The following is a 72089-nucleotide window of genomic DNA, read 5'->3' on the forward strand; positions in this document are numbered from 1 at the left end:
AGACGTGCCATCTTTCAATATTTATGTTTTTGAGTCCTGTAGATAGGGTTATGTTTAGGACTTCTTTCCTATTTCTAGTTATAAAGGTTGGGCTTGACCCTCTATTCTCTAACACTAGGTCATTGCTGAACATAAACTGTAGAAGTTCCTCACCTCTCTTGTTTATGTTTGGGCTTCTCCAATACGCATGGTGAGCATTGCAGTCGCAGCTGAGAATGAGGGTCGAACCTCTGTCTCTGCAGCCCTGCAATAGTCTTTCTATTTCTTTCGGTGGGCAGCTTGTTGACAGGTTGGGGAAGTAGGCTGAGGCTATAGTAACCTCTCTGTCCCCTTGCGGTGAAGCCACCTTCACTGTAGCCGCCACCAGATCTCTTGTTATTAGATCTGTAATCGGAAAGGCTGTTATTAGTTTTGAAGTTAGAATACAAGTTCTTGGGTTTTCAATTGTTCGATCATAAATGCGATTACCTACCTGAGTAGTCAGTCCTCTGATGCAACCTCTATTGATCCAAGGCTCCTGGATTAGGGCGATATCCAGGCCTGTTGAGATAAACCTTCTTCCCAAGATGTCAGTTGCGCCCTTTGCATGGTGTAGGTTTATCTGTATTAGGCGCATACTTACGCCTTTTTCCCACCTCCCCCAGGTGGTCCATCGCCGTCTCTTCTTTTGGATTGCTTGGAGACTTTGTCCCCTTTTCTTCCTCGAGCCGAGACGGATGGTCCTTTGAGAGAAGGTCCCCTCTTCAAGAAGAGAGAACAGGTTGGTTTATGAACTTCGACCGCTTGTGGAGTAGACCTTTCAGGTAAGGTATGTACAGATTGCTCTGACACCTTCGTGGCCTCCTCCACTTCCATTTCTTCAGTGGTGCTTTTTTCTGTGGTGACCGTCTCAGATTTCTCTGAAGTCCCCTCTTCCCTTGTGGGTTGTTCTGTGTTTCCTTGGTGTTTCTTTTTCAGTCCAAGCTGAACTTTTCCAAACTTGTAGCCGACCCATGGACCTTCCTTCTCAAGCTTGTTCGCTGTAGTGCAATCGACTGCCAGGGTGAGTAGAACGGACTTCCCCTCGTCGCTTCTACGCAGAACGTTCCATTCTCCGACAGATAGCTCTTTGTTTTGTCCTTTTAGGAGCTTCATTATCTTGTCGGTAGTATCGTGTGTACTATCAGGAAGATAGACAGTCGCAATTCTCGCGCGAGGGATTTCTTCCTCTGGTACTATCCTTAGACTGGCCTCTTCCCAAGGCTTGAGGGAGTCTTGCTTTCCTTTAAGCCATTCAGCTGTTTCAGTGTTTTCGCAGGTAAAGATTAGAACCCCTTGTCTCCTGTTGATACCGTAGAATCTTGGAGAGTTGGGACCCTCCTGTTCTTCCACGATAGCTTCCAGGATGAAGCTCTGGATCATCTCCATCTGTTCCGTTGTGAGTAGGGTCTCGGGAAAATTGGAGTGTAAAACCCCCACTCTTATACCAGCTACCGCTTATTTGTAGGAAGGTTTCTGGGGTTGTCCAGATTGCTCCTTGTGTTCCCCTTGATTTCCTTCGTTCTTTGTTTTTTTCCTCTGATGGGCCTCCGGAGTGGATCCATCAGAGTGAGGTCTTTTCGGTTTCTTTCCCTCCTTTTGTTTGTTTAATTTTTTGTTTCTTTCTTCTGGAATTGGTTTTAGGGCCAATTCCCTGGCTTCTTCTTGGGAGTACCCTCTTTTTCGAAACCAGACCATGCGTTTCCCGGCGGCTCCACTTAACTTAGGCAGTACTGGGAGCTGTCTCTCGACTTTTGCTCCCTCTTCCTTCTGGTGATCGCCCTCCAGTATTGCATCGGTTTCGACTCTGACCGAGTCGGAGGCTTTTGGACTTCTAGGAAGTCCGCCTGTTTTTTGGGTTTGTTCAGGATTGCTAGGGTCAGAGCCCATCATCAATCCCTCTATGTTTCGTGAATTTTCATTCACTTTTTGAGTGCTACAAGAGCTCTCTGGTTTTGTTTGGTTGTCTTTAAATTCTGTACTCATTGTGTTCCCACGAGTAGCGGAGATCTAAAGGTCACCCCAAGCATTGTCCCGCTCTACTTGGGGAAGGCTAGGTTTAAACTGGAGGTCGCCAGGTATCCAGAGTTCGCATATTAACGACCAAGCTCTGCCTTGATCACGCAGCCCTCGGCATATGCTGTTCCACCTTGGCTTGGATACAGAGAGAAACTAGATTTAGAATAGTTTAAGATAGATTGTTGGGAAGATTACCCGACAGGTGAGAGTAGTAGGAAAATAAAATTAAATATTGTGGGATAGTTTACAGAAAGCCCGCCAGATCAGCTCAGCCTGATCGGAATTATCAAAAAAGACAAGATTTGGATCAGGCAGTTCCCAGGTGCACGCGCACGAAAAATACAGCACTTGAGAAGAGATAAGGTGGCTGTGCATGTGCTTCGTGGACGCTCTGGCTTGGCACATGTGTTGGGGTATGAAGACCCCGCCACTTCCGCACCCTAGATTAGAGGTTGGATACGTTCATTTTATCACAGACATTTTCGATATTTTCCTTCTCTAGTTTAGCAGATATCGTCTCGTCTGTCAAATGGTCTGCTGATCGTGTGTGAAGAAAAGTTAGTTACTTAGGCAGACTTATAAAACCCATTACACGTCAGTAAAGGCACGCCATTCCTTAGAAATTTAAGTACGTTCCTTTTTGAAAGCACTAAGGTGAGAAACTTGTCCACATAACGTACTACCTAATAAACCATTCTTGCAATCTTGCCAAGGAAACCCTTCATTTTGCGCTTCCACTTGTCCTAAGACCACATAGAAGGTCATTTCGATTTTCTGTATCGGGTGTTACTAAAGATGAATTATTTGAACTTACAGTTATTTCTGGCAAACCACTTGCATTACCTTAAGGCACGGGAGTATAAGTCCTCCATGAGGCAGTCGCTTCACTACTATCACTTGTCTTTATTTTGTTTAGTGAAGAATGACAGAAGTGGTTTTTTTTCTTTTTTTATCTTGGACGATTCCATAATATAATTTATTGAATAGTTACCAACAACGTAAAGCGTAATGACTAACGTACCGCACAAAGGTAAATACAATGAAGATAGACACACTGACACGTCACCATACCACACGAAACACTGGACGCTGGATGACAACAGACAGCCCGACGACGGGGTGGGAGATTAGGGAACCAAAGATGGGGGAGTCACCCGCCACCTGCCGACGATTACCGTTCTAGAGAACGAACACCCGAGTCGCACGGTCTGCAATATTCTATGCACAGTTAAGAGTACAAGAGAGGTTATCTTTGAAATCAGATAGTATTTCATATTATTAGTTAATAAAGAAGGATTGATCAACGTTAATCTAGTTCTAGTTTAGTAGTGTTTGTAAATTATTGTTTTATTATTAAGATAAATCATTTAATGCCAAAATTAGTATTCAGCAAAATATTTGCCATTTCTCTATCTGCCCAAAACTGCCAAACCAGTGTGGGAAACGCCGTTCCCACGAGTTCCCGCTCCACTACACCACTGGTATTAATTATCCAGAGTGTAATCGCGATAATTACGATGGAACCGTTTACTTTTTGTTATAACGGCAGACATTCTTTGCAACAGTCGTAATGTCACGACAGTTCCAGTAGGAAATTTGACTTATCCATTATATTAGGCATTCATTGCAACGGCCGTGTTTTCGCAACAATTCCAATGGAACATTTTACTCCTTGTTGCAACAGTCGTAGTGTCACGACAGTTCCAGTGGGAAATTTGACTTATCCATTATATTAGGCATTCGTTGCAACGGCCGTGTTGTCGCAACAATTCCAATGGAACATTTTACTCCTTGTTGCAACAGTCCTAATGTCACGACAGTTCCAGTAGGAAATTTGACTTATCCATTATATTAGGCATTCGTTGCAACGGCCGTGTTGTCGCAACAATTCCAATGGAACATTTTACTCCTTGTTGCAACAGTCCTAATGTCACGACAGTTCCAGTAGGAAATTTGACTTATCCATTATATTAGGCATTCGTTGCAACGGCCGTGTTGTCGCAACAATTCCAATGGAACATTTTACTCCTTGTTGCAACAGTCCTAATGTCACGACAGTTCCAGTAGGAAATTTGACTTATCCATTATATTAGGCATTCGTTGCAACGGCCGTGTTGTCGCAACAATTCCAATGGAACATTTTACTCCTTGTTGCAACAGTCCTAATGTCACGACAGTTCCAGTAGGAAATTTGACTTATCCATTATATTAGGCATTCGTTGCAACGGCCGTGTTGTCGCAACAATTCCAATGGAACATTTTACTCCTTGTTGCAACAGTCCTAATGTCACGACAGTTCCAGTAGGAAATTTGACTTATCCATTATATTAGGCATTCGTTGCAACGGCCGTGTTGTCGCAACAATTCCAATGGAACATTTTACTCCTTGTTGCAACAGTCACGTAATGTCACGACAGATCCAGTGGAACAGTTCACTTTTTCGTTAGAACGGTAGTTGCAAAAGTCGTGAAATCATGACAGTCCCAGTGGAACATTTTACTCTTTGTTACAACGGCAGTTGCAACAGTCGTAACTTCACGACTGTTCCAGTCATGTTATATACATATATTATTATATATATTATGTTATTAACTCCACATTATAGGGTTATCTTTATATTAGTATAATGAAAATTCAACTAAAACCCTTTTTAAAATGTTTTTATTGCTATACACGTGTTTCGGTATTCAATAATTGTGCACTGATGATGGTTAACGGATGATGTGCATATATATGTTAACGGAATTAACGGTACAACACCCAGTTTATAAATATTACAAGTAGATCCGAATGAAACGAACAATAGATAATAAGTATACAATCAAACAAAACAATATCAAGGTATTTTAACATGCAGGAATTAATTGTAAAACAGAGACTACGTAGCTCATGCACCACGCATCACTTCCAGTCTCTCAGGAAACCAATAGCATCCGTCCTGAAAGAAGAATTCCCGAAGAAATTGACGAAGGAAGAAGCCGCTTCGCCCGTCCTCAGGAGTCTGGATATGCCGTGGTTTTGAGTATAATTAGTTGGCTGGAAACGCCTACTGAAAACTGACTTCGAGCGAGTCCCTCTCAGCACAGTGAAAGACACAGCTCCCAGCAGGTCAGGACAGTCTATATCGCCGTTGACCAGCCCTCGCAGAAAGTTGAGGTCTTGTTTCCAGGAAGCGGACTTGCACTCTGTTGAGCATTTCAATGTGAAAGGCTTGATGAGGTGATTCCAACAAAGGACGAACTATGGTTTTATAAAGAATAACAAGGGTATGGGGAGATCTGAGTTCTTTAGTAGAGCGGAGGGCAAAACCAAGAAGGGAAGAAGCTTTTGAGGAAGTGTTTTGGAGATGAGGAAAAGGAGATAAGGAAGGAGCAGTGATGACACCCAGATCCCTCACCTCATCGACCGTCTTCAGCTTGTTCCCATTGATTGCGTAGCCATAAGAGGAAACCAATTCACTGCGGCTAAAGTGCATCACGACGCAAATTTTTGTATTCAGCTCCATTGCATTCATCTCAATATACACCACTTTCATATACTATCAATGGAACGCTGGAGTTCATCTTCATCAAATGAAGAAGTGACTCTGTTAAACAGCTTGATAACGTCCGCAAAGAGAAGGAAACGAGAGGCTGCCACAATGGTGATGTCGTTTAAGAAGATGTTGAATAGTAATGGTCCTGGGTGAGAGCCCTGAGGAACATCAGACAGTACACGAAAAGTTCACTTCTCCATCGCACCTCACAATGAGAAGACTATCACTCAAGTAGCTTTTAAGCCGCTGAAGCAGCGATCGACAAACGCCATGACCCTCAAGCTTTGCAATCAGCAAACGATGGTTCACGCTATCAAATGCCTTGCTGAAGTCTAGATAGATACTGCCCACCTGTGAAGAGTCCCTGAACGCTGCCATCACAAACTCCTAAAAACCAATAGGTTGGTGGCCGAAGATCGTCCACGAAGAAACCCGTGTTGTTCAGGGGAGATACGATTGTGCAGTTAAAAGTATAAATGGTCAAGGATGAGACTCTCGTAGACCTTGGGTAAGACTGACTGGATGAAAATGGGTCGGTAGTTTCTCACGGTACATCTAGCACCACTCTTAAAAATGGGCACAACAAAACTCTGTTTGAGGACGTGAGGGAAAATTCCCGCAGAAAGAAGTTCTCTGAAATACACAGTAAGGTGGGGGGCAAGAACAGGAGCACAATACTTCAGGACTGCCGGAGGAATGCCATCTGGGCCAGCCCCTTTGTTTGGATCAAGCTTTTTTAGCTTTTCTTGGACGTCAACGGCAGAAAACGTGCAGTAATTGTTAGACTGCTCAAAACCAAAATCAAAAGAACGAACAGGGACATCAGTCACCCCGAAGATGGATATGAAATACTTGGAGAAAAGTTCATATTTTTCATCAGGTTTAGCTGCCCTGCTTGAGTCATAAAACATAATTGGGGGTAACTTGGCGGAACTCTTCAAAGTGCCTAATATGAGACCAAAAAGATTTCATGTTGTGGGAAATGTTTTGCTCAACTTAATTTATGCAATTGGAGTAGCATGTTTTCGTTAGCTTTTTGCAGGCCCTTCTCCCCATTCTGAAATTTACATAGTCATGTATGGAATTTTTTGCTTATACTTTTTATGAAGAGTTTTTTTCTTGATCACAAGTCTCTTCAAAGCACCCGTGAACCAATGAGCAAAATTGCTTGAGATCTTCTTAAGAGGAGTGTTGGTTTTAATGGTAGCACTTAAGTACTTGCAGAAATCCGTAAAAGAATCCTCCAAGTTACGAACATTCTTATTTGTTGTGGGATAGTATAGTTTGGAGTTCCCTGAGGACAGCATCTACATCTCGACGTCGAAAATCAAGCAACTCTCGAGGACTAGTGACTGGGGAGGGCAAGGTACCATAGTAGTAGATAGAGCAGGATGATGCCTGTCCTCGTCCAGCAATGGATCTTCTGCTCGTTCAACCTTCAAGCTTGGAACTGTAGAAAGCACCAGGTTGAGATATATGACTCCCTAATCCTCCGCTTGATTGAGGGGTGTTTCACACACCCCAGCTCCACCTCTGAAAGGCTATTAAATTGTTTAGGCTGTAGGCTATAGCCACTATCATTAGTTCTATAGCTTTATAGTAGGTTGCTTGCTTATAGTAGGTGCTTGTAGATTATTGATTTTATACCTCTGTACCAAATTCCTTAATTTACCGATTGTCTAGGCTTACTACCACCTGTACTACAATACTTAAATGACAGCTGCAAGTCACAAAGTAGATCCGCTAGATTCCTAAGTCTCCTGGTGCATATTGTTGTGTGTAGCAACAGTATAGGTTTTAATTGTCTAACCTAAAAACTGTTTGCATAGAATTTTCTAGGGGTGTTAAACCAAATTCAGCTAATATTCAAATTAACAATGCAGTTAACAAACAGAATGAATATGTTAAATATTTGGGAGTACAATAGATGATTACCTCACTTGGTGTATTCATATTACAAAATGTGCCAGCTCTGTCTCTTCAACTGTATTCCTGATGTGCCAACTTGTCAAGTACTGCAGTTGTTCAAGCCGTTTGTGTTCTTGCGAACCTAGGTAAATGAGACTCTTGTAAAATTGCTTTTTACTTCCATCCCTACACATTTTGAAACTGTATGCAAATTTTAATAGTGTATCAGCCACTGATGGGTCCGTGGTACATGGGTACAACACCCGATCACATGTGAACCGTGAACCTTGGCAGTGATTACAGTTGTGTGTGGATCACGATATATTTTTAAGAGTTACACTTAGAAATCTTATCCCTATCTACCTTGTGCTTCATTTCTCTTACTCCTTTTTCTATCTGTTACCTTTAGAATCATCCAGGCCATGGTAGAATGAGCCATCTGTAGAGGATTAGTTGACTGTTTAAATTAAATTATTAAAGATTAAAAATTAAAGATTGTTTGGTGCTGGGTTTTTGGGTAGGTAAAATGTTTCAAATTAGCCGCATATTTTTATCAGTGGTATGTATATTTCAAATAAAGTACAATTATCACTCACAAGAGAACATAACATATTCTTTATCTACCTTATTTTTCTTATTTCACTTTAACTAATAAATATTATAATGCAACATAATTTTCTGAACATTGTGTAATTAAATGTATAACACAAATTTTCCACTTTCCATCCTCCTAATTAATAATCAGTGTTTAACGCTTATATTTTTAAAAAGTACAAGTTTTGTGGGTTTTAATTTTTAAATTTCAACATACAGTCGGTATCACAACATAAAGTAAACATGCATCTTATGTACAACTTTAAAATCTAAACTAAAACAACTCTGAAATTTTGTATAAATGTTTATAAGTACAATGTTTGTATCTCACTAAACAATTGCCTTCAATTTTAATAATGCAAACAAAAGTGTCCTAGACAACTTTCAATGCAGTAATGTATAATATAATAAATAGATCAACTATTCAAAACTAAATCTGGGCAGTGAATCTGCATTGAACATGACTTCGGTATAATAATAAAAACTATACAAAAGTACAGATTAATAAACTCATTAAATAAATAAACAAGGTTAACAGTAACTATCACAATAACTACTAAATAACAAATCTATAAACAATTGAGCTTGCAATTTGCAACATAACATTTTACTGAAAGCACAAAACCTATTATTTAATCCTAGTTTGGTCAAAGAAGATCATAGTTAAAAGTAAACCATAACAAATTAAATATTTATTGTAAAAACAAGCTACAAATTGTCAAAATGCTTATCACAAAATATAATTGTAAACTGTGTAAAACAAACAATCAGTCATTTGCCTAACTCTAATGACTATGAGCCCAATAGGGTTCGTAACATTGACGTAAAAGATACAAAAACTAACAAGCTTGGTCAGCATCAACCAAAATGGATTTGAGGAGCTGGATCATATTGTTGAGACCGAAGAGGAAACCGTTGTCGGGACCGGAATACAAAACTCTGTCATCCATCGCACGGTGGGTCGAGTGCGCAAAGTCAATAATGCGCACATCCGTCAAAGGCTCCTCTTCTCTGTGCTTCTCCACAGGCCTGAAACTGGAGACACAGGATATGTTCAATCTAGTTTTGCAGTAATGTTTGCGCAATGCAAAATCAGAATTCCAAAGAAACCTCCTGATTTAGACAATAAGAAAGAATAAGGTTTAGCGAAAATAAAACATTATACCTGACTTAGTCCATACAACCTTCTACATAGCCTGTGCCTAACTAACCTAGAAATAAATTCTTGATCACAACCAATAAATTGTCAGTTCACTGTATAATTATAAGAAAAATATTTAGAACCGCCACTAAATTGTCTAAGCTATGAATTAATTCACTATGTATAAATGTGTACAAAAAAGAGTAATAAAGATGTAGTAATAGGAATTAACCCTCATCCTAGAGCGATAAGAGTTGCCCTAATCACCCTATTGCAGTAATAGAAGTTTTCGATCAACCGAATGCAGTAGAAAATAAGATGGAGTTAACATAATCACCCTGGTACAATGGTGGGATTTTCACTCCCAATTCACTCAAATACAGTACATAATAGGGGTTACTGTAATCACTCTAGTGTGTTAGTAGTTTCCATCACCTATTGTGGTAGGTGATAGGAGTTGGTTTAATCACTCGGATGCAGTAGTAGGAGTTACTAATCACTCAAGTGCAGTATATAATAGAGGTTGTTGTAATCACTGTAGTGTGTTACTTGGAGTTTCCATCACCAGGTTGAGAGTTATAGGGGTTGGTGTAATCACTGTAATCACCAGTGTACAGTAGTGGGAGTTACCAATCACTCGAGTGCAGTAATAATAGAGGTTGTTGTGATCACTGTAGTGTGTTACTTGGAGTTTACATCACCAGGCTGTGGGTTATAGCGGTTGGTGTAATCACCAGGGTACAGTAGTGGGAGTTACCAATCACTCGAGTGCAGTAATAATAGAGGTTGTTGTAATCACTGTAGTGTGTTACTTGGAGTTTCCATCACCAGGCTGTGGGTTATAGCGGTTGGTGTAATCACCAGGGTACAGTAGTGGGAGTTACCAATCACTCGAGTGCAGTAATAATAGAGGTTGTTGTAATCACTGTAGTGTGTTACTTGGAGTTTCCATCACCAGGCTGTGGGTTATAGCGGTTGGTGTAATCACCAGGGTACAGTAGTGGGAGTTACCAATCACTCGAGTGCAGTAATAATAGAGGTTGTTGTAATCACTGTAGTGTGTTACTTGGAGTTTCCATCACCAGGTTGTAGGTTATAGCGGTTGGTGTAATCACCAGGGTACAGTAGTGGGAGTTACCAATCACTCGAGTGCAGTATATAATAGAGGTTGCTGTAATTACTGTAAAGTACATTAGTAGGTGTTGCCATCACCTGGTGTGGCACATGCTATGGATAGATTTAGTACAATGCCTGAAGCATGTGAGTTTAAATCAATTTTTTTAAAGATTTAGTTCTCCCAGTACATGGTACTCAATAATGTATTATAACTATTATTTTAAAGATATATTTATATTTTATTTAACAATGGGATTGAGATTATATCAGTCTAATTTAGTACATCACTTCATAAATATTACTATTTGTATACTTGTCAAAATTAATAGCTAGATAAATCTAAATATGCAAACTTTTTCTATAATTAAATGCATATTTTTATTACTTCTCACATACGAACTTGTTTACTGTTAAACTTCTTATTTTGTTTCCTAATTTTAACTTACTTCAAATTTTGCACTAAGGTATTGATTAAAATGCAAATAGAAACAGCATAATTGTGCAGAAATGCTAATGTAAAATCTTCAGATAACTGTTTGTACTATAGTTCTATAATACTCTTATAACATCTACACTCAAAGTCCTCTTTTGGTAGATGTTAGTCATTCAAAATAAGAATTATTTAATCAAACCGTTAAACCGTAACATCCTACTGTACCAATTTGGACACATCAGTTCATAAACATTTAAATTTCTTTATTTGTAGAATTGAAAATGGCAGCTTACTGTGTAAGTTAATACAAACCGCAAGTGAAATAAATATTCATAAGTATATTAAATAACAAGTGAGCCGCTGTCTCAAAATTCCTTAAGTCTGTAGATAGTTCCTCTTACTGAACGGTCCTAAATGTTAATTTATACCGTTTTCACACATTTCACACTTTTTGTTGTTTAATGCCAACACGACAGTCAAATCTTTTGTGTTTGCATAAAGAGAATTAATTTGGGAGCTACGCAAATTGATTGTTAGTATCTTGAAAGCTACTTATATATTTCAGTTTCACAACATCTGGGGAACTGCCCCAGACAGACAATTCTTGTTGCCTAATTGTTGGTTTCTCACAAAGCAGTTATTTGCAGCTGGAAAATCTGTTAAATATTTTGAAAGGCTCCTGTTAAATCAATCCACTCAAAAACAAACAAATGTGTCAGATAATCACGGAGAACCAGCACATTGTGGTAAAACTAATTGCAAAAAACATAAAATCCTGAAGACAGCAGAGTCAACCATTTTACCAGCGTGATGTGAAATTCTTCACATTATGTTTGATGAACAATGTGAAAAATAGGTGAGGAAAATTTCATCATTGGCAATAAGTAGAAATATTCAAAAAATATCTAAACATGTTGAAACTAGTGATGGGCCAATTCTAAAGAGATTCTATTCCGATACCGATACAAATATTGTGGTCTCAATTTTCGATTCCAATTCCTGTGTTATTTGTTACTAATAATAACTATTACATTTTTATTAGAGATGGACCGATAGCAAAAATTCCAAAAACGATGTTGATACCAAAAATTTGGTTTGAACATGAATTTGATAAAGATTTCTGTATGAATAGTAACTAAAAATAATAAATAAATAGTAACTAGAGAATTTAGATAAGATAGGATGCGCAGACTTACCATTACCTCAAAAAGAACTCTATGAAGAATAAGATCAATATTCTGCCAATATGGTATAGGTAAGCCTGTTCTTCTGACCTTTTCAAACTTCTCATTTTAAAACTTGGCTTTTGACCCTCTTTGACGATAAATTGTAACTAAGAGTTTAACATGCGAAATGATTTTGTTTTGTTACCATCTGACTCACAAGAGCGGCTAGTCAAAATGTACAAAACGCCCTTAACCATGATACCCATTTTAAGATACAAAGATACAAATGATACAATAATACAAATGATAAAATAAACAAAATTTAGCGAACGTCATGTTTGTTACAACTAAAAAGCAGATGTTCCCAGTTAAACACAACAGTCGCGTCGATGAACAAACACAAACAGACTTTGAAAATAGGAACTGCAACCTAAATCTTATTTACAAGAATCCAATAATGTGTTAGTTTGGTTATATAAATATACATTTCCACACGCAAAATACAACAAACATACTTTTTAACAACCAGTAATTTGCAAACTGTCAATCAGTTGTTGCCCGCGAATAGACATGGTAAACTCGCTGTGATGCGTGTAAATTAAAATACAAAATTATGAAATGTAAGCTAAATATTATTAGCTGTACAACTATGATAATTTGTTAATTTAATTATGCATCTATATATGTTTTCAGACACAAAATACAACAGAAAGTTATAATCGGTAATTTGCATATTGCTGATCAGTAGTTCAAAGAAAAAGTCAAAACCATTTATTACATCTCTGAACATGACATAGCTTTTTGTGTTAGTCAAGTAAGACAGTATTAAAACTATAATGAAGATTCACATATGGTATAAGCTTATACGGCGTGAAAAAAAACAACCTGTGAAAGAACATCTACAAAAGAATACTAATTTAATTTTCACAGACAAATCATCGTACAATGGACTGGGTAATTCCAGAGTTCTAAAGGTAAGATAAAATATAAAGAAAATAAAAGGAGCTATTAATTGGCAGGGACTATTTTTGTTTTTAGGTTGTGGCTCATACATCCGTAGTCTGAACCTAGCCCATTCACAACCCAGGTGAACCAGTAAGCAGATGTCTTCACCCACAGTACCAACCGCTCCTTCGCAACTTCCTACTATACTCTAGCATGTCCAGGCTGAGGAATATGAGCTGACAAACAATAAGCATGAACTTTTGACAGTCATAAATCACTAACCTAGAGGCCTACTGTAACTCTCACTAACTAATACTGGTGGTATACAGCCTATACATTTTAATAACAGAGTGGCGAACAATTCAATAGAGTAACACATAGCATAGCATTACAGAGGTAGGGTTAGCTAGCACTAGATTAGCTTAATCCCAAAACTATTTTCCGCAGCCCACGTTCTAATTTTCAACTGCAATTTTACTAAGAAGGCTAACGCCAGCAACAAGATGCTACTGAAAATATCTGGACAGTTACTTATTAGTAATCCACTAGATCATTGGTTAACCCAGCAGAAGGCGCATCAAGAATTTTTCCTCCAGATACGTAGTTTATCACAAAAGAAACTTTTGTGCATGTGGCAGCCTTGAGTATCAAGTTACTTAACAAGTCTCTTTCCAAGAACTGAATCCGACACAGTAATCAACCCCCTCCAACCCCCGCTCAGTGTCAGTTTAGATGGCGTAAAGACTTAGTTGGTTCCTCTGTGTACGCCAGCTCACGTGATTGTTTTTTATAATGTGCTAATTAATTTATTAGCGCATTATTTACAGCTTTTTCTATTGGCGTGCTTTGTAAAATGAATACGGACAAAGAAAATAGGATCACCAGAATTTTCAATTGTATAAAGATGGGTAAGAATGAAGTTTTTAGACCTTATGGAGGGTTTAGGAGAGAACTCCTTAATGAAGACAATGATTAAAAACTTTTTGAAGTCAATGATGATACTGAAGATCTTGATGGTACAGTAGTTCAATAAGCGATGGTGGAGCAGAGCTAGAAGAAGGTGTAGTAGAGGAATTGCCATGATTCGTATCAGAAAATACGGAAGACCTTGAAAATATTCCTATGAAAGACAGAAAATAAAAGTATGTATGACTTGTACTAGTAGAAGATTTGCTTGTAATGTTGAAAATACTAATATATGAATAGAGACACATAAAGAAATGTTTGTGAGAGAAAGCGACTGTAAACTTTTTACACCAGCAGAGATTATGTTTGGTATTTTGTATATGGCAGGAGTTTCAAAATCATATTGTCTAAATTTACATGATCTTTGGTCTAAGAATGGACTAGGTATTAAGATTTTCTGCTGTCATGTCCATAAAATGATTCTAATTCCTTCAATGTACAGTAAGGTTTGTTGATATAAATACGAGAAATTACAGGAAATTGATCAATAAACTATCACCAGTCAGAATCTTATTTACAGAGTTTGCAGATAACATGCAGAAATACTATGTTGTGAGTAAGTTAATCACGTTACAGAGTCTGTGAGCCTCTAGCAGGTTAATGACTTCTATGAAGATTATTAATCATTTCTGAGTTGCACTAAAATAATATATTTAATACCCAAAAAGTTTACTGTTATTGCCTTATAAATTCTAAGCTACGCAAAATTGCGCAACCACATGCAACAGGCTATAGGTGCAACGTGCAATAGCAATTCAACTATCGTGGGCTGGAATTACTGACACTACTAAATCTTCTTCACTCACCACCTGGCGGGTCTATATATATATATATATATATATATATATACGTTTTTTCAGTAATTTATCTACAAGACCCAGCAATAAACGGCTTTCAATAATGTCTAAAAACTTCATATGCCAACAACGTCGCCACTGAGACAGGAAAACTCTCCTCTAAATGTAATTATTTTCTTGGCAGTCGGACATCACTATATTACTTTAATAATTTGAGTTTTTATGGATACACCACGAACAATCAAAGTGAAGGTAATGTTAAATCAGTCAGAAAATGCTTCCTACAATTTTTACCCAGTTGCAGTCTTCAAACCGTTCTTAACTCTCTCTTATGGAGAACAAAAACTCTTTTGAAAGTATCCTGAGAGGTCAATCCCCCTAAATATTATCCCGTAGGGCAGGAAGGACTGGATAACTCAATAGTAACCAAGCAATAGAGCTTCTCGGGAAGGGAACCAACATTATTTCAAGACTTAAATAGATGAGTTAAGTTTTCTGAAGGGATTATCTATATAAATATCCCATTTCATATGATTCGATATCTTAATTCCCAAAATTCATTAGTATAGAAAAAGAAATGAGACTCCCATTATTCAGCTTAAAATATAACAGAAGGCCAGAAAGATGGTTAGATAAGATGATTATGGTTTCAGATTTAGTTAATTGATAGTTAAATGAGAAGAATAGTTATCGTGTTTGTATGGGCATTGAATTACGACAGTCAAAGGGAAGACTAGTTAGTGTAATCATGAAACAATAATACTTTTGAGTTATGAAGAGAGTCAGAATTAGTTACAAATGAAGGCCTCTTTAGTGAATATTAAAAATAATAACAATCCCAAGATAGATCCCTGGGGAACACCCATTTTTTAGGCTGAATTCAGAACGACTCGCCATTAGATATTGGGAGATTTCTACAGTTGAATTCTGCTGGTCACATACAATGAGAATCAGTTTAAAGCCACTCTGATCTAACTGATTTTTTTTAAGAAGAATTTAGTAGTCAACCACATCAAAGGTTGGTTAAGATCATAAGAGAGGCTCACTTAACAGATATCATGAGTCCAAACTGAAATGAAGAGAAAATGTTGTAACTCGTTAGAAATTATTATCTCTGGTGAAAAATAATTTCAAAGATATTAGGACAAATTTGAAATTTTTTAATTCTGTTGATATATTTCTTCAGGTAGAGAATGATTGAATACAAAAGATAATAAAGGTGCAAGTTAATTTAAGAACTCTTTAATTAATGAGGAAGAAATATCAAAACAATCCTTGGCTTTGCTGTTTGACAGTGAGTTCATAGCTTTCACGATATCATACATTTCTACTTGATCTGGTATTAAACGGTGCTGTCATGGGATACTGAGAATTGTTAGGAATTGAAAACTTTGGGATTGATATTGTGAAGCTAACATAATCGCTGCATTAATGAAATGATAGTTAAACAAGGATGAAACTTACCCCAATTCATAACCATTTCCCCATCCTGTTCAATCATCCAGTTTTTCTGCATCGGAGTCCAAACTCCGTTTACAACTGTTTATTAGGTCCCACGTTTTTAAGGATTGCTGCTGCATTGAATAGTCTCGGCTGCTTGTTTAGCTCTTGTTTGTTTTATTTGCAGCTCATGTTGAAAAGGCAGATTTTTATAGAGCACTTTGCGATCCGGTCCTCCGGTCTTCTGTAAAATGAAAGCTTCATGTACCTGCTACGACTGGTTTTTCTTCAACGGTAAACAATTTAGGTTCCGGAGGTATAAATGAAGTTTTAGTATTGAATTATTAAATTGAAAAAACAAATATATTCAAAAACTTCTCAAAGATACTAAATGCATAGGAACCTTTATAAACGCGTTGCTCCAACTTTCGAATACAAGGTAACACCGAAATTTAGCTTTATCCAGTGTAGAAAACTAACACACTTTCACATTCTGCAGTGTATTGCTTATCTGTGGACTTCGTAGACTAAAAATACAGCTGTCTCCTATGATATGACAAATTTATTTCAACAACTTGAGCATGGTACTTAGTTTCCAACAAGTTTGTTAAAATATTTTTGATATATGAGCCTCCTTCATTGCAATTTTTAATTACTGTGTAAATAACAAAGTTCATTCATGATAAGATCGACAATATAAGTTTTACCTCGCAAAATTTTAAGAAAATCAACATTAAGGCAGTGCAATCAATAATTGGGTTTGGAAAATATTATTTACGTTAAATTTATAGCCTTGTAAGACAACTCCCCTGATGAGAGAAAGAGTTAAACATTTGTTTCAAAACTCCACATGAAACATTTAAAGTTAAAGTAGGAAATATAGGAAATGTTTTCAGGCCCAAATTAAAAATAAAATGGTAAGTTTTTACAGTGTGTACAAGACATAGCCCCAGAGAATTACATGGTTTTGTATTCATTAATTATTTAAGGAAATACTATTTTTGTTTTTATTATTATGTTCTTATATCACTTATGTACATACAGTAAAAACTTCATATTTTTAGCTTGATCTGACCTTATTTGGACTTACAAAATTTCCTACTTTGCACACATCTAATTTTACTTGGCGTTATCAAAAGGTCTTCCAAAGTTTTTATGTTTTCAAAGAATTTATCTTAATGGACTTTGAATTTAACATAAAAATATTTTCCAATAACAACATTGAAATACACCATCTTAAAATCACGACTACCAATACTCGGCAGCTATAACTTGAGAGCTCGCTGAAAATAAAATATATCCTTTCAAGAAATACATCAAACAATCCATATAGAGTCCAATATAGGCATACCACAGTGAGTTTAAACTCTGCATAAATATAACAGTAACTTTGATGTTCTTCTCAACTATGCGCCGCACGTGATCGTCATGGGTTTTATATTGTGTACTAAATTATTCTGTACAAGAATGCAGGCTCCACCATATTTTTCAGTTCTACAAAAAGGACAGGTGAGATTTAATGTTCTATTTCAAGAGAGGCTTTACTGGTTCACTCAATCTAAGTTCGCTAAGGCAAGACACGTCACTAGACATTTCACGCAGGACAACCTCATTGTCCACGACTTGTGGTGAAGAACGAAAATAAAATACAGAAAATACTAATTTTTCACAAAATATAATTTATACAACTACTATCATTTGCGTACTGCCGATCAGTTGTCGTCCACAAATCGACGTACTTCAATTCAAGATCTAGCTTCCACACATCACAAGTCTTGTATTGTGAAATAGTAACTTTCCCTAGACGTTTATTGTGAGATAGTAACTCTCTCTAGTTGTGTATTGTGAAATAGTAACTTTCCCTAAATGTGTATTGTGAGATAGTAACTTTCTCTTGTTGTGTATTGTAGGATAGTAACTTTCCCTTGTCATGTATTGTGAAACAGTAACTTTCCCTAGACATGTATTGTGAGATAGTAACTTTGCCTAGACCTGTATTGTGAGATAGTAACTTTCCCTTGCCGTGCATTGTGAGATAGTAACTTTCCCTTGTCGTGTATTGTGAGATAGTAACTTTCCCTAGACCTGTATTGTGAGATAGTAACTTTCTCTTGTTGTGTATTGTGAGATAGCAACACTCCAAGTGTATTTTAAGCACTTCTGTTAATTTTATTCATAATTTTTTGTAATAAACTATTGACATTGGAATCAAGTGAAAAGAGCTGCAGTATCAAGAATCGCCGTTACCTCTAAGAATCAAAGTATCAAGTATTGAAATCGAGCGATCCCTAGTTGCAACCCAAGTGAGAGTGGTGAGTAAGGGGATAGTCCTCTCCTAAAAAAACAACCTGAATAAAAAAACAAAGCAGGGGATATTTTCTCTTCAAGTAGATGAGTCCTCAATAAAAGCGCTCTCAAGGCGTGGTATTTGAACTCAGAACCTTGAGCTTTAAAGGCCGACACTCTACCACTGAGCTATCCAGACTTCCAATAGCTTAATAAAAATTAGTAACATATAACTCTGTTTGTTAGACATTACAACTTTGTATGTATTTGTTTCAAAAATGATATCTCGAAAACCAATTAACTGATTTTAATTAAATTTGGTACACATATAGCAAATACTTAACTCTTTCAAATTAACTTATCCATGAGGTTTCATTGATAGAAAAGTTTTAAAGTTATTGGAAAAAATCGGAAACTAAAAAAAACATGTATTGAACCTATTTTGAGTTCTACTTAAAATTTCATTAAAATAAAATTTTCAAAATCCACTCCAATCACCCCTATCTTAAAATTGTAACTATTTTTATGAAATTTGGTATATATCTTCAGTAAATATTAAAGAACTTTTTTAAATCATCACTTCCGTTCCAACCCTTACAATTAACTTAAAATATATTTTTCTTTATATCATCCCCATTTTTTTTACATTTTCTCTTGGAATTAAAAATGAATATCAGTACTTCTATTAGTGTCTATAACATTTGAACAAAATATAAAACATATTTAAGGAACCGTTTATAAAATATAAACGTTTATAAAGGTTATTTATTGAATTTTTTAAAATAAATCAATAAAAATGCATTTATTCAGCAAGCGTATTTCAAACGATTTATCATTGTTTTGCAAATCTACTGTTGTCAAATCAAGATCTAGTTCTAAAATTAAAATTAAAAATACACACACATATATACACACTACAACAATACATGGATTAGTCCAGTCCTATCTAGAAAATGTTGCACCTAATAATTTCCTAAGCTTAGTTTTAAAACTAGCACAAGATACAACATTCCTGGTGTTTTCAGGAAGGCCATTAAACAAATAGGGGACCAAATACTAGAAGCTCTCCTCCCGACTTCCAGCCTCACCTTAGGGAAGTGAAGCATTCTGTCCAGGCGGGTGCATCATTCAGAAACCTCCCCACAGTACAAGAGCCTCTTGACTAGGTACTGTAGCTCTCCAATCATGAGTGCCTTGTGAATCATGCAGCATGTCAGAAATTTACATACTACTTCCTTAGGGAGCATTTGAGCAGCATCACAAAAAGGAGAAACATGATCATGGATCCGGATATTGAAAATGAACCTGATTGCAGAGTTCTGCAATTTCCGGATTCTATCCATGTCGCCTCCTGATATGCTGTTCCCATAGACACGATAACAGTAACTAAATACTGACCAACCTATGACTGCATAAGCTGCAGCTAAGCAAATTCTGGTAGTAGTGTCCTGAACCTGTGCAGGCCTCTCAGTCTACCAAGAGCACGTTGGGAGGTGTGAGAAACGTGGTCAGTGAAAGTGATATTGTCGTCAAGCACAAGAGTCTTAACCTTGTCCCACACAGTCAAAACCCCGCTATCCAGAACAACCGCCAACCCACCCCCACCAAGGGCCTGCACCAGGTTGTGTAGGCCAGTATGAAGGACTGAACATGTGTCTGTGTTGAGACTATATTGTTCACTGACAAGGTTCAGACAGTTTGAAAGTCTGTGAACATATGATTAATTGCAGTTGCCATTTTGTTAGAGTATATGCGAAATGTAGTTGGCAGTCATCTGCATATAAATGAATAGTACAATATATGTCACAACTGGGGAGATCAGAAGTGTACAAATTGAACTACCTTGAGGTACACCTCGCGTTTTAAAGAGAGGTTTAGAGGTCCCGCTGCTAAGCTTGATGATCTGCTGTCTTTCTTTTAAATAAGAATTTAGCCAGCTTATCAGCCCATCACTAAAACCATAATAAACCATCTTGACTAGCAACATTTAATGGTTAGATGAGTCAAATGCTTGAGAATAATCAAGCAAAACAAGGATGCTCTATCTTCCCTTATCCTTTGCTTCAAATAAGTTACTAAACAAATTGGTGAGGACTGCTATGTACTGTGATTTATTCTGAATCCTGACTGCAGTTTTGGCAGAACTTCTTCAGTATTGATATTTTTATTATTTACTTTATCTCTTCATGTTGCCACACTATATACAATTTTTTTCTTGAACTTTGTTTTTTGTTTATATCAAAACGTTATCTACTTTCTGGATAGCCCTTGTGTTGTTATTAAATTTGTAGAATAACATTATTAATAGAAGTATTCTTAATAATTCTATTAATATTCCATATATTTGTAACGTATTTTTACGTGATTTTAATATAATTTTATTTGTTTTTAATACATTTTGCATTATTTTTTAAAGATTTTCTATTTGTTTTTGTAGATTTGTTTATGGCATTTTAGACAATATTTTATAATGATTTTCTGTTGGCTCTGAAAGTGGTCTAGGAACTCCATAAACTCCATATTTTGAACTATTTATATGGCTCCTGGTGGTTTTGGGGACAATCAAAATACTAACAGAAAATATTATATGAACACAAAGTAAAATACTGTCTAAAATACAATAAAATGTTTCAAATACAGATGAAGTCGGAACATTCCAGAAGGTCAGAGGAAGTAGATAAGCTAACCGCATCCTTCCTAGATGAAATTATTTATTACAAAACTTGCTACTTGCTCTCTGTTGAAAACACTGTCAATTGACTGTAAGAATTGTGTTTTCAAAATAAAGACTCGTAGTGATTAGTAAATTTACTCAACAAAATGTTTATTAACAGTAAGATTTTGTGTAAAGTAATTAATAAAAATGTTGTATTGCAATTTTTATCTTTCTTCAAGAATATAAACGGTTTTTTACTTCATTAATATAATGAGTGAAAAAGTTACTAAAATTATCAATGCCTTCTCTCTAAGTTACAGTGTACCACAACAAACTTTTCATCCTTTATTAGTGTACAGTACTTTATGACAAACTTTTCAACTTTCTTTCTACAAAAGACTACATCACTTTACAAAACTGTTAACTGTTTGACTTTCCTGCATAAATCTTCACAACTACAAGAACTTCTAGTCTACTATCACATCTTCATATTACATCTACACTGCAACTACAAACTTTTAAATTCAACAGAAAGAAGACAAAAACTCCATCAATCATCGTCACGGTATTTTGAAGAATTATGAGCATTACAGATAAGTACATTCTATTCTTCTTCTTATTGGAATATAATACTTAGTTTATAAACAAACACTTCAATAATTGTTGAATTTTATTTTTTTGAGAAGCCTTTCGTGTTCAAGGAACACATCATCAGACCCATAAACTTAAATAAAAATCATTCAAAAATAAAATTCAACAATTATTAGAGTGTTTGTTTATAAATCAAGTATTACAGATAAGTTTATACATAATTACAGTTTTTATGCATATAACAATCCAAACTTGGCTTATAATTATCTCAATGGTATAATAATCAAAAACTTAATAAAACAACTTAAAATCAAATTTCAAAATATCAGTTGACAAAAATTGGATTACAGTTGGCATTAAAACTTCAATAATAGTTAGAAATAAATTTACACATAAAATATTTGTATTGGCAAAATTGTATAAATAATTAATTATACATTATTATAACATTTTAAAAGAAAACTAATACAAGGAATGTGTTCAAATGTCGTCTCGTCTAATGTAAAAACCAAATGGAACATTTAAAATAAATTCCTAAACAAAATTAATAAACTTTGTGGATATACAGGTGACATATACGCACCATCATATGTTTCTATGTAGAAAGATCATTAGTGTACGACGGCTAGTGTTGAGTCAGTACATAGCATGGTAGGTGAATAGGTGGAAGATAATGAAAAGTCTAAAAACAAAATTCCCCTGAACCAAAACTGGCAATTTCTTATAACTAAATATATGTAGAGTTGTGGATCTATGAAGTGTAGTTTTTTACTTTAAGGGTGGTGTAAGTATATGGGTTAGTATTATTACTTACTAGTAATGATATTATTCATTTATGTACCGGTATTGTAACAAAAATAATATAACTAGTTGTAATTTTAACAGTTTGTTACGTGTTAACGACACTGACTCAATTGCTGCGCTACGCAGCGCTCAACTGAACTCTAGTGCACCCTCGATTTTCCTCAAAAACTGCTAATTATATTGATATATAGCAATATTTCTAAATTTAAGCGTAAAAACGAATATTTAGCCATTGGTAATTTATTAGAAATAATACGCTAGTTTTTTTTTTCACAAAAGTAGTAAATATTTTGCTATGTTTTGTAACATGGCTGTGCAAATATTTGCGTTTTTCAAAATGCTTGCAAAATGGTACCAAAAGGGAGGTGGGGGGAAAAGCTCAAGGGGGAATACTGGGGACTTTTGTAAATATATTTGTTTAATAGTGTTCTGCCATCTGTGGAAAATTCAGCTTGTAGGGAATTATTTCTAACATTTGCCGATTTTAGACCTTCACTGTCTGCGTATCTCATTGTTGTTTTATTATCATTAGGTTACAACAGAACTGTAAAGCTAATCTTCATTGTTAATCTCGCTCAATAAAGGAATTATGACTTCAATAATAGTTTTAGGTGCCTAAATCTACGCATAAAAATCAAAAAGTTCTTTCAATAACTTATATTTAAAAACTGTTGCACTATACTAAATCTATACACAACTAAACTATAAAACTAAATCTACTTTATCCTCTAGTTTTAAATTATTATAGATTAGAACTATTTTAATTTTTTATATTGTAGCCTATATATCAGTTGTTAGTGCAATGGGTTAAGAAGGGTTGAGAAGAACGAAGATAGAACTGAGTGTGATACGACAAATCCATTTGTTACACTTTTAAAGCATAAAGGCTAAGACATAATCAAATAATTATTTGGCTCATAAAATAACGCAAAGTTGTATTCACCAGAATCCAAAGAGAATCTTTCTTAGAAGAAAAATTGATGCTGTAGAAGTATTTCGTTTGGGTTTGAAACTTGAAGTTAACATTCTATTAATCACCAGAGCCTAACTAATTTTATTAGTTACGTTGTATTGTAAAGCTTGTTGAAAGATTTTCTCAAATATTTATGAAAAAATAGAAGCTCTGGAGATAGGTCTATACAAGTTGGAGTATTTGAAGAGTTTGTAGTAAAATAACTATTTTCTTAATTTACATTGAAGCATTGAAAAATTGCATTAAGTATACTGATAAGAAATAGAAATCTTTTTGTACCTTTGATGTGTATTGACAGAAAATAAAAATAATCCAAACTAAAAACCTATTACATGTAATAGGGCCTGTATTACCACTGAGGCCGTTACAGTTATTACCTGTATCTTATGGAAATATTACTGAACTCTGTATCCTCAAAATAACTTTCTTAAGGAGTACAAAAGATTACATTTTGGAATTAGATCAAACCAATTTTGGGTGTTTAGAAATAGTAATAACACGGTTTTATAACAGTGTGCTTAGCGACTACATATCTTTAATGTTAAAAGGTCTTACAGTTTTTTTTCGTTGGCATTACAGCTAGAGCTACATCGTACTCGGAAGTCGGTAGGTTGTTTGAGCATCTCGTCCTGCCTATCTACACTGTTCGCTCTCTCCGCTCGCTCCTCTCGTTCAATGCTTCTTGATCTTCTCATTTCGTTCTTTTCTCCAGACGTTTCTTCATTACTGGTATCGAGTCATCAGTTAGTAATACAACACAAGAAATGTAAAATACGGTTAGAGCCATTCAAAGCATACTGCAGAAAGAACTGATTATATTACTTAAATTGTGTTTACAACAACTTCTACCCTAAACTATCTTAAAAGGAATTGATTAGGAACATGCAAATCAAAAAATTAAAATGGTTCTCATTCTCAATCTTCAACTTGTTTACTTTAGTCTCGGTGTTCGAGCTAACATTTCTAAGACATTAATGTCTGTATTTCAAAATTATAAGAAAATAAATGGTTAAAAATACGTTACATATATGTAACAATATAATACAGTAATATGATATAGTAATAATGTAATGCTAAGCGGTGTACATCAATTTTAAATTTTAGTCTTAGAAAGGTTTACTATAATTTAAAATCTACTCTGCTGATGTTTTAAAGATGAAAATCTAAATTTAGTTTACAAGACTAATATTTTATATTAAATTATTAAAACTAATGAATTTTCCTTTTTTTTCTACTAATATTTATATTTAGTTTAATTTCTATAATTTATATTCGTAATCATATTTTGTTGTGTTTATTAAGACAAACCAAATTGAAAAATTGCTATCTCATCTTGAAATATTTGGTATAACTGTACAAGCCATCTTTAGTCACCAAATGTTTGCTCGTAAATGGCTGGACCATTAATACACTTCCACAAGTGAAAAACTTAGAAATTATTTAGAAGGAAAATTCAACAAATATGACTTGAGATATTGAAAACATGGCAGTCTGTAATAACATTCTGTGATAACGATCGCTGATTTTTCAGAACGACATGTGATTGGTTCGCTCACATACAGTCTGCTACAGCTCTCCACAACAAGCTCGAAAATTTCATAATTTGAATTGTGTTTGCTATTTTTGACACCGTTTCAATCAATTAGTTATAGTAACTCATATTCATGAGCCAATGCATGGAATCACAATGCTGAACTATGAGTAAAAAAATGAAGGTATTTTGAAACAGAATAAAAAAATATATAGATATTGCATTTATTTGATATTTAATGTATAGCATGAGTAAGTAAACTCAGAACAAACTAAATAAACAGCAAACGTCTGAAAAATTATACACTACGAGAGATCTAAATGCATGTTTGTAATAAAAAACAAAAAAAAACTCTAGATTGATTCTCATTTATAACAGGTTCAAAAAGGGATTTGGACAGGATCTCGGACATTTGCCATCGTTATAGCTTATAAAATGTATAACACAATGTTTTGAGGATTGGAATCTATCCTCTTCGTCAGGTGGAGGAGGTATTAATACATACAAAATTAACTAACAGAAAGAAGTAAAGAAGCGAAGAAAAGGGTTTTACCATACCCCTGCTTGGAGTTCACTCCAAGCGTTGTCACTGCACATCATGCTAATCCTGAGCACAAATCACAAGTACGAGGATCACGATCGCACATCACACTAACAAGTAGTATCCCACTGTAGTCTGTGTTAGTGTGATGTGTGATCGTGATCCTCGTACTTGTTATTTGTACTCGGGACTTGCATCCTGTGCATTGACAACGCTTGGACTGGACTCCAAGCAGCTTTTGGGTATGTTTGAACCCTTTTCTTTCCCTTATTTACTTCTTTTTGTTCATTAATTTTGTATGTATTAATACCTCCCTCAAGTGACGAAGAGGATAGATTCCAATCCTCAAAACATTGTGTTATACATTTTATAAGCTATAACGATGGCAAATGTCCGAAATCCTGTTATCCCTTCAAACCTTCCATCGTCAATAACAAACTTTAAACAAAGAAATGAACACTACCAATTTTACTTACGAGATAGAATGATGACCCTCGTAGAGGAGTAAGAGAGATGTTGTGTACAGTCTGATGGATTCTAGCTGCATGAGAGCATTCCGCAACTCCTCTAGCCTACGTATCAGCGGAGGCAACGCGTCGGTACGCAACCGTGTTCCATCATGAAGGAAGTTGCGTACAGCGCTTTGGAAGCCTGCAGCAGTTAGAGTGCGCCCATACAGTTTGTTACGACAGAGGAAACGACCAGATGACGCTTGATATACCTGGGTTACACACATGACATATCAGACGCTGCAAATGTGTTCGGACATCAAGAGCAGTCTGCCTGAAATAATAGCTTTGAGACAGAACTTAACAACTTACACTTCCATGTACTGATTACTTGCAGAAAATATGGTGGTCAAAAGCAACACAAGAGCCGGCTCTAGTGAAACAAACTTGAGTTTTCTCCATAAGAACAATATTAAATCTATTTCTAATCATTGAGTTATAAATGATAACTCATTTTAAAGATACAATTAATACGCATCCAAACGCTGTTTTTTAGTGAATACTTTTTGAAAAGTTATACTATGATAGCAAACAGTTGAGAATTTTTTTCTCAATAACCTACAAGATATCAAAACACTAAAAAGCACTTGGATGTGTATTAATTATAACTTGAAAATGAGACATCTTCCGTAATTCTAGAACTAAAAATAAGGTTGAAAAAATGCATAAGGTTTAACATTGTTCTTATACAACTTCAATCAAGATGATTACCAGCACAGCTTGCTTTTATACAGTTGTTTTGAGTTCAACAATAGTTTAATTAATGTAACAATCTAAACAGCTTAATGACACATTGCTTTCCTTGCATATTTTATAAATTGGAGATATGTACTATGTTAAATCAATCAAAGGGTTTGGACTTCCTGGATGATGCATTGGACTGGAATGAGCAGTTGGAAGAAATTGAGAGAAAACTAGCAATGGGAATATTTGTTTTGCGGAACCTCAGTAAGTTTGAAAACCTACAGTCTCAGAGCTGTCTACCACTGCTTGTTTCAGTCACACATCTCTTACTCAGCAACATTGTGGGGAGAGTCTGAGTTAAATCTACATCAAATATTTACGTGGCAAATAAAAGCAATTCTCAACCTTCTTGTAAGAACTCACAATAAGGAGTTCTTCACCAGTCTGGGACTGTTAAAAGTTCCCAGTCTTTATATTTTGTAAAGTTCCGATGTACATAAATTAAACTTCCTGGAAATAAATAGCACAAAACAAACACCAGAAATAAGAATATTTGTAGCGAACAACGCAATCTTGTCTTAATGGAAAAAAGCCCAAGTATTCAGGAATGAAAATTTTACAACTTTTGTTCCCTAATATTAAATCACTAAAATTATGTAAAGAATCAAGTGCAAATAAACGAAACGAACATAAGTCAAGTCCAACCAGGGCCACCACCGCATAGGGTGAGATATTAATTAAAGAGTAAATGTACTAGTTTTATATTATACAAGACAATTATATACTAGATCATGTGTACAAAAATACTGTTATATTATCAAGTCAAGTGTTTCTGATATTTCGTACTGACTTCAATTTTAATTTTATGGATAATGAGGACCAAAAACAAATACATATTTAAGTATACTCCCACATACGTAGTTTAAAAATAGCTGTACCAAACTAAATATTATTATGTGTGGTTTTAAAGTCAATTTTGATTACCATTAAAATAACATTTGTATTATCACAAAACTATAAAAGGTTTCTCAGCCTGTATTTATATGCAAAATAAATATATTTGTAAAATTAGCTATTTTCTGAATGTATTATGGAATAGAATATAAAAATCACTCACTTAAGTAATTTAAATCCAGATTCTAGTCCAATTTTAAACCTTGAAACAGTCCATTCACCAGTCAACAGGAGCACCTGCCTTAATGCTTATACGTCATTCCCTTCCTCTGTGAACAGCGTCCAAATCTCACTTTTCCTTAGCACCCAAGAACCATGTAAACTTCAGAAAGATTTTAGTTCAGTTTTAGATTTGGTTCTGAGTTTAAGTTCGTAGTGTTTTAGATAAATAGTAGTGATGAGACTTATGTGGACGCCACAGAGAGCAGCCCGGCTGATACAATTGAACTTTTATCTGGACGCAGATAAGATACTTGTAATTTAAGTACTCGCACTGGCCACACTACTTGTAAAAGTGGTCAGTCTTTCCAAAGATTGTATTTTGTTAATGACTGTACATATTTGCTGTTGGAAATAAATTCAATTCAATTCAATTCAATTCAAAAATGTAATGACACATGGAGCTGATTCTCCCTACTGTTTAGCAGTCAAGGGTGACATCCCTACAGTAGAGGGTGTTGATTGCTTTTGTCACCACCTCCAGTATTGCGTATCAACCTCCTTTCCACCTATTAGAATTCCTGCAATTTCGATGTTATGGAGGCAACTATTGTAAATTACTTGGTCCTATGCGTCTGAATCTTCATAATATACCCTTCTTCAGTAGGACTTTTCATTATGTCCTTGAAAGAATCACATTCTATCAACAACGCCTTAATATCATCTTTTAACAGCTGCACTGTAAATGTAACAACTGACAAAGATAATCTGTAGTACTTTGAATGGAAGAAAATTTATGTCTTAGTCAGACTGTTTTTATGTAAACATTCATTGAAGTCTGTTCACGCTTATACTGTAAAAATTAAAAACAAGAAAGTAAGAAACAGGAAAACTATCCGATTGCTTATTATTTGTTGATAAAATTATAATAATAATCTTATTATTATTATTATTATTTAATAAAGGCCTTCAGAGACTTAAGCAGTTCACAATTTGAGATCAGAAGCGCAAACTTTCCATCTAAGTCCTCCTTCTGGTTCAGCATCACTAAGAGTGACATATAGCTAGTTCTTAGGGCAAAACTGCTTGCCTGTTACTGTATGACAGACAAGATGTCAACTGCTTCCACACTGCAGTCCAGTTCACAACTGTAGCGCAACAGAGGTTGTTACAACTGTAACACTAGACTTCCCAGTCAGAAAGAGACAAGAGATGTTACTATCCCAAAACAGTTCCCTCAGCCAGGAATAAATGAGCCTCGATTCTGCCGAGGAAGATATTGTGCGGATATTTGGAAAGGGAACTACGTATCCTAGAATTGAATTAGTATGACGAATACCAACTGGTTGTAACAATATATTGGTTTAATTTCATAAGTGTGTGCATGCTGTATGTACGTGCGCGTACGTGCATATGTGTACATGTGTGTCCGTACATGCGCGTCATACGTGCATGTGTGTATATATATTATTTGTCTTTGTTTTTTGTTACACTGTTTAGTTGTTATCTTTTATAAATAATAAAAATTGTTTAATGATTCTTATCCTCTTATTTAACAGTGTAATATCACATAATAATATTACCAAATGTTACATGACAGAAACTCTCTATTGAGGAATGCCAATTAAATTAAAGTGATTTATTACTTTATTTCTATAATACGTATGTACTGTGACAATGTCAACTGCACTTTCATTGTATCTAAAGACTAATAAAGAATCGTGAGAATTTAAGTTCCTGAATATTCTGTCAGAGGAAGTGATCTTAAAGTGTAAACAAAAAAAGCTGCAAAGTATCTTTTAACTGTAATTAACAATGTAATTTTTTTTTCTCAACTAAATGTTATAGGTGAGGCTTTATTATTATCGTTTGTCAATAATTTGGCTGTTTTACTTGCAATACAGCAATTTAGTTTAGTATAAATAACTGTAAGTGATATTTCTCTGATTCACTTGTAACTATGACAACTAACCTTTTTAATTTTTCAACCCTTTTATCCCCGTTTAAATGTCCAACTTCAAGGAAAGATAGCAATTCTCAATACATCGTTTTAGATCTATATTATAATACAGAACAATAACAAAAAACAATTGAAATCTTTATGACTTTATAAATCTACCATCGATAATGAATTTAAATTAAGATTAACAAAGTGGTTAAATCACCTGCATGCCTCCTATCCTGAGACCAAGTTTAGCCGAAGTCGTGGTGACTACTTTGACCATCTTGCTCTGTCGCTTCGCAAGGCTGTCGTTGTCTCCGTACTGTCTCGTCCCCATCTTAAGGTCCAGGATACACGGCAGGCTGAACCTCCACGTCAGATTCTCTAATACAATAAAGTCTGTGGATTCTGTTAAGCTAAACAGCAATATAGGTTGAGTTTCTGGATACCAAAGTTGTAGATCAGATAAAGTGTACTTACAACTTTTTTCGATTACAGGATTTTTAGGATGACTGAATTGTTAAGGGTGAAGGATCAGGCCCACCATGAGGAGAAGTAATGGACACTATCTTTTCACTTAGTTATTTATTTTTATTGGAATGGTCAGTCCAGCCTCTGGCAGCCAAAGAAGGCAGATATGTTTAGGTTAAGTAAATCTTTAAAAACTACAGGAGTTTTAATCAATCTGTCAAGTTTTATCTTATCACAATGTTTTGAAATCTATTGTGCCACTTCTGGACATCCATGGGGTCACTCCAAAAATTTTGAAATATATAAGAGTTTTTGTTCTATACTTATCAAGCATTAGATGTGTTCAAAGTTATCTCCTCCAGCATGATGCACTTTTGGATTCAGACTTTCTGCTCGTTTAAAGTACCCAGCCATCTAATTTTTGGAATAGAGTCAAACTATTTGCGAATCACATCATCAATTTCAGCTTCTGAACAAAAGTGACAACCATGCAAATGTTTCAGTTTGAAGAATAATCCCATCACAAATAGCGAGATCAAGTAAATAAGGCGAGTGCTCCATTGTTTTGATCCCTTTTTCTGAATCAGTTGTTTTTGCAAAAATGTGAGAAGAGACATATTCGTGGTGCCTATAATAATAAACCTTTAATTTTCAAGTCCTGGAGAACTTCTGGCAAGCATTGATTAGTGTACTAATTTGCTATGGCTCATCCACACAACCTATACGATTCTCTCCTTGAGTTCAAATGCAGTAAAATAGAGTATGTACCACCAGTAAACATTTTAGATATAACCTGATGACCACTGTTACTAAGCAGCTGGAGGGTCTTCTGAATTGTGAGATACCCATCAAGAAACAATTGTTCTAAACGAGGAACTTCACCTTTTACAGTGATAACTAAAAATATGATTTTAGAATTTTAAAACTTAACTGCCATTTTCAAATATGGTGACCAACTTTAAAATTCTTCATGGAATAGAACACTGATATGATGAAATATAAATTTAACAGAAATTTCTTAGGCTGTGTAGGCTAGATTAGTCTAGGTTGTTAGGTTATGTTAGGTTTGGTGGTAAGGTAAGATAAGGTTGTTAGATCAGGTACTTAGGTTAGTCTAAGTTGTTAGGTTAGATTAGGTGCTAATGTTAGGTAAGGAGGTTAGGTTAGATGGTTAGGTTAGGTGGTTTGGTAAGATTAGATTAGGTTAGGTTAGGTGGTTTGGTAAGATTAGGTTAGGTTAGGTGGTTTGGTAAGATTAGGTTAGGTTAGGTGGTTTGGTAAGATTAGGTTAGGTTAGGTGGTTTGGTAAGATTAGGTTAGGTTAGGTGGTTTGGTAAGATTAGGTTAGATTAGGTGGTTTGGTAAGATTAGGTTAGGTTAGGTGGTTTGGTAAGATTAGGTTAGGTTAGGTGGTTTGGTAAGATTAGGTTAGGTTAGGTGGTTTGGTAAGATTAGGTTAGGTTAGGTGGTTTGGTAAGTTTAGGTTAGGTTAGGTGGTTTGGTAAGATTAGGTTAGGTTAGGTGGTTTGGTAATATTAGGTTAGGTTAGGTGGTTTGGTAAGATTAGGTTAGGTTAGGTGGTTTGGTAAGATTAGGTTAGGTTAGGTGGTTTGGTAAGATTAGGTTAGGTTAGGTGGTTTGGTAAGATTAGGTTAGGTTAGGTGGTTTGGTAAGATTAGGTTAGGTTAGGTGGTTTGGTAAGATTAGGGTAGGTTAGGTGGTTTGGTAAGATTAGGTTAGGTTATGTCAAGTAAGACACTGCACTAAGCAGAAGGTGTACTAAACATGCACACTTTGGGTATGCTATTCAGGTATATGATAAGGCACCTGGATGTATACATCTGTTGTAGATAGTAAAATAAATATTGAAAACATTTGAACATCCACAATGTCACTGTAGGTATTGTTTATTTTTTAAACTTTGTATAGTTCCACAATAAAAAAGATCAAGGTTTCAAAATTGTTCACTGATTTTTTGTTAGATTTCTTCAAAACAGCTTAGGAATATACAAGCAAACAGTTTAATAAAGTAACAGTAAAAGAGTTTTGACTTGGTTAGTTAGACAATAAAAGAGTACAAGATTTACTATTTGTTCTTTGTAGATATAATTATGACAATAATTTTATTTTATTGTCCCCAAAAGTGTTAGAAACCTCACATTATTATTACTATATTGTATACCTTTTCTTCACCAAAGTGATGTAAAATACAATAAATATATAAACAGATTTATGTAATATCACTGTAACTCAGCATCATCCATGGAATCTTCTCAACAATCAAAGTAACCCTTAAATCATGCAAAAATACCTATTTACTTTGGTGCATTATCATCATAAATAGCTTTCAACATCTCAACAATACTTTGGTTTCACACAATTTTTATATTGAGCTTTTATTCAGCCATTTTACTACGTTCATTTAAAGTCTCTGAATAATTTTCTGACATGTTATTTAGCTGGAAGTCCAAATTAAATTTGGTTATTACTTGTGTAACATACACCAAATTGTATCATTTGTTTATTTACTGAAGAGAACATAAATATGAAATTAAATTTAAAATTGCTGTATTTCTGAGGCAGCAATGATATAAAATGAAATTAAATGAAAATTCGTTTATTTAAACAGGCAAAGTTAGGGCCTCATGGCCCTTTCTTACACTTAACCTGTCTGATCAATAATTATTAACAAATATTAACGAAATTAATATTAACACTAATCTACCTTACTAATTACATTAAATTAAACATTAATATAAACACTAAAAATTATAAATATGATACTTCTAAAGAAATAAATAAAAATATAATTATACAATCATAACACAAAATAATATTACAACTTCCATTTTTAATAAGAACCAAACACTATAATTAATACCTAATAAAAATAATTTATAAATATATAATAAGAATATTTTTGAAATAAATAATATATATGGTGTTTTATCTCACTCACACACAATGCCAGCACCACACCCACAGACCCCTAGGACGGACCCGCCCCGACCAACCGTTCATGGTACAAACGTCTCAGTGCCGCCACAAACCGCTGATCTCCCTCAATGGAAGTGATTTCTGGGGGGAGGGAGTTCCACAAACGACAACCCATCACTTGAAAAAATCTATCAAATACTACAGTCCTGTGTTGGGGCATTATTAAGGTACGAGAACCAGAGCGAGTGCTTCTTAGACTATCATGAGATATAAATTGAAAATAGTTTGAAAAATATTTTGGAAATCCAGATTGTAAAATTGAATGAACTAAATTTAGTATTTTGATTGATTGTTGTTCTTTTAATTTCAAAATATTTCCCTGAATATAGTACAGTGTAATGTGTTGGTCTCGTCTCACATCATAAACGTAACGTAAACAGTAGTTTTCAGTCCTTTGCAGCTTCTCACTAAGTGCTACCGTCATGTCATTCATCACAGAGTTGCAGTAATTGAAGTGTGGAAGTACTAGTGATTTTGTCAACAGTAGTTTGATCCGTTCAGGTAGAAATCTTTGTAAGTGTTTCAGTGAGTGGACAGATGCGAAGACTTTTTTACATATATCCCTCACCGCTTCCGTCCAAGTCAAATTCGAGTTAAATGTCAAACCAAGATTTTTCACTGTTTCGTAGTATGGTAGAGTAGTTCCGTCAATAATTAAGGATTCAATAGTGTTCGGGTCCAGAAAGTTCCGTAAACGTGTGTGGGATATAAGTATTGGTTTGGTTTTTGCATGGTTTAGTGTAAGCCCATGGTTTCCACACCATAAAACATAAAGCAATGGACTGCTTTAACCCTCTCTAACACTTAACCCCAAATTGTATATACTGCGGATGATACAACAAAAATGTTTCAATTCCTTATTGTTCACTAGTAATAAATTCACCGACTATCCCTACCAGTCCATAGATACAAATACGAATCAAAGGATACTGAGAGGACAATGTTCCTCCTCCAACTTCGCCATGAGCCTTGTGATGTACTCTTTGTGACACTTGAGTACCCAGGGGTTGATAGTAGCAGCATCGTCGTCCACTGCTGGCTCTGCATCAAACATGGCCGACAGTGATGCCCCCTCCACTTCGATGCTCCCATTCCTCCGCAGTCTTAGTCTACAAACACACACTTGAGTCCAGATTACTATTAGAATATTGTGAATATCTGTAACTGTCCAGTAATCATTGGTGAATTGCTACCAGTTACATAATTCAATTAATAAATATACCTTAATGCTGAAATTAATCAAACTTTAAGATTATAAATTAATAGAAATGTTACATTTTTACAGTGATTATAATGCCACGGTATGAATAGGCCTAAATGTTATTTATAAAGTCTGGTAGTGAAATTTCAACATTTCTGGTAGCAAATCAGCTTAATGCTAAATGTTAACTCAATAGGTATAAACTTTATATAGACGAATGGTAATTGCTCAATCACAAAAATACAAATTTTTACTTAGGTTTTAAAAACTAATTCAAAATACAAAACATCACATGCCATCTTGGTCTTCCCCACAGTGTATTTGCTTTTTGAAGAAGATAATTTATTCAAACTTTGACCCCCTGATGCTTTTTGTATATGACCCCCTGATGCCTGAAGTAATATTTGTACAGCAATGATACAAAATTGTATTTTTAGAAACTAATTTTGTATCAATGAAGATGTTCCGTTTTACGATCTGATTTGTCGTAATATTACACAAGAAATAGTCCTGTACCTAGTGATTGCCATTCATGCAGTTTTGCCAATTCCCACTAGACTTCAACACCTCCCTCTGTAATCCACTGTGAACCCTTAGCTCCATGGTTCAACTGAGTTTATCCATTGTGTTAATGGATTTATTCATATTGTATGATTATATCAAATGATAACAGTGTGCAATGGCAGTCAAACGAATGATTCATTACAGGTTGGCAATGATGACTCAGAGAGAGAGAGAGAGAGAGATGAAAAGTAGTAGACTAAACTGAAAAGGTTGTGGCAGATTCCAGTGATGGGGAAGAAAATATGATCTACATGAATATATAACAGACTAGCTTTTACCCGCAGCTTCACTCGCATTTAAGCTTTTAAATAAGCATCGGAGATCGTTACTATAGAAATGTATTAATAGGATAGCTATATTTTATTGCTGAAACATTACTACACACAATGAAGCTTAAAAAACAAAATATGCTTTATTAAATTATATGTTAAAATATATTTTACTGCAACAAAAATAAATAATTTTGATTTCTAACAATTTAAAAAGATAAAATGCAGAGTATCAATGTAGAATATTTTTGTAGATTATATTATAAGTTTTCCGTCAGGTGCAAATATGTATAAATTCCGGTTATTAGACACTCGAGAACAGGCTACATATAGTTGACCTTGAGAGAAGCATGGCTTTTCTAAATGCACTCCCGCTACCTGTAATGTCTGCTCTTGTGCTTTGTTTATAATATTAGTAGGAATTCCAAACAGCTGAAATTATAATCAATTGGATGGATTGGATTGGATTAGATGTTAACGTGACCATCAATAATACAGTGTGACGGTATTACAGTACTCATTGTACTGTAATACTTGAATAATAATAATATATGAATAATAATTGACGGGTTGGAAGTTCATTGCTAGATGGTGTTGAAGTAGCTATATTTTGATATTTTTTGACAAATAATTTTTTTATTTTTCGTAAGGAATAAATCTTGTTTATTAATAAAAAGTATCCTATGTTACTTATAATATCTCCAAGAATATGTGTACAAAGTTTCATGGTGATCGTTTAAGTAGTTTTCAAATGAAAGCGTAACAAACAAACTTACATTCACATTTATAATACTGGTAGGGACTAGACATGTTAGTGCAATTAAACTTAAACCGCTCCACTTTTACGTGTTTGAGTGTCTTTGGTGATTTTAAATAAGTGGAAAGTTCTATTTTCAGGAAGCATTATTAACAAATTAATAATACTTTTGTTGGATTACATATTTTTTTATTTAAATTAAATAAGACTCAAAATGTACTAACAGTAAATGGGTTTCATACAGTCACCTTGGCAGTTTAATACGTCTTTTTGTAGAACAATAATAAGTTTCACTCATCAAAAATACTTTTTTAAATTAATAAGAAAGCAATAATTTACGACTGAGGCTTAATAAAATCAAAATAAATAGGATTAAAAAAACTGCTTAGGACTATGTTATGAGATGAGTCAAGTATGCTGGTTTATGCAAGACATTTGCTTGAAGTAAACAACTGCACAGAGTAACAATTACGTTTACGCCAAGTTCAAGTTTTGAGGCTCACTGAATCACAACTACCACAGAGTGTTTGGCTGACCAACAACTTTCACTCTAATTTTAGTCTCCAGCAAATTACGTTATCAGTGCTTGACAACAATGGACACAAACACAATAGACAGCAATGTTGACTCATAAAACAATCAGTCTAATGTTGACTCATAAAACAATCAGTCTGATAATTTTTAAATGCTCCCTCCATGCCTTGTACTGTTATTTACAAACACTAGTATAAATAAATCTGTCAACCAGGATTTTTTTATAACATATAGCATAGATGCAAGTAATTTTTAATTTAGTGAAAACAAATTTCACTAAATAAAGTAGTATAAAATTGTGCCAACAAATTAAGTCAACATAACAAATATGATAAAAAATACCCACTAAATAAAGTAGTATAAAATTGTGCCAACAAATTAAGTCAACATAACAAATATGGTAAAAAATAGTCCAAAACGAACACAATCTCGTAGTGATGTGAGAACTAGGAATCATATATCTACAAAGAAAAACTGTTCATCCCAAGCAATTGGGATGAACTAGTTAGAGTTCCACCTGTTGTCAAGATGGTGAAAGCCAAACCGATATCAGACTGAAAAAATAGTTTTAACCAAAGAACTTTTGAGTACAGAACGGCTGACTGATGAATCTATTTCTCAACATATAGATTTGTTAAACAATATTCTATTAAAAACCTACGATCTTTACATTCTTCCCCCACTAATAGTACAAGCTGTAAACTGTGTAAGCAGTTATGCTGAATACCTTGACAGAAAAATTTTATTTTTATGTCCCTAAATAATTGTTAAATGACGTGGGAGGATCACATTGGAGCACATTTATTTATATTAGAGCTACAAAAATGTTTTTACCACTACGATTTCCGTCTCATTTATCAATGAAATTGCTTTTAATTGAAAAGAAAAAAGAAAAAATCTTGACAAAAAATGGGTAGAATTGTGGTATGTTCATGCTTTATGCTGTTTATTTGCTTATTTAAAGCTTTCTACTGACTAAAACACTGGACACAGATAAATGAAAGAACTTGATTCTTTGATGGCTTACTATGTTGTAGAGATTTCCTGACAGTGTCGTCTCAAAGAAAAACATGGCTGGATGTGTTTAAGTTTTGAAATATGAATGTATTATGTTTGCCATGTTGAGATCCAGGAGTAAGCCTGAGATCTTCCATGTAAAAATGACGTTGACTGACAAAATCGGTTGGATCTTCTTGTCAACGTGAAGTTGAGTTGCAACTATTAGTTTGCTGGGAAGATATAACCAGTTTGCAGTGTTTACCATACACCAACTCGGCAATAGAAGAATTTAGGTCTGGTCGGGTAGCACTGTCGATTCCAAGAAGAATAATGCAAAGAGTTTTTTCTAACCATGACACATGGTGGCAGCTTTGAGTTGTCTGTGAAATCGTTCAACCATGCCATTGGCACAGGGTGATAGCTGCGGGTGCAATGACTTTTGCTGCCAAGTAACATTCCAAGGAGATGGAATAGATTGCACTCAAATTGGATTCCTTGATCTGTCATTATCCAGCTTAGTGTACCGAAGTGAGATATCTAGCAGTTGATGAGGGCGTCAGCCTTTGTGATGCCTTTGAGGGGCCATGCTTCTGGCGATGTGGTGAATCTATCTAATGCAGTCTAGCAGAAGTGATAGGGACCAGCTAGTAGAGAAGGTCCAATGCGGTCTATTTGGACATGTTGAAATCGAGCTGAAGGCAGTGAATAAGTCCTAATAGAAGTTTTGAGTGGAAGGAAGAGCTTGTAGGTCAAGTGGTGTGGATAGAAATCATGCGTACATCCGAGACATTAAATCTGCGCACATGGTGGATGATCCACAAACAAACTGAATATCAGTTGTGTATTGAGCATTGAAGGAAATCTGATTAATCCAGATAGGTGGCAGTTAGTCTTTATGTTATTGGATAACATACTTGAGGGGTTTGTGGTCTGTAAATATTGAACAGTGTTCATTAAGAATTTAAGATGTGGTGAACTGCAGAGTAAACAGCTAGGTGTTCTCTGTGGTAAGCAGACCACTCAGATTGGCGTGGTGTGAGTTTCTTGGAGGAGAAAGAGAGAGGTTCCCAGTTGTTTCCAGCACGTTAAAAACAAGCATCAACACCTATGTTTGACACATTGGTGAAAAGTCCATAAGGGTGTTTTGGGATTGATGTATCTGCTCATACTTTATTGCTTGTTGATGAATTTGTGGCTAAATATTAAACTGTAACAATGCACCGTCCCCCATATTCACCATAGCTCTGTGTGACATTTTTCTTTCCCAAATAAAGATAACCATGAAAGAACAAAATAAGGTCACTAAATTATTGAAGGAGCTGATGGCCATATCAAAAATTGAATCTTAGAAGAGCTTCAGGGAGGAGCATTGGCACAGGACCATAATATCTGTTGGGAAATACTAAGAAAGAGATAACACTAATATATAGTAAATTTTATTTCTTTGTACGTACTTATAAACACAATTTGAGCTGGATTAGATTATTTAAAGTATAGTGCAAGAGGAGCAAATAAAACTTAGTTGGAACTGGAAGCATTGAAGGAGAAAAGAATGAGATTAACTGGTCTTCACGGACAAGGACTTGTGGAAAATAGGGACTAGAATTAATGTAAAAATAAATATGATAGGATGAAGGCAACCAAAGGAAGATTAAAAACGGAAGTTACTTGTTTAAAGGGTAGTTCAGTAAATGATGTTATCACTCACCGTTTTAAAGTAGAAGAAGGCTTTGGGCTGTAATTGTCCGGACTAGAAGCCAATAACGTAATGTACTCGCCCTCTTGGATAAGGCGAACTTTTATGATTCCATAATAGCGTGGTACAAAAGATCTCAGGCTTTCGGGAAGACTTTCGTAAAACAACTGCTCACGCTCGACAACAGGCTTACAAACGGTCGCTTCATCCAGGCAGAGCATTGACGAATGACCGCCTACTTGGTGAATGAACGGCTGCAGCTGTATCACAAATATACCATTTAAGGTTCCCTTATTGAGAGTAAATCTTAGAATTACATTCCCACCAGACTTCTGCTCTCATTACTGTCACAACATCGTTGAGTTATCTTAAATACATGAGCCCTAGTCCAGTCAAACATCCTAGTTCTGAATGGACAGTAAGGAAAGAGACATTGATGAGAACCCAAAGTATTAACAAATCAATTATTTTAATTATCTTTTGAAGAGTGAAAACTGCAATTCAACTTTGTATCAATAAATAAGTTCATACAGCAACCTCTGGTGTTCAACTGCTACTTCTGTGAAAAATCAAATTGAAGGAAAGTTAAATTGGTACACACAGTTGTAAAGTGTGTTCTTAGCACCTACACAACTTGTGTCACAGTAAAGGTGCTAAATCTATACAATATTTCAAACTGTACACAATGTTCTAACAATGGTGAAATGACTTAGGCCTACAATTTATGCGTATTCTTGAAAAACAACAAGCCAACTCCACCTCTATGCTACCTCTTATTAAAGTACAGCCATTCCTGTGCACTAACTTAAAATGCTGGCAAAATAATCGATTGAAACAATTGAATTTGGTTATATCAAACTACAATTATCGATATATAAAGATTTTACTAAAATAATTAAAAAAAGGCTGTGAATGTTTTGTTTAAATAATTAGTATTGAAAATACTTGTAATTATTTATATCTAGTGGTTTTATAAACAACAACCAAATGAAAGAATCAAAACAAGTAAAAATAGTTAATTGCATGAAACAACAATGATCAAAACATTGACAGATTTGATCTCCTATTGTTTTCCAGATAAAAATTCCTATCCACTATAAGAAATTTAAAAAATTAACTCTTATCAAATAACCTTCCTTCCATCATGTATAGGTGGAATGACGACTGCTTTATAACAACCTTGTTTCCAGATTTGGTTCTCTTTTGGTGTCTTAAATGCATGTTCCTATTTGTGGAACTAAGATTTGCTGGTAAAACCATAAAAGTGTTGTGTCAGTACTTTTAAAGGTAAATCTTAAGCTCAGCGACTACCGCTCTAATTGCCGTGATTTTTTGCATACTAACACAGGTTAACGTAATTTCACCGAAAAAAATAATCCCGATTATCGCCGTAGCCGTTTACTCCCCCCCCCCCAAAAAGAAATGTCGGAAAAATAAAATTAGAAAAAACCTGACTGCTTAAGATTTACCCTTTTAAAATATGATCTTACTCAATCAAATTAACGTTGTTGCCATTTTCAAAATAGATACGACTAATAAACAAAAGAAACAAATATTATACACCTAGGACTAATTTAAATTTATGTTTAGTACTATAAACTTGACATTACTAAATATAAATTAAAATGTTGTTCTTATAGTTGTGGAAAATTGGTATATTCTTGTACAATCTTTATTCAATAAATTATTATAACATTGTATTACTTTCACAATATCAATATCAATAATAAAAATCTATGTATCTAGTCAATTATTTTTATAGCTTCTTAAGGAAGCGCAGCCCAGACCCTCTTGTAAAACAGTGGAGTACCATTGAAGGACAAGGCATCCATATATTCAGTGAAAAAGTATTAAATATGATTACACTGTGTGTAAAACATACAGGTACTTATTGTGCACTATAGAAAATTAGCTATAGCAAGCACTATAGCAAGCACTATAGCTAAACAGTGATTGTACAGTAGTTTAACACATTGACTGCAGCAGATGCTTTACCATGCAAGAATGTAGGAAGAGTAGTAGATCTCATTCAGTATAGAGATTCAGTAAAGGTGTTAATGAGTCAGTGTTTGTTCTCTGACAATGTAGCCTACAGAACAAGTAAAACCACAGCAACTGTTTGGGAATTGAATTATGTTAACTTATGTACATTACTGTGTGTTACTTATAATTATTATGAACTTAGACTAGGCTCAATAGAATAGCCTTTAGTCTAATATGGCAGTGTACCTTTGCACCTGAAACCTGAACTAACTCTAAAGAAGTTGTGAATAGTTCAGAATTTGTAATTGATAAATAGTAACAACAATATTACTTTTTTCAGATGCAGTTAAATTAATTGTAAATACATACTAACGATTAGCAATAAAACAATCACATAGCCTAGTTAACTACTACCAATTCAAAATATCATAAAACCTACAGATACATACTGAAATATATTTCGTTCCATTATCTGAATTCTCTTCCATCGGCAAACCATATATAATATCAATGAATGAATAGTAGTTGATTTAAAATTAGTTTATTACTCGTATAATTGTACATATAACCTCAACTTGAACATGAAACATTCCCTTTGCTCCATCACTCCTTAAGTATCATTGGTGCTGAATAGCTAATCAATTAATAATTTTCTAGAAAACAAACAATGTCATTTATTCGAGATATTAATTAATATACTTTAATAACCTATTTATGATAAAATCAAGTGAACTTGAAGACAATTCTATGATATTGATAACAGATTACATGTTTGTCGTCTGCACCTTACGTTAACAGTAGTGACTAATACATAGTGATGGCAAGATGGCATTGGGAACTACATGACAGAGCTAATACTTATTCACAGGTAACAAAAACACAGAGAACTGTGGCTCTCTAAATCGAATTTACGTATCTTATCGATTCCAAAAAAGCTCCCAACCTTACAAGTTCTCTATTTCAATAAGAATCAGATTCGAAGAACCACACGGAATTAGAACTGATATAAGATAAGCGATAACTGTTCTCGGCATAACTTTTACATCTCTCTCTTTAGTATTTTGTCAATAACCTATTGCCAAAATAACGTGGTCAGTTGATACTACGCTCCAGTATCATGTTACCGTGGTAACATTTTACTATCTGGCCCACGAGTGGTATTAATTAGCATCTTGCCCTTACTAAACTTACGGCATTATTGGTACCCCGGTAACGTGTTACCACTTACCAACCAGCCTAAGCTTGAAATTAGCATCAATGATGTTATTGAATCGATACTACTCCTGTTATCCGATAACACGTTACCAGCCGACCCACTCTCACGCTGTAACTGAAGTTACGTTATTAAGATGCAAGTAAATTGACTCAGATTAAATCAAAATGTGTAGAGTTATTAACACATTACTTTATAACACAAAGTAAATGTGATTTTATTCTAGTACGATATGTTAACTGCATTTCAAATTGAGATGTTTTTATTATACCAAATGTGTGTATTACGTTGCAGAATAAAAATACACAAACAAAACAAAATTGTCCTAGATTTCAAACACACCCTAAATAAACACTTATTTATTATGTTCAAATTTATGATCTGATAAATATGTATACAATTAATTCTTCAAGATGTGTGAAGTATTACAAAATAAAAATACTTTTGAGTGTGTGTGTGTGTGTCGTGTGTGTGTGTGTATGTATATATATATATATATATATATATATATATATATATATATATATATATATATATATATATATATATATATATATATATACATACATACATAATATAGAAATATACAAAATTAGCTGACAAAATCTTTTCTTCTGTCTAAGTGTAAGAATGATTACACAAAATTTGAGTTACAATTTTAAATAACTGTGCAGCTCGCTTGCTTCTTAGACGTGTGCTGCGTTCTGAGATAAGATTACCTGCTGCAGAAAAAAGGTATTCGCAGGGAACGAATGTTGTTACAACATTGAACCTCCTCTTGAATAATTTACCCAACAAAGAGAAATTCCCTTTATTTTCTTTCCACCAAATAAGTAGATCCTTATTTCTGTCAAGGTTATCGTCCTCTGAGTAGCGGTTTAGTTCTTGAATTGCTGCAAATGATTTTGAGTCTAAAATAAAAACCAAGTGCTAGAATAAAGATCTATTATCTCATTACATTGTGATAACCAAATAAAATTGAGGATTTTGTTATCATAAATAAAGTTTGTATGTTTTCTTAAACCTAAGTAATAATATTGAAAAATATAGGTTCTTCTTGATTACTTTTAGGTTTTTTTTTAATTCTCTTCTAAAGGACTTCCCAAATTGAGTTTCTATTTTAAAAGTTCTTTAGTCAAACCTTCTGGTGTATCATTTTGTACTGATGAACCTTCGTCATCAGGCTCTCCAAATCTCTGCCAAAAGCTCTGCACATTGCTTTTTTATTTCTTCTGCTGCGACTTCACTCGAAAAGGGAGCTAGGTCTAATGTAGTTGCCATACCATAGTTGTACTATGTTCTATGTTTTCAAGTTGAACCTTTAATCTACTTAGTAGTTCACATAGTAAGGTTTTTATTTATTATTTGTGTGGAGAAATTTTCCTTTTGCATCTTTTTCCATACGCCAGTCAAGCCATTTACTAGTAATATAACTTGACTCCCGGTGACATAGCGTTCGCCTCATACTTTGTTGTCACTTCTTCAAATTATTTGAAAACTATGTAATTTCCATGTAATTTCCGTTAGAACGGGAAAGACTTTATTGGTCAAAGCAATTGTGGTCTATATATCGTCTGAAATTCAACAAAGCGGGTAACCATATAAAACGTTGAACTCCATCTGGTGGTACTTGTAAGATCAGTTTCTTAGGTTATAATCCCGATTTGTTTTGTAAAACGAAAAGCTTTTCCTTAGCAGTAGTAACTCTTTTGAACAAAATTACAATTTCCTTGATTTTTCTAGCAAACTATTTATATTTATTTAAAGAGCCTTGCACAATAACGTTGAGGGTATGAGCAAAACAGCCAAAATGTTTCAACTTAAATTCATTTGTAATTGCGCCTTTAATGTCACTAGCGTTATCTGTCACTACAAGTGAAATATTATTGGTCTTGTGAAATTTATTAGTATATTTTTTATTCCCACACAAGTTGGCCCTAGTGTGAGGTACAGACATAGATGAACATTCCAATATAATAGATTTAAGTTCTAGGAATCTGTGATAAAATGAGGTGTAATAGCTATATAACTTTGAACTTTTTTATATCCAAGTGTCCGTTGTTAAACAAACAATTTCAACATTCAGTAATCCATTGACACATTTTTCATACTGTGCAGGAATGAGACTTTTATAAAATAATGGTTTTCATATCAGGAACTGTGTAGGCAGGGTTTAGGGTTTTAATGAAACCAGAAACCCCTTCACTATATACCATAGTAAAGGGTTGAAAATCAACTGTAAATAGTTTAAATAACAAAGTGTCAAGATTCCTTTTCTGTGTTTTACTTCATTTTTTGATGAAGGTAAAAAGATTGTATTGTTTGTTGACTGTTTGATGTAACATTTTGCTGTATGCAAACACTGGTGTTGGAGAGAGATAAATTGATTCCTTAAGTTTGAAACAGTGGATTTAAAGTTTAAAATTTGCTTCCATAAATAATATTGCTACTTTACTTACATTAGCCTCCACTTTGAAGTACGACCATAAATAGCTGGTTTTCAATTTCGCAACTCTACTCATATAACAATATTATATGAGTGGAATTACGAACTATGTTACAATATGGTAATTTAAAATTTTGACTACACAATGCAATTATTGTTTAGTTTTAAAATTAACTAGTACCCTACAGTATAATATTTGGTCTGGTATACTACCTTAAAATAGACTAATTATAAACGTATTTAATCCACTGCACAATACAATTATATATTACTTATAGACTACTTCTAATTAATAATTACTAAAACGACATGACATAAGAACGAATAGGTGAATGACAAATATTAAAATTAAATTGGAGTTTTTCACTTTTCCAGAAACAAGTCTGCACAGGTTCATTTCTATTTTTATAAATATGACTGATAATTTTATCTTTTGTTCCCAGCCCCTCCCGCCACTCGCTCCTCAGTCCAGCTCACTTTTCTACGTTATTGGTCTCTCAGTTACGTAATACCAGGAAAGCTTTATCAGAACGATAGTGACAGTGAGAACTTGAGTCACATATTCAGCCCACCTATTACTGAAATGACAGGGAGTTACTGGTAACACGTTATCCATAACCATGTTACAGACACTAAAACGTTATACATCGCCCATCTCAACTATTTAGTTCATGTTTCTAGTAGTGACCTTTGGCTGTTCATATAAGTACACTCAACAGTGTTACCAGACGTCTGGCTTTAGGAGGACATGTCCTCCTTTCAATTCTTTATCCTCGTATCCTGCCGGCTTATGAAAATTATGTAAAATGTCTAGCTTGTTGGCGAATGTACAAAAACAGTACCATTACATCAAACAATTCCTTCGATTTCCGAAGTTCGAAGATAGACAATAAAAAGTTATTGCAGCGCACACGAAATGCCATGGCTTGTGAAATAAACTGATGTTTGATTTAATAATTGTAAGTTGAGTGTTGTCTATAGGGGCACTAACTTACTGTTCTTTCTATCCGCTCAGCTACACTGGCACTACTACCCCTATGATTTTCTATTTATGTATTACCAGCTGTTACCTGCGTCTTCACTCGCGGTTCTCTAATTCAAAGTCCTTAGCCTACTTTGTAAATCACTTATGATATAATATGACAGTCAACTATATTTTTAAACGTAAGTAGGCATACGACCAGGTTCATTTTATTTCAGTGTTCATGGTTAGACGATCAGAGGTTAAGGAACTAAGTCTTTTATCAAGTTTAGCGTGTATAATAACATTTCTGGTTAATTGATTATATTATTTCCGATGCCACAACTAATCAATAAAATGGATACATAGGTCTCAAAAACCTACTTTGGTTACAAAAAAACTTATTTCCAGCTCTTGTGCTCTCTTCCAGGTCTGATGTATCTCCAACGCAGTACCCGGGAAGTGGCCGGATAAACCGAGGTGCGGTAAAACCGAGGCCGGATATGAGGGGTTCTACTGTAGTAGAATTTGCCTCGTCGACCCGGTGAAAGAAATATATTTACCCACTTAGGACTGAGAAGCCTGCCTTAGTCAAAAAGTGTCTACTTCCGGGCGTTTAAGTTCGGTTCTAGTCTAATGTATTTACAGTGCTACAGTTGAGTTTGCATTATTTACCCGATCAACAAAATTATATGTACACACACACACACACACACACACACACACACACACACACACACACACACACACACACACACACACACACACACACACACACACACACACACACACACACAATATATATATATTTTTTGTTATATTATTCTGTTATAGTGATAATTTCATATATGTGTTAGTATATCTTACTAATAATGAAATGAATCAATGCAATGAATATATTCCAATTGTTGCACAACATTTATTTTTAATATCATTCTAAACTTTTGTATCCAAATTAGTTATTTTTTAAAGAGAAAATCTCTTCCAATTCAGACTTATGCCACATACAAAATAAAAGCCTCAAATAATACTTTTATCAATGAATATAGTCTGATAATATTTCATTTTTCTATTTATACGTAATAAAAGTCTTATGTGTTCAAATGCAGTACTAATTTGTAATGTGTTTTTTTAATGTATAAATATATGACTTTTCGCAAAGTTTATAAGAATATTTAATACTGTCCTCTTTTTCACTTTAATGTCCTCCTTTTTCACCCTTATAGTCCTCCTTTTAGGAATTTATGACTGGTCACCCTGCACTGCATTAACAAAAGTGACTGTTCCAATAGTATTAAATTACTTACGTGCTTGATTGATACTGGGAGTTCGTTTAGCTTTATGAGTTATTCATTAGTAAAAATTAAAAACTTACCCTTGTACTATCGGAGAAGTTACTATGGCGTCTAAAACTCTCCGTTCTCATAAACAAGGTACAAGTTCAGTAAGCACCTTTATGTACTTCCACAAACTGCATCCCTCATGAGAGAATGTTTGGTTATCAAAGGCGATCTGGTAGCGGAGTGTCCAACTTGGCTTATGAAATCCAATCCAGCAGTTTTGATGAACTCTAAATATAATTGTTTGGTGGAAGGCGTAACGTTGATAGATGGATATGCTGATTATACTCACGTTCGTCTTCCTGGCGGTCGAGGAAACTACCATATCGACAAGACACTTAGCTCCTGCAGATGACTATATGATTTAAAAAGAGGGCAAGATATGCCTACTGCAGGGCATAGTGAAGAAGACATTACTGCGAGAGAAGACCTTACTACAGATCAACCAGGCCCACCATCAGAAGTCATAGACCCGCCCACCCAACAACAGAACCATAATTCCGTCAGTCGTCAACTGCCTCTTCCTTGTGAGGGAAAGAGCTCTAGTCAGACGTCATCCAACTTATCTATCAGATTAAAACTTTAACTAAAAAAGAGCTGGAGAGAATGTAAATTATCATATGTTAATTCGTTATCATGTTTCGTTCTTTAAATGAACAGTTGTGTTTATGTGTATATTGTTATAAAATTGTAACTCAGATTATTATTTTTTTAGTCTCATTTAAGCCTCAGCGTCAGCTATGCCGGCTTCGAAGCGCACTGGTTTTTTTTATTAAAGTACAACGTACATGATTGGACCTCCCCGGGATTTGAACCCGTGATCTCTCGGTTAGAGAGTCGAGACTATAACCATTAGTCTAAAGGAGGAGGACTTTAAAAATCATATGAAGATCTTAGAAGCCCACTTCGGTCAAATACGAGTATACTTAAGGTCATTGTAATTTACATGTAGTCTAAGATATTTCCGGTGCCAGAGCTAAGTTTGCTTTGTCACTGTAATCAATAAAATACATACAAACGCAGGAATAAGGAGCCCATGTTTATAAAAATGTAATGTGCGTTTTACGACAGTCTTTAAATCTGCAGCAAAAGCCAGATAGTAACACTTTTTTAGATATCTATATTAAACTACTGATCAATCACTGCATACTTAATATTTATTTATAACAATTTACAGTTTAAAGTATTTTATTTTTACAGAATTTGAACCTCCAATACTATGCAAATAAATAATACTACATCATCGGGTGAAACCATTTATTGATTTTAAGGTGTCAGAATGGCCATCTATTTCAAAGGGACTGTCCTGCTAATAATCAAACATTCGTATGTGTGTAAGAATGATTTCTATATTGTGCTGTTGTCCATGTGCTTGTGAACTATCTTCACAAGTATAGATCTTTGCAAAGTAACTTTAACCTCTTCATGCATGATGATATCATTTGACACCACTCAATAAATAAATATATATATATAAAATGTAAGATGTACTCCATACTGTCTCTATCTCATGTAGTTCACTCAAGGGTTCATAGGTACTAGCACAAGCCACCCTACATCACAGTGGAAGCAACAGTTCATTTTCCTTCAATTTTTATTCAGTCCAGCATTGTTGTTATTAGTGAGAGGTTATTTTGGCAGTTTCATAATTTTTTCCTGATTAATGACGAAATTTTATCAGGTAAGAAAAATTATTTTCTGTTTTTAAGTATTATATACTAACATATTTACTAAATATATTGTTGAAATTGATAAAATAATAAAAATTAGCCACAAATTATTGATGAGTGGCAAATGACGCCACCATGCAATAAGTGAAACTATTCCAATGCCCATTACTGATTGGTATAGTTCACTTATTTTATTTTTTTCTTCTTTGTAAGTGTAAGAAAAAATGGATACTTCTGTCTTGGATGATAGTGATATTGCTGAATACTTGGAATTACCTAGTGAGAATTCTATTCCATCTGGGTCAGAGGATGAGGAGTGTAGTGTATCAGATGACGAACTATTTGAAGTTGATGTTGCCCAACAGAATATTTTAGAAGATACTGAAATACCAGACGATCCTCCTGAAATTTGCACAGATTTTCAAAATTTTCAGTCAATACAGGAAAACCAAAAAGTTATAACAATAACTCGCCCTCATGCTATATCCGAGGAGGAGTTGACATGGCGGACAGAATGATAGCACATTAACCTCATGGCATCAAGTCTAAGAAGTGGTACCTTAGAGTATTCTTTCACCTCTTAAATATGTCCCTAGTGAATGCCTGGTTGTGCTACAGGAAATCGGTTGATGGAAAAATGGACTTGTTGTCTTCCAAATCATCTGTAGCCAACACCCTCGTTGCGAAAGGGTTATGTGACACGAAGAAGAGAGGAGGGCTCTCGTCAATGTCTCCTAACAACACTCCAAGTCTTAAGAAAAAAAGTAACCTGTAAACATAATCCCAGAACTGAGATACGACAAAGTTGACCACTGGCCATCGAAAGTCGAAAACGCCAGGTAGCAGCGATGCCGTTTTGGACACTGCAAGAAAAAGCCAGATTCCAGTGTAAAAAATGTGTGATTTACATGTATGTCCAGACTTTATGGAAGCTTTCCATAGTAAATTGGATGTTCTTATATGGATATTTCAAAAAATAAATTGATTTTAGTTTTTAAATTGATTTTTTTTAATTTAAATATATTTTTATTTGACAAAATGTGACTACATATAATGTTAAGAGATTAAATACATTTTTATACATTTATAACTTAAACATAGTACTTATTTCATGTACATGTAAGAGAATTAAAACAAATTATAAAAAAGTTAACATTCATTTTTTGTTACCTTATTGCATGGTGGTGTCATATGACGTCAGGTCAGCCATTTTTTAACTAAGACGCAAAAAATTTGAAAAAAATTATTTTTGTTATTAAACAAGCCTATTCAACCTCTTCATGCATGAATTATTATTAAATAATACGAAGAAAAATGTTTTACTTGTTTTCTTGTTAAATGAAAGTAAACGATCATTAACGAAGTGACTGCAACACATGTGGTGATAAATCTAATTTGATAATTCTTCACTGTGTACCCTGTTTACCAATTTGTTTATTCCGTATTTTATTCTCGTTGTCTTCGTAGTTACCTTTAACACAAATGAGACCAGTGTCACGTTTTGACAAACAGAAACTAAGACTTCTAATTGACCGATATTTAACATTTTTTTAGTAGCTATGTAGAGATAGCTGAGATAAAGTTTAAAATTAAATTTCATTTAGGTCAGATCAATCGACACAATATATTGTGTAAACAGACATACAGAAATCGGATTTCGTTTACCAGCAACTGAAAAGAGAGGATGCGCGTTTAGCGAATCAGATTTATAAACATGCAAAGAATTTAAATTAGAATTAAAAATAACACTACGCTGAAATATTTAATAATATAATAACAATTAAATAATATTGAAGAAGAAAATGTAGTTGTGGACTGTTTTTGAGAGTGGCTTTAGATAATATAATATTTTAGATAAGCCAGGATAACAATTTATGTGTTTAGTAAATAAACTGCCAAGAGGTATATTCAATGGGAATATTTAACTATAGTATAATAAATAGAAAAGTTTATTAAAGCCCTTTTTAAACACACATACCCTATTCAGTGATACTCCGAGGGCGTTAAAGGAAAATCCTGAAAATATATGGCTAAAGAAAACAATATTATCAACATTTCAACAGCAATAACAAAATATCAGGGAAGTCAGATCAGTTTAAAAACTAGAAATAAACAACTGTTTAATGCATTGTGTGATTATTCCTTAAATAAAAAAAATCGTAGGCAATCAACCAATTTTGTGTCAGAAAAGTAAGATTAATGTTTATTAAGAGTTTATTACTTGGTGAGTTTTGGTGATATTAAATATCATTATAGTGATATTAATCACTCACTATAATGATTTACCATTTATATATATAAATAGGATTTCATATATTGTAGCATAACCTATTTGTAGTTTTTGAGAGGAATTGACAACCTACATCAAATTGATTATTTCCAAATAATAAACGAGAACTATGTAATATAATTTATTAGTTTTAGTCTATTATAGTTTTTGATGTAGTATACAAGAGTGTTTTAGTTAGCCTTGAAAATTACAAAAGCTAATTCAAGGCGGAAATGTTCGTTTGTAGTTAATCCAAGGGCGGATAATACAGATCAGCTGATTAACCATTAACTTTTTTTGTGTTCCTTTCCCATTGTCTCGCATGTCAATTCGTTTCCTGTGATTGGTGTAGGAGTTGCGAGGAAGTCTTTGGTTGAGAACGAGAAGGTGACGGTGACGGTAGTTCGGATTCCATTAGCAAGCGAAATGGACGCCGTTATGTTGCTCGTCAATTCGTAGTCTTAATTGAAGGGTGCTGTAAGCAGTGCTCTACTTTTTTATATCAGAACCTTTATTTAATATCTGTGTATTCAGTTATTTTACTTTTTTATAAGATGTCTTTTTCTTCTACTTAAAATTTTACTACAAGCCACTTCTTAGTATGGCGGTCGTTAACAAGCAGTTGCGGTGATCTAGAACCCTTGGAATAGAATTCAGTTTTAGTGTGTTACTTTAGATCTTTATCCTCTGATTATTTTTATTAATTGGATAGTTCAAGACCCACAAATCTACCATGGTGAAAGAGAAACCTGGTTCTACAAGAATCTACGACGAGGATGGATTTAGGAGAAGGGCTGCCTGTATTTGCGTGAGGAGTGAATCAGAAAATGAGGTAAGAAAAATTATAAATTTTATGTGAAATTGTTGTTGTATTTTGAAAATAGGGATGTTGACTGAATATTAACACATCATAAGGTAAGTTGTGCCAGCATTTATTTATTTCTTGTACATTGCAAGTCCTCCAGACCTTAACTAGGACTAGGCCTAGTTAGTTATGTTTTATTTCTTCATATTAATCTGTTTTATAGTTTGATGGAGATGAGTGACTGAAATATCTAGGTGCAGTAGTGAGTAGAGTAAAACAAGTAGCTTTTTATGTTGGATATTAACAATTGATGGCCTAGCCTATGTTTTCATTAGAGCTGTCAATATTTTCACCTTATTAACTATGGCTGCAGTATAATAAGTGGAATTACCACCACAATGAAATCAGGGCACCAAATTATTGGTTAGAATACCAAAACTAGGCTATCGAGTACAAAAACATTCTAGTTATAGTTATTTACAATTAGTCAGCTCGGGTAGATTTTAATAAGCGGCCTATACTCGTTATTCGATTGCTATTATCAAATGGTTCAAATGTTTTTATCTGGAGGATAATTCGATATTACAACTTATTTAACGTATCATATGATTTCAACCTATTAATTATAGTAATTTTAATGTCAGCAATAAACAACAAGAAGTAGGCCTAACTAATATTTTGAGACTTTGAAAATGGCGATGAATATATGAGGAAAATATATGCAAGATATTTCACAAGGGAAAAGATTTTTTTAAGTAGCTTCAACATGTGGGTTTGGCACCTGGTAGCACAAGGGGTGAATTCTTTCCTTCATTTCACAAAAGTGGTTACTCATTGATATCAAGCTGGGCAAGTTGTAAATATTGTAAGGTTTCTTTGGGTAGGGTACGAAGCGGAACCGGTTTTTTACATCGAAGAGTATAGTCATCGATACCTAATATTCGCATTTCAAATCTTAAACTATCAATCGATATAAAAGTACCTATAGTCTCAATAACAATCATATATATTTTAAATTAAAATATGAATTTAATATTTACAGTGATCAAACAAATTATTATAACCAAAATTAGGAAAACTGAAGACGACTATATTTACTCCTCTCACAGTTACAGTTGTTTCTTTCCCACAAATTTCGCATAGGCCTAATGGGTTTTACAGTACGAGTCCAACATGTTGAAGCCACGAAAAAGCAACGTCGTGTAGTTAATTATAAAATTGACTGCCATTTTTAATAATCAGAATTACTTATGTATAATTGAAATATTATCCTACGTGTATTATTTTAGAGTTTTTACAGCTGTTGATATAGATAATTTAAGTTAATAGTTCAAAATAATAAATCAGTATCGATTGATTATATCAATGGTTATGATTAAGTAATATCGTTTGCCAATTTCGATATAAAAAACCGGGTCCGCTTATCGTACCCTACCCGTTTCTTTGATCTCTAAGTCTAGGCAATAGTTGGTTTTGTTGTTTTGTAATGTTATTGTAAAACTTTTGTATTTAAAATTGTAATGTACAAGATTCTTCTTGTCAGGGTAATTTATGATAACTCTTATTGTGTACGATTTTTACATTACATTGAAGTTGGATAATGTATCAAATTGTTCGATAATACCAATCAAATAACGAGTGTAGGCTACTTATTAAACTCTTCCTGTCAGTTCTTTATAACTCAATGTGAGATGGTTTTTATTCAGGGTAGACTTTAATAAGTGGCCTACACTCTTTATTTGCTTGTTTTTATCGAATGGTTTGATTGTTTTTATTCCAGTGAATAATTCAATATTACAATTTATTTAACAAAATAGACTAGCCTATATGATTCCTACTTATTAGTTACAGTCACATAACAAATATGTAAGCAATAAACAGCAAGAAGTAACAGAGAGACTTTAACCCTTTTAGTGCCAGAGATAGCCTAAATCAAATCTATGAAGGAAACAGGATTTGGTACTTTGGGATTATACCGACCACACTAGTATGAAGAACACAAAAATAGAAATTTATAGAAACAAACATGATAGAACGAAAAAACAACTCTTCAATTACAAAATTACAAACTTACAAGCATTTCCAGGTATTGTGATCGCTGTTATCTTATCTTTCTCGAGAATCCTGATTACGGCAGGCCGCGCGGCATCACGTGATTTGCACGGTACATAATTGCCTTTCCATTACAATTCAATTTATATTTCTGATTAGCCCCTCTAGAATTTGATATTTTACTGATAGGTACTATCTCGAGGGATGTTTTTTCTTTCGTCGACATCAGCGCGGGGCAGCACCGAAGGTGCTGTCAATGCCCGCGCTGATGGCCGGAGGCACTCGCATTTTGGGTGGCGGAATGTGATCAAGAATAAAAACAAGTTTTTAGTGTTTTTTTAATAAAGAGTTTAGTTGGTGCTGCCAAAGCCCGCGCTGATGTCGACGAAAGAAAAACATCCCTCGAGATAGTACCTATCAGTAAAATATCAAATTCTAGAGGGGCTAATCAGAAATATAAATTGAATTGTAATGGAAAGGCAATTATGTACCGTGCAAATCACGTGATGCCGCGCGGTCTGCCGTAATCAGGATTCTCGAGAAAGATAAGATAACAGCGACAACAATAACGATCACAATACCTGGAAATGCTTGTAAGTTTGTAATTTTGTAATTGAAGAGTTGTTTTTTCGTTCTATCATGTTTGTTTCTATAAATTTCTATTTTTGTGTTCTTCATACTAGTGTGGTCGGTATAATCCCAAAGTACCGGTAAATGTTTGTTTTTGTTGAATTTTTGTGTTTGGAGAAATGTAGAGGTAAAACACGGAAGTACAACAAAGCGATGCACCAGCTGAACGGGCGGCGAGACTGCAATCACGTTATCTACTAGACGCTCGACTTTGACCTCTGTCTGAGGATGGGGAGGGGTTTGCGATAAGACAATTCCTGTTTTATATTGACGAAATATTGTTCTACGCTAATCTAGTAATCAGTAGAAACGAAATGTGAAATAACGATTCATGTCTGGGTGTGGTCGGTATAATCCCAAAGTACCCAGGATTTTTCCTGACATTTGCCATAAGTGAAACAAAAAATCAGTAACAGTACGTTTCACTTAACAATGGCAAGTGTCTGGAAAATCCTGTTTCCTCCGCAATCCTTCCATCGTCAAAAATAAACTTCTAACAAAGAATCAAATCCATGTTTTTACATTTCAGAAAAACGTTACAAATACAGCTTGCCCAGATAATAGTGAGCAACTGCTTTTGTGTAATGGAGGAAAGAATTCTCCTCATTGGTAATCAGGAGCCAAACTTATATGTGTATATAGAAATATCTGACATTATTTCCTCATATCGACCACCATTTATAAATTCTCTAACAAGTCATTACTTCTTGCTGTTTATTGCTTACATTACAAATTACTATAGCTAAGTTGAAATCATATGTTTAAAAATTGTAATATTCATTCAGATAAAAACAATCAATCCATTCCATAAAAGCAACCGAATAACAAGTGTAGATCGCTTATTAAAGTCTACCCGAAGTAACTAATTAGTTGAGAATTTGAAAATGACGATGAATATGAGGAAATTATGTGATAAATTTCTCGATATACATGTGGGTTTGGCTACTGCCTTTACAAAAGCGGTTGCTCACTGTAATCTGCGTAATCTATAAATATTGTAACGTATTTATGATGAGTAGGTCTAGGCCATTGTTGGATTTGTTATTTTATAAATTTATTGTTACATTTATGTTATTAAAATTATAACCTATCATTCTTGTTAATGTATTATAATTCTTGTTTCGTACGATTAATATATATAATATTGTATTTGGATAATATATTGAATAGTTCGATAATAACAATTGAATAACGAGTGTAGCTCGCTTATTAAGTCTTACCTTTTTATAATTATATTATATTTTTTTAGATATAAAAAAGTATTTACTAATAAAAACAAAACTAAATCATCTGTTTTTATTAAAGAAACATTAAGTAATTGTTTAGGAATATAAATTGAGATTGTATATTAAGGTTATCTAGTTCAATTTTGTTGATTAACCCTTTTACTAATGGGTTTTTTGTTCTCACTAAAAGTGATCTAAAAATCAGTTTTGATTTTTTTGTATTTCTACTGAACTTAACCCTTCCCACACGGCAAACAGATATATCCGTTAGGCCTAATTTTGACCGAAACGCGGTAAACGGATATATCCTTCAAAGTCTATTTTGTGTTATTTAATAAAATTGTAGTTGCCGTGGAATCCGCTAGAGTTTAAGGGATTGTTGAATACTTGTTCCGAAAAGCAGATGTTACAGTTTGAACCTCATTGGCGCGTCGCAGTGGTGGGAGGGCGTGGCTTTGTCCTTCGTGGCGTGATTTAGCCTCAGTTTGCGGCGAACCATTACGCGTTAAATGGATATATCCGGGCATGGCATGTTTTAATGTTTAACGCTGTTTTGCCATATTTCCCTATTTATTGTTCGTGTTCCTGTTGTATTTAGCGTTTTGTTATCTTTTTATTTTGTTATTACTTTATTTGTTATGTCGTTATAGGCCTATATTGTTCTATGCAATGGCGAATCCTGACGATTTTTTGTAAAATTTGAAAGTTTGTTAAAAAATATAGGGGTCTGATTATTTTGTGATACTGTATTATTTTTTATTCCTAATAGCCACCACTAATTAAAAAAAATTAGAGTGGGTAAAATTAAAAAAAAATTTAAGTTAATTCCGTGTGGGAAGGGTTAAGCTAATTAAATGCACTAAAGTTATCATATTTACAAAATATGAGAATAAGATAAAATATTCAATATTGGTACTTTGGGATTATACCGACCACACCCAGACATGAATCATTATTTGACATTTTGCTCCTACTGATTACTAGATTAGCGTAGAACAATATTTCGTCAATATAAAACAGGAATTGTCATATCACAAACCCCTCCCCATCCTCAGACAGAGGTCAAAGTCGAGCGGTCTAGTAGATAACGTGATTGCAGAGTCTCGCCGCCCGTTCAGCTGGTGCGTCGCTTTGTTGTACTTCCGTTTTTTACCCCTACATTTCTCCAAACACAAAATTCAACAAAAACAAACATTACCAAACAAAAACCAAACTCTTTATTGAAAAAAACACTCAAAACTTGGTTTTATTCTTGATCACACTCCGCCACCCAAAATGCAAGGGCCATCAGCGCGGACTTCTGCCCTGCGCTGATGTCAACGAAAGAAAAACATCCTTCAAGATAGTACCTATCAGTAAAATACCAAATTCTAGAGGGGCTGATCAGATATATAAATTGAATTGTAATGGAAAGGCAATTATGTACCGTGCAAAAACTTAAGTAATCATGTGATGCCACGCGGCCTGCCGTAATCGGAATTCTCGAGAAAGATAAGATAACAGCACAACAATACCTGGAAATCCTTGTAAGTTTGTAATTTTGTAATTAAAAAGTTGTTTTTTCGTTCTATCTAAGTCGCAGTAAGTCTCAGTGGAGCGTCTTAGCCAAAAATTGGTCTGTAGGCACTTCTCAAGCCATTTTACGTAACTAGAAATTACACAAACAGCCATGTTTATTTACTCACGATAAGATTGAATGAATGAATGAGTAACGTTTATTCCAGCAGTTTATATGTAACATATATACAATGTTTCTTAAATGAAATAGCTATTATTATATATACAGCAGCTTATATATGTATAAGAAATGTAAGAAAAGTGTAACAAATAGCACAATAAAAATAACAATACTGGAAAGCCTACATGGGCAATCTGCCTGTGCGCAACTGAGCAACTACAACCAATACCAACTAATTGATTGAACTGATTGATTGGAGCAACTGATTTTAAAAATACCATCACATGTCCTGAATACTGTTAATTGGCTCTGATATAAATAAATCCATGAAGCTGTTATCTGAAATATCTAATTACTCTTTAGTCTCCAATGTGACCTAAACTTAATTAAAATATTCAATTACAATTTAATTAATGATATAAATGAGTGGACTTGGTGAGTCTATTTGTCGGCTACATAGTCTCCTGATGCATCTTTTAATATTGTCTGTGAAAGGCAGCCAGATACTAGGATTTATCTTTTCGCATTTCTGAAGGAACTTTTGACAAGAAAACTTTGTTATTACTTTATAAGGCTTTACAGTTCTTCCTCATCTCGAACCCTGTACTCTAGTTTGGTTCCCCCACTATGTATCTCATATGCACATTCTACAAAGTGTGCAAAATATATTTTGTCAACTCATGTGATCCTGGAGGGGTAACTCTTATCTAGAAGTCTGTGTCGGCACTCGGGCAGGAGTTTCTGCTACTTCCACTGGCATCCAGAAGATGAGAGTTTGGCATTGTATTTCTGCACAAACTTATTAATGGAATAATAGAATCTCCAGAGCTTCTCTGGGCCATGTCCTTCTTGGTACCTGCAAGAACTAGATCCACAAATCCTTTCGCCATCACTCGAACAACTACAGCTACTATGGTCCTATCGCCCGTCTTGACAGATTTGGCAGTGGGGTACTTTGGGATTATACCGACCACACCCAGACATGAATCGTTATTTGACATTTTGCTTCTACTGATTACTAGATTAGCGTAGAACAATATTTCGTCAATATAAAACAGGAATTGTCATATCGCAAACCCCTCCCCATCCTCAGACAGAGGTCAAAGTCGAGCGGTCTAGTAGATAACGTGATTGCAGTCTCGCCGCCCGTTCAGCTGGTGCGTCGCTTTGTTGTACTTCCGTGTTTTACCCGTATATTTCTCCAAATACAAAAATTCAACAAAATCAAACATTACCAAACAAAAACTAAACTCTTTATTGAAAAAAAAAAACTCAAAAAACTTGTTTTTATTCTTGATCACACTCTGCCACCCAAAATGCGAGTGCCTCCGGCCACGGGCTTCGCCCCGCGCTGATGTCAACGAAAGAAAAACATCCCTCGAGATAGTACCTATCAGTAAAATATCAAATTCTAGAGGGGCTGATCAGAAATATAAATGAAATTGTAATGGAAAGGCAATTATGTACCGTACAAAAAACTTAAATAATCACGTGATGCCGCACGGCCTGCCTGCCGTAATTGGGATTCTCGAGAAAGATAAGATAACAGCGACAACAATACCGATCACAATACCTGGAAATGCTTGTAAGTTTGTAATTTTGTAATTAAAGAGTTGTTTTTTCGTTCTATCATGTTTGTTTCTATAAATTTATATTTTTGTGTTCTTCATGCGGGTGTGGTCGGTATAATCCCAAAGTACCGGCATTGGTGTTCATGAAAGTGTGAACTTCTTTTGTGATAATATAAACCAGCTGAAGAGTAAAATTGCGCCGTTGATGCATGTTTAATCCATAATTTAGTTTATGTTTATTTAATAATCCATATTTGTTCTTGTTAATTAATTCGTTGTTTGTTAATTATTTCATAATTTGTTATTGTTAAGTCTTGCTGTAATTCTAGTATTATGTTTGTTCCAACAAACAGGTGGTCAATTCAGTGCTCCCAGTCATAAAACGAAATGAAATTTATCTTCTTAGTAAAGGAACCAGTAAAGGCCATGGTAATGATATCTGTTTAATATTTTTAGAAATAGTATGGTCCATAACAATAAGGAGTGGCTAACATGCCCCTTCGACCCTGCATCACAGGTCATTCCTACGCTCTGCTCCTGCTTTTGCTGTGTCCATTCTCGGTTCTATCATAACCAAACAGATAGTTCTACAACGAGACTAATCTTGTTGAGACTTTGTTTGTCTCAGTTGGAGCAGACTTATTTAATTAATTGTCGAATTAAGATAAATGGAAATAAGTTTAAAATAAATAAACTATTCATCTTTAAATATGAAATTTACAAAAGACTGTATAAACTTAATTGCTTGACAAGGGCGCTTCACACTACCTTCAGGGCTCTCTACTAAGCTTTAAAATTTGTAACAATAACAAAAATTATCATTCTTCTTTGATAATGTGGAAGAATAATAAAAACTCTACCAAATTGGAATAATGGTGTAAAGTGGTGTAATCGGTGTCAGGTTGAAATAATTAGTCTTACTATCTAGGCCTACTTAACACATTATATATTTATAAATTTAAAGAAACAAAAAGTAGCAAAATCCATGCTGAGAATATGCTTTAGACTCAGAATTTAGGGTTATCTTATAATCAGGTCCAAAGTAAAACGGTTAAAGATAAGGATGAGATTATTTTATGGGATGTACACAAAAGATACATATCAGCGAGGGAATTATGTGTGTTTTATCTAAAATAATTCATTTCATCAAGAATAACTTTATTATGAAATATTTCATTTTTATTAATTTTTACATAACATTTATATTCTTTATTTCTGTCAAGTTTGATGATGGACCATGTCACTAGATGGGATTTGGCTGAAGGTTAGCAAACATTTTTACATTGGTATTATGGGTAATCATGATGGCATAGAGAAAAACATATAACAAACTAATTGCGTTCATTCAAATGACATTTTAACATGTGATATTTGGTATATCGGTTGGTACGGCTTTGGTTACAATCCATTGAATCCTTTGGTTACAATCCATTGAATCCTTTGGTTACAATCCATTGAATCCTTTGATACTCCGTTGTAGCCTATAAGTTTATTGACTGAGAGTTAGCGAAGTCAGGCAACTGAGGGACTAATTCCAATTACATCTTCATGGTATCTTGAAACATTATATGATAGTCTAGATTTTCCTGGATGTCTGTATTAATCAGAAATCGTTGTTATTGATATGTGAGGAGTCTGAATTACCCATAAGGTAAGACTAAATGAAACTCAGGATTATAGAAAGTCTGTTTTATTAAAAAAACTGAATTAATAATGAATGCTTTGCTTTAAAGAATATTCATATCCATATCAGCATGAGCATGAGTAAGTATTGTGTATCTATGTATATGTATGTATTTACGTTTCCTGTATTCATGCTCCATGACTATTCACTCTATACTTTGGTTGATAATATGAAGGGATATTCACTCTCAGGTGTTTTACAGGTTCTGCTGGTAACATCATCTAGCCAGGCTGACCACTGGATCGTACCAGAGGTAGGGGTGGAGTCAAGACACCTTTTGTTGATAATATGAAGGGATATTCACTCTCAGGTGTTTTACAGGTTCTGCTGGTAACATCATCTAGCCAGGCTGACCACTGGATCGTTCCAGAGGTAGGGGTGGAGTCAAGACACCTTTTGTTGATAATATGAAGGGATATTCACTCTCAGATGTTTTACAGGTTCTGCTGGTAACATCATCTAGCCAGGCTGACCACTGGATCGTTCCAGAGGTAGGGGTGGAGTCAAGACACCTTTTGTTGATAATATGAAGGGATATTCACTCTCAGATGTTTTATAGGTTCTGCTGGTAACATCATCTAGCCAGGCTGACCACTGGATCGTTCCAGAGGTAGGGGTGGAGTCAAGACACCTTTTGTTGATAATATGAAGGGATATTCACTCTCAGGTTTTTTACAGGTTCTGTTGGTAACATCATCCAGCCAGCCTGATCGCTGGATCGTTCCAGGGGTAGGGGTGGAGTCAGACGCCTTTTGTTGATAATATGAAGGGATATTCACTCTCAGATGGTTTACAGGTTCTGCTGGTAACATCATCCAGCCAGCCTGACCACTGGATCGTTCCAGGGGGAGGGGTAGAGCCAGAAGAAGAGCCCCGGAACACCGCCATCCGGGAAGTGGAGGAGGAGGCCGGAGTATTAGGGAAACTTGGACGGTGCTTGGGGGTCTTCGAGGTAAGGGTACGTTCCCTCTTCCTTTTATTTTGGTTCTCTATTTTATTTTTATTTTGTCCTATTTGTTTTATTGTCCCAATATGCTTCCTATACGTTAAAATCAATTTTAGTTGGTAAATTAACTAACTTGATTGCCATCTTGAGAGCAAATTAGCATCAGATTATCAAATTGTCTGAATTACAAATGCCACAATATAATTGGGTGATAGTGATAATCCAATCTCATGATACATTTAAGATTTAAGTTTAAAGATGGAGCTATGAAGTCAGAGAGTAAAACGGTTTTAAATAGGTACCTCTGAAATTTTTCAAATGTCTCGTCAATATTTCACGATATTTTATTGAATAGCTTTAGATTTAGTTACAATTGAACTATTTTAGGCCGATCGGGATAAATGCTAAAGAGATACTAATATGTGGTGAGTAAAAACACATTTACTATCAGCTGATTGAATCTAAATAATGAAAGGGTATTTTCAAGACCAGTTGGGCAGAGCCTGGAGGCATGTTCTAAATAGCAATTATAGGCTTATAAATTATTGAGAGATCCTAAGAATATCCATGTAAAATTTCAGTGCAGTTGGTTTAGTAATTTATATGTGATTGAGTAACACACACACACAGACAGACAAAAACCAATAGTATTTTATATAATACTTTAGATATGTGACAAATAAGTTGCAATTACCTCTTCATGTATTAAGAATCTATACATAACCAATCTTCACAACATTAACTGGATGCGCTCAAAGGCACTGGCTGCCAGTGGTATTACGATAGCAAGCTGCGGAACGTGACACACTGGCTGGTAGCTGACATAAAATGCTCATGCACACATAAACAGTTTATAGCATTACCAGGATGTGCTCAAAGGCACTGGCTGCCAGTGGTATTACGATAGCAAGCCGCGGAGCGTGACACACTGGCTGGTAGCTGACATAAAATGCTCGTGCACACATAAACAGTTTATAGTATTACCAGGATGTGCTCAAAGGCACAGGCTGCCAGTGGGATTACGATAGCAAGCCACGGAGCGTGACACACTGGCTGGTAGCTGACATAAAATGCTCGTGCACACATAAACAGTTTATAGCATTACCAGGATGTGCTCATAGGCACTGGCTGCCAGTGGTATTACGATAGCAAACCGTGGAGCGTGACACACTGGCTGGTAGCTGACATAAAATGCTTGTGCACACATAAACAGTTTATAGCATTACCAGGATGTGCTCAAAGGCACTGGCTGCCAGTGGTATTACGATAGCAAGCTGCGGAACGTGACACACTGGCTGGTAGCTGACATAAAATGCTCATGCACACATAAACAGTTTATAGCATTACCAGGATGTGCTCAAAGGCACTGGCTGCCAGTGGTATTACGATAGCAAGCCGCGGAGCGTGACACACTGGCTGGTAGCTGACATAAAATGCTCGTGCACACATAAACAGTTTATAGTATTACCAGGATGTGCTCAAAGGCACAGGCTGCCAGTGGGATTACGATAGCAAGCCACGGAGCGTGACACACTGGCTGGTAGCTGACATAAAATGCTCGTGCACACATAAACAGTTTATAGCATTACCAGGATGTGCTCATAGGCACTGGCTGCCAGTGGTATTACGATAGCAAGCCGTGGAGCGTGACACACTGGCTGGTAGCTGACATAAAATGCTTGTGCACACATAAACAGTTTATAGCATTACCAGGATGTGCTCAAAGGCACTGGCTGCCAGTGGTATTACTATAGCAAGCCGCGGAGCGTGTCACAATGGCTGGTAGCTAACATAAAATGCTCATGCACACATAAACAGTTTATAGCATTACCAGGATGTGCTCAAAGGCACTGGCTGCCAGTGGTATTACGATAGCAAGCCGCGGAGCGTGACATACTGGCTGGTAGCTGACATAAAATGGTTGCGCACACATAAACAGTTTATAGCATTACCAGGATGTGCTCAAAGGCACTGGCTGCCAGTGGTATTACGATAGCAAGCCGCGGAACGTGACACACTGGCTGGCAGCTGACATAAAATGCTTGTGCACACATAAACAGTTTATAGCGTTACCAGGATGTGCTTAAAGGCACTGGCTGCCAGTGGTATTACGATAGCAAGCCGCGGAACGTGACACACTGGCTGGCAGCTGACATAAAATGCTGTATTAACTCGTGCACACATAAACAGTTGTAACAGCATTACCTGGATGTGCTCAACGGGCTGCCAGTTGTATTGTGTTAGCTGGATGTGGGACATGACACATTGGCTGGTAGCCAATAGTGGTTTTACGGGATTCTCTTGCTAATTGTCTAAGACATACATTGTTGCTTATATTTAGTTATTTTAAAAGAGATTTATTCAAATATTTTTAAAGTGGAGTCCAAAACATCAGTTTTTGAGCTATTTTAGACCTATTACTGTATCCAGTGTGCCAGTAGACTTTTTAGAGAAATGTGTTAAAAACGTAAGTTCGTGTCAGCCATATCTTATGGAGTGGCATGCACCATAATCTAACTTTATGTTACCTATATAGAAATGAAGTTTTATACAAAAGTTAAGGCTACTGTATAGGCCAGTTCGTTCGTGATATATCTTGCTGACAGACAGATAGAAACAAAATTTTTCCTGCAATATCCTTCACTAATGCTCAGCCAGAATTTTCCTAAACTTTTTGTTACAAAAAATTGTTTTACATCTCAAAACAGTTTTCAAGATATCGACTACTTGTTTTTCATATAGGATGTTTTCAAACAACAAAAATTGGATAATGTTGCAACAATTTCAAATTGTTCAAAAATTGATCTTTAAATATCTCGGCTAAGTTTATTTCTTTCTGGTATGGCAGACATTACAATTTTTTATTAAATTCATTATTTTGTCTTATAGACCTAGAAAATTATTTTTTTTGCAATGTTTATAACATTTACTAATATTTTTGTTTGTATCTATAGGACTATATAAAAATGTTTTTGTACAAATGTAGAATTCCAGTATTTCTAAAGTAATCCATATTAATATTTCGATTCAGAATTGTTGAAAACCTCTACAAGTCTATATATAAAAGACAGCAATATTTGTGGAACACCGTTAAATCTGTATCTCAAAATCATTAAGGAATTAAGGGATAGGAGTCAAAATAGGTTTTCTTTTATTGTGTATTATTCTGTGTATAATTCTTTGTAACTAAATAAACTTATTTTTGTGTCTCTTACATTTTTCTAGAGCGTTGATTTTATTTACCGATCTCTTTGTTTTTGGAGTATGAGCTCCACGTACAGGTCAGAATTAAACCCACTGAAAATAACCGTTTTGAAATTGGGTACCACCCTTTTTAGAACCACTCTGAAGGTAGATGAAAGAGATGAATTGGATGGCTGAGAAGGTGGAGGCTGATTGATGCCAAGGTGGTAGCTATTTATGTTCCCGATTGATGGGGGTAATCACCTGGTGAACAGGTGACGCGACGTTGCGATTGTTTACCGTGGTCAGCAACCATTCAAACATTCTCTTCTACATTATATTTTAACAGTTTTGATAACCAACAGCTAATATGACAATCAAGTAAGTAAGTTTTTGAACAGCCCTAGAAAGAATAATAATATCTTTATTAATGCTGGTTTATTAATGAGTTCTGTAGTATTTTGTACAATTGGTTTCTCAAAAATATAATTTAACCCTTAAAGCGCCGTAAGCGCATATGCGCGCGAGGATCGACTTTGCTCTGAACGCCGTAAGCGCGTAGACGCGCAATATACTTGTTTTTACTATTTTGCACTGTTAGTTCAGAGTTTGTCCGCTAGACTGTGAGGGGTGTATGTTACAGTAGTGTAGCGGGGCTGTGCCACATCACGTGACAATCTTTGTGTTTAACGATCGATACTGAACCGGTTTTTGTTGAACAGCTGGCAGTTTGGTAGTATTGCTCAACGCCGCAAGCGCATTTATGCGTACGTCACTGCCTCGCCGCGCGCCGCCGGGCAGCTCTTGTGTTCTTCTTCATATCCTGTTGAAGCAGTGCGAATAGTTGATCGGTAAACTACTGTGTAGTTTTATGTGTTATATGATCATCTTTTTATGAAAGTTATATATTTATAAACTTTTGAAATAAACAGTTTCTTGAATGGCGATAAAAGTCTTTTTTCCTCGTAGAAATATTTTTACTCCTTATATTTATAATAATGTATTTTAGCTCTTGTTCCGAAATTCTACATTTATGTTTATTTTTTTTATTTAGGCTTGTTTTTACTCCAATAAGTGTTACAATATTTTATTTACTTCTATAAATATCTGAAAACCATTTTGTAATTATTATAAAAACAACACCCGTTAGAGGACTAAGAATTTGGAAAATATTTGGTTTTCAAATTGTTGGCATGTAAATTTAATTTTTTATTATAACTTTGTATTAAATATGTAATATACTTATTTTCTAGTTCTATTTTAGTACATATAAGCACGCAATGTCATCATGGATATACATAATAATAAAATAAAACAGTAAGCATTGGGTAAAATTTATGTAAATCATGTGTATTTTGGGCAATAAATATGATAAAAGATATATTTTTGCAGTTTCTGTTTTATTTTGTTACCTAAAAAAAGAAATTAAAATTAGCGTTGAGAAAATCTAATTTTAATTTTTTATAATAAATGAGCGCTAATCCAGAGCTTAGCTGAAACTGTTTGGCGCTTTAAGGGTTAAAAAAATAAAATGTTATATTTAAAAAAAATTTAATTGTAGAAGAAATTAGCGAAAGAAAAAATTTTAAATTGTAGAAGAAATTAATGAAAGAATTGATTAATCAATTTATAAATAATAAAAAGAACAATAAGCTATTCAAAAGATTTTATTAAACATGTAACTTCTGCCATTAAAAGTGTTAAAGATTAAATTAAAAAAAAAAATAAAAATATTATGGACTTTGTTCCAGTTGTTTTACGAATTGCAAATATTTCAATAGCAGATTAAATTAAAATTGTTTTGTCAAAATCTTACGTATTTGGTTCCAGTTGTTCGACAAATTGTAAATATAATACCAGAAACGGAAGAAGAGTCTCAATTACCAAATTAAAAACTTACTAGTTTCAACACCATCTAGACCTAGAACTATTAAAGAATCTACAGTAATGGATCCGATAAGTTCTGGAACAATAGATACAACAGTTAGTAATATTTGTAAAAAGTTTCTTCTCAGGGCAAAAAATGATAAATTTGGTTGTGTTGGGACAGAAAAAAGAAAAGTGTTATGATAATTGATGATTTAAAATATAAGGAACTCAAGGTTTTTGGAGTTTATTATCAGACAACAATGTATCCTTTAACTCCAATAAGCCGAATAATATAAAAAGTTATGGTATAACCATGACTTAGCTAAAATGAAGGCATTATCACAGTATAAAAAAATGTTATGTTAAGACAGCACTTGTAACCCTGAGATAAGCTATTGCTTCAGCTAACCGCAAAAATAATGAAAAATACCTAAATTAAAGCAATAATAAGTGTATAGCTGCATGGAAAATTATCAACAGCAACACTAGTCTTTTAGGTGGAAATTGTAATAGTAGTAACATTACCCCTGATATTTTTAATAATTTTTCATTAATTCTATCATAGAAATTAAAGAAGGTTTGGGAAATTCTTCTCTTACTTCAAGAGAATGCTTACAAAAAATTACCACCAGAAACATTTGATTGGACAGACATCAAACCTGAGCGTATAATTGAATCTGTTAAAAACGTAAGCAACGGTGACATACACTATTTTCAATAACGTCTTGAAGAAAATAGTTATGGTTGTTATTTTCCCTGTTACATTTTCTTCAACGTTTTAATCTCTGCTTAAAATGCAATCGATTTTGGGTTGAAATAAATTTTTAAAATTTAATAGTCAACAATCCTTCAAGGTACCTTTCCTGAAGACAGATAAAGAACAAAAAACGGTTTTGGTGTCACTTCATGAGAAACTTTTGATAATTTTTGGTCCTTTTTTAATCAGGCCCAATGAAAAACGTGTGATAAGGATTTCAAATTTGTCTATAATAAGTATGAGAAATATAATCGGAGGGATTGACATATTTTTTATTTTGAAAAACATGAATAAATTTTCCATTATGTTACAAATGTTACGGAAAAGTAAACATTTCATAATACTTTAGAATTAAAAATATGTTACTCCCTCTGAGAGAATTATATCTCTAATTTGGAGTTATTAAATTGTACAAAAGACATTCATATTAAATCTGTGTTGATTCTTAAAAAAAAAACCTTGCGCCTTTGGATTGTCAAGTCTGCTTCCTGTCGTACTGCTTGGGGATGCATGAGCAGGACCACACTCACCCTTCCCCCACCAAAGGGGCCTTACCCCTCCAGCCCATCCATTAGTTTCTTTCTTCCTTCGCTCTGCACTTGATGTCACCGTTCTCTGCTCTATCATAACTAAACAAATAGTTTTACAACAAGGCTAATCTCACGGAGTCTTGCTTGTGTTAAGCTAAGCATATTTATTTAATTACATTCTGAATGAAGATATATGTCTATAATGTTATACTAATAAATTTCAAATAACTAAACCATTCAAAACATCGTTAGATGTGAAAATTACAGTGGACTGAATGAACTTCGACGCTTGACTACAAGGGCACTGTACATAACCTATACATACTTTAAAACTTTGCATTCTTTTTCGTTAACGTGAAAGAAAAAGAAAAATTATCGTTCTTCTTATAACATACAAAAAATAAATAAAAACAAACACTACACTAATTGATATCAGCCAGGTTAGAATAATTAATCTAACTTTCTAATTAGTTAATTGTTTATCTATAAATGTGAAGGCAGGAAAATTAGAAAAAAACTATATAAATTGATCAATTGACGAGGCTATGCATTTGATGCAGAATGTGGGATCTATTGTATAATTTGGTTCAGAGTAAAACTGTTGAAGATAAAGGTTTATGGGAAAGATACATTCAGTGCAGGAATTTGTGTTTTATTTTAAAATAACTAATCTCTTAAAGAAAAACTTTTAAAAAATATGTGGTTTTCTCAAATTATGATTACTGCCATTGTACTCCTTTTCAGAATTTATAGTTTTTACTATTGTTAAAATGATTTTGTATTAGATTTAGTTAGATACTAATGAAAAGTATATTTATTAAACTTAACTGTTTACCTTCTCAATCATGTGACACCATTCATGTACACCATGTGTAACAACTAAATAAAGATTTTTCTGATTCTGATGTGATTCTCAAAATCACAATCACAATATTACTCAAGGTTATGTATGCAAATGTAACAACTTCAGATAATACAGAAATTATGAGTATAATGTTAACTTTACTTCTTGATTAAAGTTTTAAGTTTGTGTTTTGTGAAAATGCTGAAATTAATAGCAACTTAAACTTTACACAAAACGCCATCTGACCTTTCTCAATTTGGAAAATGGGAAAAAATGTGTCTTAAGTCGGCTCTACACTCGCGGTGCGAACGGCCGTGAAAGCCTATGACAACTGCGAATCACGAGTGTAGATGTTCACGCCTTGTCGTTCGCGCTTCGCGCCGTACCCCGATCACTGTCGGTTTTTTGGCCCGCGACAAAGGGTTTGCGGCGGGGAGAACTTATGAAATTCTCCTGATGGTTCAGCAACTAATTCACTCAACTGTTCATCCCTTGTTGCACAGAAAAAATAGGTAGATAAAAAGAAAATACAACTAATAAAATGTGCTAAATACTTCGCTAAAATGATTAATTTACCTGGTTCTGTTGCGATGGAATCGTGTCATCCACCAACGCCTTCTTCTCCATCTCTTTTTTATATGCTTCTTATTTTTAACACAGAGGTAATTGTTATACGCAATGGCGAGCAGTGACACAGCAGCAGCAGAAGTCACGTTGTCGTCCATCAGTCGCGAGCGAGACTGTGAAGGTTTGAGAGTTGGAGGGTAGAGTACGCGCGGATCGCGACGTGTATTCACGGCGTGACGTCACACCAGTGTAGAGCCGGCTTTACACGTCACGTAATTAAAAGATAGTTGTCTCTGTCTACTGGAATAGTTTTTTTAATGAAATGCCAGTGTTATCCTATACACCGTTGTAAATCCCAATATACTATATTTTTGATAGAATCCAACGTAGGACTTTCAGTTCAGGAGCTAAATTGGTGATTACCGTTTACATAAGTAGGTATCAATAAGGGAGTAAACCCACAAGCTTATCGAAAAAAAAAAATTAACACGAACGGAAAGTGACAAAGTAATGTGTCAATCACAAAGAAAAAATGTGTCTGCCCCTTGAGTGATAGATAGGCTTTAATGACGTTTTGCCAAATTCAATGCTTGGTTATGCACCATTATATAACTCATTTTTGCTTTATTAGAGGTTTAATATTAATTATTATAGATCCTGAATTTTCTCTTTAATACAACAACTAACTACTAGCAATCTACTAAAACAAAATATACACAGTTGTGAAAAATTGAGCAATATATTTATGTACCACGGAGTAAAGTTCAGAAGAATGAGTTTTCTAACTTTCTAGAAGTGAAAGTGGTAAAAAAAGGAAAGTTAATTTTAGTTAAATAGGTTATATGTACATTAAAGTGGAATTAATTGGTTATCTATTGCCTCCTAGTACTTTATGTAGTTTTCTGAATTTTTAATCTGACAAGTTTCCTTTTTAAATCCTCACAGTTCTTTTTTATTTTAATTCTCCACCAGTTGGTTGAAATTAATTCGTGGAGTGGGAGGTGTGTACAGTACTGAAGATCAAATAGTCTGTTGGAAAACTTTATCTATTTAACCTTGATTCCTATTGCAAAGGCCTGTTAAAGACACGATCATAGTCAAAACTTTAAAAAATTTGAGAAGGTGCCAGAGTAGGTTACTGGTATTGTTATGTCAAGTGACCAGGGTTACGTCAGTGTTGACGTAGGAGATCCACAGACAGACAACCAGTCCTGCCAACTGTAAACAATTGCAGTTGATTTTGGCCCCCCATGTGCGGCACACTTATTGGTTCTGACCTAATAAGGCTTCACATATTATTGTACGAGACTATATAACCATGCATTTATTTATATGGTTCTTCATCAGCAGGAGAATTCACAGAAACAATATTGTTGGTGTTCAAAACCAATTAAATTTCGTCTTGATTTAACAAATTGCTTAATTTTGTTCACTTCGTTTAAACTATGCCATAGTGAGCTTCTCATGTTTTCAGACTTACATACGAGTACAATGTCTTTCACTGGACGAACCAAACTTAACCTTGGCATAGAAAATATCTTAGACCGGAAGTAGATTACAAGGGTCGGAAGCAGACCCTTTTGTTTCGCATCGGAAATATAATTCATTTCCAAGCACGTGCTCCTGCACGTACAAAGACTAATATTAAAATCAGTCCCCAAATACGCTTAATCCCTGATCCTCTTAACCATGAATACTTAATAAGTATTATTTACATCTGATGTATGCTTAATTACTGCTCCATCATAGTAATCATAATTGCTATCACTATAAAGACTATGCATTTCGATTTTGAAAATTGCGTGCGAAGTCACGAGCGTTTAAGGCTAAACAAAACATAGCGGAAAATCTACGAAATTTATCCGATGGGTGGCAGATCACCGCTGTGGCCCAGACAACACAGAATTGGATGTATAGAAGCAAAAGACTTATTTTATTTATAATAACAAAACTGCTGTTAAAAACTTCTATTGGAATTTGAAAATGAAAATTTCCATGTAATCATTTTGTGGGCAATATTTTTGTATGGATTTAGAAATTTTTATTTTTAAACTAGGTTAAATACTTTGATCCTAGTCTTTTTTATTTCCGGTACTTATCTCACCCGCCGCGCCGCACTTCCGGAGTGCCGGAACCTGCAACAAATAGCAATGCTTACTATAATAGTAATGCTTACTAAAGCAATCCTTACAGGGTGGTAATCTAAAGGCCAAAATTTATGAACAGTAAAATATTGTACAGGAAGGTCCCGTAGATTAACTGTTGTTAATAGCCTCTCATGGTTTTAATAGCGGTGTGTTCGTTAATACTAGTTTAAGATATGTTATTTTTACACATTGTGATTGTGTTTGAAACAGTGTGATTTGGCAAATGCCGTTATATAAAGAATCATGAAAATATACAGGATTTTAATAGAAGTCCCAAACTTATGTTCATAAAGTCTTGCCATTTGGTAGAAGTAGTCCTCCAATATATTCAGTATTTAGAGATATACAAAAGTCGAACACTTTTACTATTCTATTTGTTGGAGACATACTGTGTGTTTTACTGGAATGTTTTAATGATCATATTTCCAGTCTAAGATTACTTGTTGTTTTGATTATATAAGTGCGAAGTTTCCCTTTTGCCACGAGTATGGGTTTTTGTGTTGTGATGAACGCCCGTTCTGT

At 34.6% G+C, this 72089-nt stretch overlaps 3 protein-coding genes across 6 annotated transcripts; 1 reads left to right on the plus strand and 2 right to left on the minus strand.

Annotated features, from left to right (window-relative positions):
* Positions 1-618: 618 nt before the first annotated feature.
* On the minus strand, positions 619-1407 carry LOC124355532. Its single transcript, XM_046806696.1, has one exon. It carries the CDS (start codon positions 1405-1407, stop codon positions 619-621), a length of 789 nt encoding a protein of 262 aa, XP_046662652.1.
* Positions 1408-8025: 6618 nt separating this feature from the next.
* On the minus strand, positions 8026-42021 carry LOC124353545 (inositol hexakisphosphate kinase 3-like). Of its 4 annotated transcripts, XR_006921608.1 has the most exons (8): positions 41629-42021; positions 39209-39456; positions 34107-34285; positions 29932-30116; positions 25937-26181; positions 23944-24114; positions 16103-16322; positions 8972-9109 (listed from the first exon to the last, which is right to left on the minus strand). XR_006921608.1 is itself a non-coding variant. In XM_046803430.1 (7 exons), the coding sequence occupies exons 1-7, from the start codon at positions 41665-41667 to the stop codon at positions 8914-8916; spliced, it is 1263 nt and encodes a 420-aa protein (XP_046659386.1). In that variant the 5' UTR covers positions 41668-42007; the 3' UTR covers positions 8026-8913. The 4 variants fall into 4 exon arrangements, 3 of the variants coding, with proteins under 3 accessions (XP_046659386.1, XP_046659387.1, XP_046659388.1); XM_046803430.1 differs by lacking the exon at positions 16103-16322 and having other exon boundaries at positions 8026-9109; positions 41629-42007; XM_046803431.1 differs by lacking the exon at positions 16103-16322 and having other exon boundaries at positions 8026-9109; positions 29932-30107; positions 41629-42001.
* Positions 42022-51398: 9377 nt separating this feature from the next.
* On the plus strand, positions 51399-61031 carry LOC124353547 (diphosphoinositol polyphosphate phosphohydrolase 2-like). Its single transcript, XM_046803433.1, has 2 exons — positions 51399-51910; positions 60927-61031. The coding sequence occupies exons 1-2, from the start codon at positions 51812-51814 to the stop codon at positions 61014-61016; spliced, it is 189 nt and encodes a 62-aa protein (XP_046659389.1). The 5' UTR covers positions 51399-51811; the 3' UTR covers positions 61017-61031.
* Positions 61032-72089: the final 11058 nt, after the last annotated feature.

The sequence above is a fragment of the Homalodisca vitripennis genome, chromosome 2, assembly GCF_021130785.1.
Source record: "Homalodisca vitripennis isolate AUS2020 chromosome 2, UT_GWSS_2.1, whole genome shotgun sequence".
Classification (NCBI taxonomy): Eukaryota; Metazoa; Arthropoda; class Insecta; order Hemiptera; family Cicadellidae; genus Homalodisca; species Homalodisca vitripennis.

Coding starts and splice junctions, on each gene's coding strand:
- LOC124355532 (XM_046806696.1), bottom strand. CDS start 1,407: ATGGAGATGATCCAGAGCTTCATCCTGGAAGCTATCGTGGAAGAACAG.
- LOC124353545 (XM_046803430.1), bottom strand. CDS start 41,667: ATGGAAGAGAATTCAGATAATGGAACGAAATATATTTCA. Junction 39,457..41,628: donor ATGGAACGAAATATATTTCA/GTATGTATCTGT, acceptor TTTGTGATACAG/CTGCAGCCGTTCATTCACCA. Junction 9,110..23,943: donor AATGCCAACGAAAAAAAACT/GTAAGACCTTTT, acceptor CTGTGTCTCCAG/TTTCAGGCCTGTGGAGAAGC.
- LOC124353547 (XM_046803433.1), top strand. CDS start 51,812: ATGGTGAAAGAGAAACCTGGTTCTACAAGAATCTACGACGAGGATGGA. Junction 51,911..60,926: donor GGAGTGAATCAGAAAATGAG/GTAAGAAAAATT, acceptor GGTGTTTTACAG/GTTCTGCTGGTAACATCATC.